We start from the raw sequence: 72,089 nt of genomic DNA, 5'->3' as shown, positions 1-72,089 counted from the left end.
TGTTGGAAAAAGAGATGGCCAACATGTTTATGAACACATTGTCTGGATCTTATTTGGAGCGTCTGGTGAGTTGCAATGCCTCGAACTTTGCTGATGTGGTCTCTACCGGTGAGAGGGTGGAGAACTACTTGAAGACATGTAAGACCCAAAATGGGGTTGGATCATCTTCGGGGTCAAAGAATCCGTTCTTAGGAGGACAGAAGAGGAGAGAAGGGGATGCAAATGCCATATCTTCTTATCAGAACAGGGGTAACCGGAGGAATAACTTTCAGAATTACCATCAACAACCTTATGTTGCAGCAGTGACCATTCCGGCTGCAGCACCAGTGCAACAACAATAACCTCAACGTCAACAAAATCAATACCAATAACAACAGGGTAACAGACCTGCTTATCAACAGAGGCAGAGGATGATGGATAGGCGTTTCGACACTCTTCCGATGTCGTATGCCCAGTTGCTTCCCAACCTTCAACATTTGCAACTTGTGCAGTTACGCACTTTGGCTCCTCCCGTTGGCAGACTTCCAGTGGGTTATGACACCAATGCTAGGTGTAATTTCCACTCTGGGGCCCCTGGCCAAACTATCGAGAACTGCAAAGCTTTTAAGCACGTAGTTCAGGACCTTATTGATTCAAAGGCCATTAACTTTGTGCCGGCTCCTAATGTTGTCAACAATCCCATGCCGCAGCATGGTGGAGCAAATGTTAACATGGTTGAAGGAGAAGCCAAACTAGTCAAGGAGGTGTTGAAGCTGAAGACTCCGCTGTTAGAAATCAAAGAATACTTGCTAAAGGCAGATGTTTTCCCCGGCTGTGGGAGCGATTGTTTGGGTTGTGTTACAGAGAGTGGGGGCTGTGTGAAGCTGCAACAGGGTATCCAGGCCTTGCTTGACGATGGTATCCTCCAAGCTGAAGACTTATCTGCCCAAAGGTCTGTTGAAGGGGTTGTTGAAGGGGTTGTTGAGAATGCAGATGTTGATCCTCTCTTTCCTGAAGATGCTGAAGAATTTACAAATGTTGTTCCTGCTGATTTTGGAATTCCCAATGATGTAATTCATTTTTCTGATGATGTTGCTGATATTCCAAACATGGTGTTTGATTCTGATGTACTTGCTGAACTTGATTTCAATGTTTCGGATGTTTGTAATTCAATAAATAAGATTTCTGAGTATGACTGTGACGTTGCCACTATCACAATTTTCTACCCGACCGCTCAGATCAGTGCGCCAATAGCGCAACCGGTACCACCAGTGCGACCGCATCAATCCACTATGACCATCACGACCCCTGGTCCTTTACCTTTCACCAGCGAAAGGGCCATTCCTTGGAATTACGGGGGGAGTGTGTACACACATGATCATGGAGTGAAGCAGCCACTGAAAGTAGAAGAGGTGCAGGATCAGAAGTCTGAACCTGGAATTGAGATAAAAGATCCCGCAGTGGACAATGTTGGTGGAATCAGGCGATTCACCAGAAGTGGTAGACTGTTCTCACCACCGGTTACCCAACCTGATAGTGCTGACGCCGCAGTGAAGGCCAAAGGCAAGCAAGTTGTGAATGAGGGTACCTCTGCACCACAGCTGGCTCTGAGCCTGCTTTTGCGAAGGATGTGGACGAACTTTTAAGAATTATAAAGAAAAGCGATTACAAGGTAGTCGATCAGTTGATTCAGACGCCATCCAAGATATCTATTCTCTGACTCCTGCTGTGTTCGGAGGCACACAGGGAGGCACTAATGAAGGTCCTTAATGCTGCATATGTGTCTCAGGAGATCTCAGTGAACCAACTAGAAGGGATCGTTGCAAATGTTCATACAAGCAACAAGTTGGGTTTTACTGATTCTGACTTGACGCCAGCTGGACGCGATCATAACAAGGCTTTGCACATCTCGATGGAGTGTAAAGACACTGTGCTATCCCATGTTCTGGTGGATACAGGTTCCTCTCTCAATGTGCTACCCAAGAGAGCCCTGTCAAGGTTAGATGTAGAAGGTTTGATCTTGAAGCCTTCCGATCTTGTGGTAAGAGCCTTCGATGGTTCTAAGAGGTCGGTGTTCGGAGAGGTAGAATTGCCAATTCAGATTGGATCACAAACCTTTAACACCGTATTCTATGTGATGGATATTAGTCCTTCGCATAGCTGCTTGCTGGGTCGTCCTTGGATTCACAATGCTGGGGCAGTCTCCTCGACCTTGCATCAGAAGATCAAGTTCCCGGTCAACGGAAGAATTATCACTGTCTGTGGTGAGGAGGATATTCTGGTCAATAACCTGTCTACATTCAAGTATGTAGAGGTAGAAGGTGAGATTCATGAGACCCTGTGTCAGGCCTTTAAGGCAGTTCAAGTCAAGGATGCAACTCTAGTGGAAGAGGTTGAAGCAGGTGCCTCTTTGTCGTCCTTCAAGCAAGCACATGCCTTGGTAAATTCAGGTGTTGCTCCCGGTTGGGGACGTCTGGTGGATTTACCTGTAAAGGAAGACAAGTTTGGGATTGGGTATCAGGCGGCATAGACTTCTACAACTTCATTGCCTCAGACTCGCCAGGGGCCGATTACTTTCTCCAGTGCTGGCATCATTCAGTACGGCCAGGTCTCTGCAATCAACAAAGAAGATGGGGATAGTGATTGCGACATTGACAACTGGGTGCGTCCAAGGGTCCCGGGTGAAGTTCTCCGCAACTGGTCTTCTGAAGAGATTATCCAAGTCACTCTTCTTAAAGAGTAATTTTCTTTGTTTATTCATGCATATGCAAGTCTTACGTTCCGCCCAGGGTGTGATGACTCATTGTAGGGCTCGTCTATGTGGATACCTGCATTTTTTTATCATAAATAAAGGACATCTTTTTGCATTCAAATATTTTGTTCACTGTCTTTCTATTTTTGCAGTTTTCAAAAATAAAAAAAATAAAAAAAATATATACATTTGGCAATGTTTTATTTAGTTTTCACTTCTTGTTCACACTCATAAGCACATACCATCACTCATGCAGAGGCACGTCACCGGATCCTATTGATAACAGTTCTGCTATGGCTCGCTTCGACTTTGAAAATCCAATCTTTCAAGCTGAAGAAGAGGGTGATGAAGACTGTGAACTCCCTGAAGAACTTGCCAGGTTGTTAAAACAGGAAGAAAGGGTCATTCAACCGCATCAAGAGTCTACTGAAGTGATTAATCTCGGCACCGAGGACGTCAAGAGAGAGATCAAGATAGGGGTTGCTTTGGAAGATAATGTGAAGAAGGGGCTGCTTGAATTGCTGCAAGAGTATGTTGACATCTTCGCTTGGTCTTATCAGGACATGCCAGGGCTTGACACAGACATTGTGGTACACCGTTTGCCTCTCAAAGAGGATTGTCCTTTGGTCAAGCAGAAGCTCAGAAGAACAAGACCAGAGATGGCTGTCAAGATAAAGGAAGAAGTGCAAAAACAGTTGGATGCATGGTTTCTAGCAGTTACCAATTATCCGTCATGGGTTGCAAATATCGTTCCCATACCTAAGAAGGATGGAAAGGTACGGATGTGTGTTGACTACCGGGATCTGAATAGAGCTAGCCCTAAAGATGATTTCCCATTACCTCACATCGACGTTTTGGTGGATAACACGGCTCAGTTCTCGGTATTCTCCTTCATGGATGGCTTTTCTGGTTATAATTAAATTAAGATGACACCAGAAGACATGGAGAAGACAACTTTTATAACCCCATGGGGCACCTTCTGCTACAAGGTGATACCGTTTGGTCTGAAAAATGCTGGGGCAACATATCAACGAGCTATGGTAACTCTTTTCCATGATATGATTCATCATGAAATCGAGGTTTATGTTGATGATATGATTGCCAAATCTCAGACGGAAGAAGAACATCTGGTGAATTTGCAGAAACTGTTTGAGCATTTAAGGAAATTCAAGCTGAGGCTTAATCCGAATAAGTGTACTTTCGGGGTGAGATCTGGAAAACTGCTGGGTTTTATTGTTAGTGAAAAAGGGATTGAGGTGGATCCGGCCAAAGTGAAAGCGATACAAGACATGCCTGAGCCAAGAACAGAAAAATAAGTCCGTGGTTTCTTAGGGAGGTTGAACTACGTTGCAAGGTTCATCTCTCACCTAACAACCACGTGTGAGCTAATATTCAAATTGTTGAGAAAAGATCAGGCTATCAGGTGGAATGATGATTGCCAAAGGGCTTTCGAAAAAATAAAAGAGTATTTGCAGAATCCTCCTATCCTTATGCCTCCAGTCCCAGGGAGACCGCTGATTATATATTTGACAGTACTCGATAATTCCATGGGTTGTGTTCTCGGTCAACACGACGAGACAGATAGGAAAGAGCATGCCATATACTACCTGAGTAAAAAATTCACAGATTGCGAGTCGAGATACTCAATGCTTGAAATAACATGTTGTGCACTTGCATGGGCTGCTAAGCGATTGAGACAATACATGCTGACTCACACGACCTTATTGATCTCCAAAATGGATCCAGTCAAGTATATATTTGAGAAGCCAGCTCTCACTGGAAGGGTAGCTCGTTGGGAAATGGTACTAACAGAGTACGACATCCAGTATACATCCCAGAAAACCATCAAAGGGAGTATTCTGTCAGACTATCTTGCTTAGCAGCCGATTTATGATCATGAGCCGATGAAGTTTGATTTTCCGAATGAAGACATCATGTTCCTCAAGATGAAAGACTGTGAAGAGCCAGTTGTTGAGGAAGGACTTGATCCAGATGAAAAGTGGACTTTAATGTTTGATGGGGCCGTCAATGCCAAAGGAAGTGGAATTGGTGCTGTCATTACCACTCCGAAAGGTGCCCACATGCCTTTCACCGCTCGTCTGACTTTTGAGTGCACCAATAATGAAGCTGAGTATGAAGCTTGTATCTTGGGTATCGAGCAATCCATTGATTTGAGAATCAAGACTCTGGACATCTTCGGAGATTCAACTCTAGTGATCAATCAAGTGAATGGTGATTGGAATACTCTCCAGCCTAATCTGGTCCCCTACAGAGATTACACGAGAAGACTGTTGACTTTCTTCACAAAGTAAAGCTATATCTTATACCTCGTGATGAGAACCAGATGGCAGATGCTCTTGCTACTCTATACTCCATGATCAAGGTGATTCGATGGAACCATGTTCCGAGGATTGATGTTATGCGCCTTGATAGAGCCGCGTATGTGTTTGCTGCTAAAGTGGTAGTTGATGACAAGCCCTGGTATCACGACATCAAGTGCTTTATGAAGAATCAAGAGTACCCTGCAGGGGCATCCAACAATGATAGAAAGACTTTGAGAAGATTGGCAGGCAGTTTCTTCTTGAACAAAGACGATGTGCTGTATAAGAGGAACTTCGACATGGTTTTGCTCAGATGTGTGGATAGACACGAAGCAGACATGTTAATGCATGAAGTTCATGAAGGCTCCTTCGGTACTCATGTCGGCGGGCATGCAATGGCTACGAAATTGTTGAGAGCGGGTTATTACTGGATGACCATGGAATCTGATTGTTTCAAGTATGCTCGGAAGTGTCATAAATGCCAGATTTATGCTGATAAGGTGCACGTTCCGCCAAATCCTCTGAATGTGATGTCTTCGCCATGGCCATTTGCTATGTGAGGCATTGATATGATTGGAAAGATTGAGCCGACTGCTTCCAATGGGCATCGCTTCATCCTTGTTGCCATCGACTATTTCACCAAGTGGGTCGAAGCAGCGTCATTTGCGAAGGTCACCAGACATGTGGTTACCCGATTCATTAAGAAAGAAATCATTTGTCGTCATGGGATTCCCGAAAGAATCATTACTGATAATGGTTCTAACCTCAATAACAAAATGATGAAGGAGTTGTGCAAGAACTTCAACATTCATCATCACAATTCTTCCCCTTATCGTCCTAAGATGAACGATGCTGTTGAGGCAGCAAATAAGAACATAAAGAAGATTGTGCAGAAGATGGTCGTTACGTACAGAGATTGGCATGAGATGCTACCCTTCACCTTGCATGGGTACCGCACTTCAGTACGTACATCGACCAGGGAAACCCCTTACTCCCTTGTGTATGGTATGGAAGCAGTCCTACCTATTGAAGTGGAGATTCCTTCTCTGAGAGTCCTGTTGGATGTCAAGTTAGACGAAGCTGAATAGATTTGGACAAGGTTCAACGAGTTAAGTCTTATCGAAGAGAAGCGGATGACAGCCATTTGTCATGGGAAGTTGTATCAGAGTCAGATGAAGAGAGCCTCTGATTAGAAAGTGCGTCCTCGATGCTTCCAAGTCGGAGATTTGGTGTTGAAAAGGATCCTTCCTCCTCAGACAGATCACAAGGGCAAGTGGACTCCTGACTATGATGGACCGTATACTGTCATCAAGGTTTTTGATGGTGGAACCTTAATGCTTGCAACTATGGATGGTGAAGACTTCACTTCCCCTGTGAACTCAGACGCAGTTAAAAAATACTTTGCATAAAATAGACCTGCTGGACGATAAAAAGAATAGTCCAGGCAAAAAAATGGGCATCCCGGCGAACCAAGAAAATGAAAAAGGTTCGGGAAAAAGTTAGGGATTAAAAAATGAAAAGATTGTACACCCGGTAAGTTGAAAACCTGAAAGGGCAACTTAGGCAAAAATGGGTATCCCGGTGGATTGAAAACCCGAAAGGGCGATCCAAGCAAAAGTTAGGGATTAAGCGAATGGCTGCGTTATGAGCAGTTCTGAATATCATCTCGTGTCGATAAGCGGAAACTTCCGAAGGATAGGAAACAATCCAATCACCTTTTTCGGAAAGTTGATCATTTGGAGGATCTTGAAGACGAGCGAATCATAGCAGAATTGGAACCCGATAGAAATCCATTTCACATTGCCATTAGATTAATTTCTGTTTTTATCTGTTGTACAATTACCTCTTTCCAGGGATTGCTTCCTGATGTAAATACCTATTCAGAGGCCACTCAATCAATAAAATCATGTTATTCAGTACATCTCTGCGTTCATTTTCATTTTACTGTTTTGTTTGCAAAAAAGACGTTCGAATTTTTGATAAACATTGCATCATGAAACGTAAGAGCTTTACAGGTACGTGCTTAATAAACATTGAAAATTGCTGTAAATTTTAAGTGCTTTGGATCGTTTATTCAGAACAGGTACACTCGGGGCATTTCCTTAAAGTCTCCATCAAATGATCGCGGATGTTTTTCCTCAACAGTTGGAATTTGGTATCTTATCCCTGCAGAGTTGGTCCGAGCATTGGATTCTTCAATCCCCAACAGGCTCTCACTGCTGTACTTCCTCAAGCATTTGTTTTAGATTATACATTCACCAGTAGAGTCTACAGTGTCAGACTGTATATCTCCAACGGAGTTGATAGTGCCAGACTGTATCTTCCCAGCAGAAGCGGCTGCTCCACAGAATTCGATGCCAGATCGATGATCTCGACGCTAGACCCTTGGTCTCTTTCCTTAAAACAGAATCTCGGTACCGTATCGGTGTTTGCTTCCCCTGCTGAGGCGTCTCTCTCGCAGATTATGGTTGCCAGAACCACTATTGCTTTCCTCAGCAGCAAGCGTTCAGTGCCATTCTCTCCCTAGTCAGAGTCTCGGTATTTTGTTATTGCCAGAACACCGCGTGGTTTGGTCATTTCCCCATAGAGTTCGTTGTGCTGTGTATCTCCAACAACATTGCCTGGGTCCAGAAGATTGTGATCATTTTCCCAACGGAATTCCTTGCCTCGGCTTGGCGTTCCCTCTAACCTAGCATTTCACATCCTTGCATGTAGAATCATATCACATTGCATCCTTCCAAATCACGTAGCATTTCCATTTTCATGGAGCATTGCGCCATTGAAAAATTTAAACATACGCATGTGAAACATAAAACGTTCTCGGTATCCCAAGTGATAAGCCAGAATTTAGTTCCTAGTGCTCAGACTGAAGTCTGTTCATGATTTACCCTTATTATTCCCAGTAGGGGTCGTTGGCCCCCGCGCCGCCTCGATTATCATTTTCCTTTTTTCTGCTGACGCTGACAGGCATGAAAGTTTTTTCCGGTATTCAGACCGAAGTGGCATTCATGCCAATATTCCGATGTTCAGATCGAAGAAGTTTCTGACGTTCAGGTCGATGCAACTTGTGGCATTCAAGCCAGTTTCCGGTATTCAGACCGAAGTGGCATTCATGCCAGTTTTCCGATGTTCAGATCGAAGAAGTTTCGGACATTCAGGTCGATGTAACTTGTGGCATTCAGGCCAAGTTCCCGGTATTCAGACCGAAGTGGCATTCAGGCCAATTTTCCGATGTTCAGATCGAAGAAGTTTCCGACATTCAGGTCGATGCAACTTGTGGCATTCGGGCCAGTTTCCGGTATTCAGACCGAAGTGGCATTCAGGTCAGTTTTCCGATGTTCAGATCGAAGAAGTTTCCGACATTCAGGTCGATGCAACTTGTGGCATTCAGGCCAATTTTCCGGTATTCAGACCGAAGTGCCATTCAGGCCAGTTTCCCGGTGTTCAAACCGATGTTTGATAATCAAGTATCGTCCAATGCTCAGATCGAAGTAATTTCCAGTATTCAGATTGATGAGCGGCATTCAGGCCATGGTTATTTCTGTGTTACCATTTATTTTGGTATTCAGGATAACATTCCTTGTTTCGGTGTTCAGACCGACTCTTACCGTACCAGACGGATTCTTTTTCAAGACCACCTCTTGGCCGATTCTGATAGGCATTGTTACTTCATTTTTTCACTTCAGTGTAAATTTTCGGGCTTTTATCGTATTCAATCACTTGATATCTCGAAAGCGCGAAAGCCGTTGCTATCTTTCTTTCGGATTTCTAGTTGATTGAATAGGGGCAACTGTAATACCCCAAAATTTACCCTTCATTTTTCCTGGAAGCATGGGATTATGTTTTACACTTCATTAGCATCATATTAGGTCATACTCATTGCATACTGCATTAGTGACATGGAGATAAGGTTTTGATCGATCACTCCTTAACATAAGGAGCCCACACAAAGCAAGATTGAGAATTGGACTTCATTTTCTAAGTATACAAGTCTCAAGGGTCTCAGGGGGTCCAAGTATCTTATTATGGTCCTCAGTTCATCAGTGAAGGATTCAAAGCTATCAGAGTGTTCATCTGGATTTAATCAGAAATTAGGGTTTCATGGCTACCTGCAAATGGCAATGTTTGGTTGGAAGTAGAGGAGCTCATCCATGTCATGATTAGAGAGGCAACTTGGCCTAGGAAGATTCACAATTATCTCAGAAAGATCCATTGGCAATCAGTGCAATCAGTTCCTGATCATTTTGCCCTAAAACTAGGGTTTGGTATAAAATCAGTTTATTTCTGATTCTTTGGGTGAAACTCTTTTCCAAGGCCCTCCATATGTCAACAAGGGTCTACATACAAAAAATCAGCTCTTTATTTGAGCCAGAGATGCTTCAATTGATCATTAGAATCGGGAATCAGACAATTTGGGAAAAGTCAATTGTGGGGCCAGAAAAGTCAACTCCTGACATTTTGAGAGTGGAATCTCAAAATCCATGCCTAGGGGATCCTACATGTGAAATTTGATCAAGGTTGGATCATGGATTCATCATTTAATCAGGAATTGGAAAAGTTACTTAATTTGGAAATGGTTGACTTTCCATTTAGGGCAAGTTTTCATGATCGTTGCACTCACTTTAAGCCCATTTTTCATTAAGATAAAAGCTCCATTTGAACATTTCTCCAACATGAACGTTTTTCCTCTTGTTCCATGCTTTCTAGTGATATAAAGTTTTCTCCATTTGGATTAGAATTGAGAAAGTTATGCTTAGTCAAAGTGAGACATTTTTTTAGGACACTTAGAAAAATTTCTAAGTCCAAAATCTTCAAAATTTGTCAAGACTTCTTGGCCAGGTTTCTTGCACTTCAAGGCATTATTTGAAAATACTTTCTTCACAACAATTGTACCTTGCCATGTCCTCTTTCACATCCTTTTGGAATCATCTCATTTGGATTCATGGTTTGAGAGATACATTCATTTAAAGTGGGCACCATGACTTGATTTTCTAGGTAGATTTTGGGTCTGGCTAGCCCAATCAGATTTTCTAAGCATGCTGCACAAACCAGTCACGTCTTTTACCTCTTTTTTCCATGCATTGGACATCCATTCACTTAAGTTTGGCCCAAAATAACAACATTTTACACCTCACTTCACACTTTTATTCTTATGGATAAATCACTTATTAAAAAGCCCATGAGAACACCTAATCCACCCTATTTAAGAAGCTGAAACCCTAACCCTAAAGGAGCATTGGAATTTCGTGGAAAGGAGGAAAAGCTTCATCACATATCAGATTCCATTCCACTTCTATTTTCCATTAGGTAATCATCTCTTCCATGCCATATTTTGATATATCTACGCTTGCTTACCATGTTCATCACCATTAATCCTTCCATTTTCATATTTCTTTTTCTTATTTAAAATATTTTCTTCGTCCATAAAATTATCCAAAAATATTTTTCACTTTTCTTAACGTTTTACTTAATTTTATATAATTTTTATTTTCGTATTTTTTTAATATTAATATTTTATTTTAATTATTTATTCTAAATGGTCCATTTTAACACACTTTTTTATTGATTTTATTTTTATGACTTAAAATTATTGTTAACATTTGATTTTTGGGATGAAGGTTGACCACTGTCTCCTGGTAAACCTGACCTTTTCTTGGAATTTTATTTCACATTTTCAATTTATTTTGGATTTATTATTGACCTAGTTTGGTTGGTTGACTTTTAATTTGACTTATGCTTTATTTTAATTGATTCACATACCAATTTTCGTTATTTTTAAAATCTTTTTGGGGGATGATGATGTCCTGACCCCACCTTATTTAGTTTAATTTTTCATAATTTTCTTGATTAATTTACTATTTATTCTTGATTTATTTCTAACCTAGTCTTATTAATTGACTTTTGGTTTGACCTATGTTTTGTTTTAATTAATTCACGTTCCAATTTTCATTATTTTTAAAATATTTTTGAGGGATGATGATGTCCTTACCCCACCTTATTTAGTTTAATTTTTCATAATTTTCTTGATTAATTTGCTATTTATTTGTTATTTTTTAAGTTGACTTGAATTTTCAATTGACTTCTTTATGATCGATGTTTGACTTAGGGATTGCTTATGGCAATTGAAGAGATCTTTTGATCCTCCCTTGTTCATCTCATATGCCATATATTAGAGGCCTTTTACCTTGATTTTATTTGGTCCTTACCTCATTTCCTGATTAAATTATTCAGTGGACCATTCGTGTTCATATTTTCATTTGTTTGATTCATCTGTTATCTTTTATACTTGTTTCTCTCATTCATGCTTTCTATTGCTTGATTATTTAACATGTTCATACTCCCATGCATTGTTTAAATGCTCCATTATTTGATTCTTTGGTTTGATTATATATTGTTTATTTATCCGATCTGATTGATAACTGTTGCCTACTTGTATGATGTATGAGGCATATATTCTTATTGTTTGTTTGCCATGAATAATCCCCATTCATAACAAATGTACCCCTCTCCCATAAAGTGTATAATATTTATTTCTTTATTTCTTTAGTCACCGGTTAATACAAGAATTAAAACGAACATCCGATAACCATTTCAAAATAAGATCAAAAGCTCAATCCAACATCGAGTAACCATTTTCAAAACTTAACAGAACCAACATGCATTCATCCATCCTCTTGTAAGTCAATTGCCTCAGGCATCGCCATCTACCTGTAAGTCGATTACCTCCGGCATCACCATCTACCCTTATACATAACTCCTCTCCGCGCTCTATCCGTCGACTCTTGTTCCGTTTAGGTAGCACCCATTACGTAGAACCCTTTGTATGATAACATAGGTAGAATTCCCTTATTCTTTGCATGCTAACATTTGGTAGATGTTCCCCTTTGTAAATCCTAACACATAGGTCCATATTGCATGACAACTCTAGAGCAGAGCTTCCCCACTTTTAGACCTTCCGTGCGTCTTCGATCTTGTGGCATGTCAGTCCGTTCTATTGCAAGGAGGTAACTGCCTAAGACTCGATTCAGCGAGCTGCGACACCTACTGCTAGGACGTTGACCACACTGCCCACCCTCATTTGACATAGTTGGTGTCCTCTTTTGTAAGTCCATGTTCAGATGGCAATCCTTAACCCCTAATTAGCCGAACTACATTTTGCTCCGATTCTCATTCCAGATGAGATACGTAGGCATAAGACGCGACGTCTTACCGAGCACGCTTCTCTTTAACCCATAGGTAGCCGAGCTACGAAGACTCTGATTCTCATACTCAGATGAGATACGTAGACAGTGGATGCGACATTCTTGCGAGTCATTTTCTTTTAACCTTCCTTTCAATAAATAGTACTTTAGATATACCTACACCCTTTAGACTAGAACAACACTTATGAAAAGGGCTCCCTAGGAGTACCTAGGATGTTTTGGGTGCTTAAAACCTTCCCATCGCATAACCAACCCCCTTACCCAGATCTCTGACATTTTTACTAGTTTTTGATTCGATAAAACTTTTAGGTTTTTGTTCGCTTTCTAACCATTCCTTTGGATAAGTAGAAGTGAGGTGGCGACTCGACTTGTATGGTTTACCTTGGATTTAGTCAATATCTCTAATGGTAACGAATACCCCGCTACAAATGTACCTATCTCAATCAAGCTCATGTTGATTCATCTGACACAAGGTCATTAATGAATCAACTAGCATTTTGATCCAATGAGGGATTGGGGAGAAAGGAGATGAAGGAGAAGAGATAAAGTGAAATAAATCCAAAATTGATCAAGGGATGAACTTCATCTGATCAATACCATCCATTCATTTTGAGGTATGAAGTTCAAACTTCATCAACCCCCTAAATCCAATGGTATTGATCAAATTAAAGTCCAATTCAACCAAGATCAAGGCCAAATAGAAGTTGAGTCAACACAAAGTCAAACAAATAGCCCAACAAAATATTCAAGCAATTAAACAATTTAATTCAATTTTTAAATGAAGAAAAATAAGTTTTAAAAGGGGAAAAACCTCAAATCTCTTCAAATCACCAAATAAATAGCCAAGGGATTTATCATAGGTCAAACAAGGTCAAAGGACCTTAGACTAATTTTTTTTGGCATTTTTTGAAAGTCAGAAGTATTTAGAATCAATTAAAAACAAGATAAAAATCATTAAATTCACTAAAAATATCAAATCCAATCCAAAAAATGCTTTTAATTCAGAAATGGGAAGAGGAAATTATTTAAATTTGATTGGTGAAATTCCCATTTTTTTGGATTAAAATTGAAATTAATATGAATTTAATAAGAAAATAGTATTTTAAAAATTAAAACAGAAAATTAATTAAATCCAAAAAACAAGGGCCATTAGATCTCCCTCATTAATTGAGGTGGCAAATCTGATGGCCACACGCATCATGTCCATGTGTTCCAAGGTTAAAGCGTGTGTACACATGGTATGCAAGATCAATGGATGGGATTATAACGTGACCATGGGATCAAACGGCTTGGACAAGGACAACGCATCACCAGAGCCCTAGCTCCGGTCATCTTCTTCGGTCACCCTCACCGGACTGGTCAGGACCAAAACATCACCAAAATTAATGGATCATATGTCATTTTGAAGAGAAAATCATGAGGATCTCAAATCTGACCTCCAATTTCTTCAACTCTCACTATATGAAAAGACATGTGGAGTTGAAAAATGAGGTATGCAAACTGAGTTGCTTCAATTCAACCTCAAAGCAACTCAATCTTTTTGCCTACATTGGTAGGACTTCAGCCGGCCATAAATCAAGCAAAATTATGGAGAAAAGAGAGAGAATCGAAGACTTGAAAACTAGAAAAATCACCTTCGGGTTGCAGTGATTTGGCTTGGTTTCGATGCAATTCTTCTTGGCTTTGCTTCCTTTTGCTTGCAGGAGATGATTATAACACAAATGGATATGAATCCTTGGAGTTCTAGTTGAAACATAGAAAGTGAACCAGAAGCTCGATTTCAATGAAATCTTCAAGGTATTCTTTTGATGGAGGCTATGATGTTGTTGATCAAATCTTGGGCAAGGGTCCTCTCCATTTTTGAGGCCAATTAGCTCATTATATATGCATTGCAAAGTGATTTTCACACCATTCAAAATTTAGCCAAAAATAGCAATGTTGTATGCATGGGTGCATGGGCATGTAATTAAGCCCAAACAATGATGCAATCCAATTCCAATTCATGTATAATTGATGTTGAAGTCATAACACGGAAGCATGCAAAGGCGTGTAAAAAATGAGTTCAAATGTTTCCAAATTGGGCCATGTAAAGTAACCATGCGCAAGTCCCTAATATTGATCCAAATGCAATAATCTTAGACTCTTTGGAAAGCTACCATCAATGGGAACACCTTTGTTTTTGGAAATTTTTCCATTTGAAGCTTGGATCATAATGAATTTTTATGTTGAAGTTGGGGGAATCAAACATACTTGGAAAATTTCTAAGTTAAAAGTCAAATGACCCCTTCTTCCACCTTGAATAACTTTTTCTATGAGCGTCAAATGACTTTGGTTCCTTCTTAATTTTTTTTTACCTATTTCAATAATATTCAATTTGGTCATAAATTTGACACCATTTGGAGCTATCATGATGGGGTTATGGATTTTAGAAGTTGAGAAAAATTGCTTGTTCAATGGTAAGGATCCAAATGGACCTATAATGTTTCCTCTTGGTACATGCCCTTGAAAGTGAAATTTGGAATTTCTCAAAGAATAAAAGTTGAATAAGATATATTGAAACTGATCATGAAACTTGGATTAACTTCATATCATAAAAATTTAGCAAGTTATGGTTCTTGGAAATTGACCTTCTAACTAGGGCATAAACAAAATGACCTATAATCTTTCACCATAAAAAATGACTTTCCAAGCAAAATTAGCTCTTGATGCCAACATGAAAGTTGTTTGGAATGTCATAAAGAGTAAATTTTATATTGTATCACTTTAATATGATAAAATTGTAGGAGATATATGTAGCGGGAAATTCATGATCATCAAGCTATTGACAAGCTAGAGATCAATTAACAAGAGTCGCCACCGCGCTTTTATTGTTTCCAAGGGAAAAGGGAAAAAGTATGAACAAAACCCCAAAAGTAAGAAGTTTTCAAATAAAAACTAATAAAAGTCAGAGATCACAAGTAAGGGGGTTGGTTACATAGAGGGAAGGTGTTAACACCCAAAGTGTCCTAGGTACTCCTAGGGAGCCCTTTTTGTGTGCATATGTATTTTGTACAAAATGATGTTTTACAAACAAATAGAATGGGGGGATGACAAAATAATTCATTAATTATATTTTTGTGTTTGACAAGACCTTCGGACTTGTGCATACGTACCAACATAAAAATGAGGGATCAAAACCTCGTAGTTCGTGATGCAAATTTTAAAATGGATGCATTGCTTTTAACAAAATTTAAGTTTGAAAGGCACCAAGGCCTAAAATGATTTGAATGAGTTAGTTCATTTTGGCTTTTTGAAAGTTTAAGTCAGGCATATTTAAGTTTATTTACAAGTTCGATTTAAGAAAATAAGTTTGAAAATGCAATGGCATAAGGCCAAAGTTTCTATCTTTTTTTGCAAAAAGTGGTCAAAGTTTAGAATAAAAATAGTTCACACAAAGAAGGTTTTGAAAATGGAGGGAGAGATTTTGAAATTAAAGAAATGGGGAGAAGATGAAGAGACTATCCTATGCACAAAATTTAAAATTTTAGAGTTGAAAAGATCTGACCAAGTGGGTAGCAATCCAATAGACAAAAGTGTCAATAGAAACCCAGAATTCCCTTGGACTTTTAGAATTAGGCAATACACAAACGCACAATTATATTATCTTGAGGAGAAAGACATAAAATAAATATGGCCTCATCCAAGCTTATCCATTCCATGATCTTCTTCAAAGTAGCCCATGTAACAGATGAATTCCAAAAATAACAGCTTCACAATGATCATGTTGCGGATGAACTCAAAGAGATCTTGAATGATGTATCAGATGAAGTTTCAAATTGCAAGCACTTGGTTTCTCAATAAGTTGGCATTGGCCAAGTCCTTTAGCATAGGAATGTTGCCTAAGTTCTAAGTCCATTTGTCCAAGATCAATCCAACAATCCACTCAAAATGTTTTTTAGGGTTTTTGTTATTATTATGTAAATTAATGGTCAAAAAACCACACAAACAAACAAAGTATACACAAACAAAATATATCACACAATATGGTCCAAATGGACAAAGTGAAAATTGCATTAACATAAACAATTATGATGATATGAACAATGGCAAATGAAATAGAGTGCTAGAAGTAAATTGCATTAAAGTAAAAGCTTGAAATTAAAAGTTAGTAGTTAGTAGGTTAGAAGTTAGTTTTATTTTGCTTTTTCTTTTCAAGACATTCTTTGGAGAACACTCAACCCACTTATCACAAGCATGAATCCTTGAACCAAAACATCTTCCAAAGGAAGGAAAGAAGGCCAAGTTTCCACACAATACCATGAAAGAGGGGAGACTTACCATCTCACTAACTAGAATGCTTATGCCTTTTGTGTCACAAATTTAGCGCTATGTTAAGCAATCGTAATTGGACTTATGTAGAAGTCACAACTATTTGAGGTCGAGCAATAAAATTTTGGTGTTAATGCATGTTAGAGACATAGTATAATGGACTATGCTCATGAAACATACCACACACAAAAGAATATGCAAAAGGTATGGCCTATTCTCATCCATACTCATGTTAATTTTTCAATCAAATAGCATTAGGATTTTGAGGCGTCATAGGACAAATGGAATGAATGAATTAAGAAGAGGAATAAGATGAAGTGGAAAGGGGATGAATGGAATCACAAATTGGTCAAAGGAGGACTTTTACCAAATTAATATCATTCATTCATTTTGGGAGATGGAATGTACATTCCATCAATCCCCTAAATCCAATGATATTAATTTGATAAAGTCAAATCAACCTTGACCAAGGCCCAACAATAATAAGCAAACTCAAACAAGTCAATACAAGTGGTCAACAAAAATAATTGGCATTTATTCAATTAAAAATAATAAAATAGTGCATTTAAATCAAATATATTTTGTCCAATTCCTAAAATCTCATAAAAACACCAAAGAAATAGCCGTGAGATTTATCATAGGTCAAACAAGGTCATAGGACCTTGGAGAAAAAATTTCATAATTTTTGGAACATTTAAAAATATTTTTAAACAATTAAAAAAATGAAAAATCAATTAATTCATGAAAAATATTAATAATGATCCAAAAAATAATTTTAATTCAGAATATGAAAGAGGAAAATATTTGAATTTTTTTGGTGAAAGTCCCATATTTTTTGGATCAATATTGAATTTAATATGAATTATTGAAAATAATGCAATAAAAATAAAAATTCAGATAATCAAAAATACGTGGACCATCAGATCTCCCTCATTAATTGAGGTGGCAGATCAGATGGTCCCTAGCGCGCGTTCCACATGGATTTGAGTCAACAACGCCTTGCCAACTCATCAAGATTAAAACGTAATGGATGGATCATGTGGTTCAGAGCCAACGATCAAGATTAAAATGTAATGGATGGATCATGTGGTTCAGAGCCTTGCCAACTCATCACCAGAGCCAGAACTCCGGTCATCTTCTCTGGTGGACCTCACCGGACTAGTCCATCATAAATCATCACCAAAAAGAAAAACAAGGACACTATCTTAAAGGAAAAATGGCATTGAGCTCGAATCTGACCTCCATTCACTCCAACTCCAAGTATATTAAGAGATACATGGAGTTGAAATTTGAGGTACATGAATTGAGTTGCTTCGATTTGACCTCAAAGCAACTCAAACTTCTTGCCTACATTGGTAGGACTTCAAACAACCAAAGAATCAATAGAATTGAGCAAGAATTTGAGAGAATCGAAGAGTTTAAAATTTCTGGAAAATGCCTTCAATGAAGGTCTGGATTCAATTTATCTTGATCTTGCTTGTGTTTGATCTCACTCCTCTTGCTTGCAGGAGAAGGATTGAATGGTTAAAAAGCTATGGATTCCTGGAGAATTGAATTTCAAAACAGTGGAAATTCAAGCTCAAATTCAAGAGAATTTTTCAGGCTTATCCTTTGCAAAGTGAGGGTTTGAGATGGGGGATCAAAGCTGGTGCGAAGGTGTTCTCATTTCTGAGCAATTGAAGCTCTATTTATAGCTGAAATGGTTGATAATTGCACACTCCAATTCACTTTCGAATTTTGGCAAATGGTGATGCAAGTGTGCATGGGCGCGCATAGGCCAATAAAATGATTGATTGAGGTCCACAAGTGAATATTAGATGCTCTAAACTAAGCTTGGATTGCAAGGCAAATGCACATTGATGTTTGAAGTTTGATCCTTGCTAAGTGATGTCACCCTGTTTAAGCCATGCGCAACCTATGCATTTCTTGTCCAAAATGAATGAATTTGAGCTCTTTGGAAAGGTGAGATCAGGAGGAACAACTTTGATGTTCAACACTTTTTCATTTGGAGCTTGGAACTTGGAGAAATTTGAGGTGGAAGTTTGGAAATTTTGACATATCAAAATTTTTCTAAGTGTCAAGCCATATGTCTCAATATTCCACCTTGCTTAACTTTTTACATGAGCTTCAAATGAGAAAAGTGTCTTCATCAAAGTTGTAGCTCTCTTAAATACCTTTGAAATGGTCACAAATTTAATGTCATTTGTATTAGAAATGATAGAGTTATGCATTTTTGAAGTTTGGAAAAATCACTTGATTAATGGTATAGGTCAAAAGTGACCTATAATGTAACCTCATATCACATGCTCAAAAAAGTTGAATTAGCTCCCATTCCAAACATAAAAGTTGAAGGAGAAACATTGAATTTGATTGTGAAACTTGTAAATCTTTCATCTTATAAAAATTGAGCAAGTTATGGCCTTGGGAAGTTGACTTTCAAATTAGGGTTTAGATAAAATGACCTATAATGTTTTGACATAGAAAATGATTTTCCAAGCAAAACTAGCTCTAGGTATCAACATGAAAGTTCTTTGGAATGTCATTTATAGTAAGTTTTGTATTGTAATTATTTTCATATGGTGAAAATTGTAGGAGATAGGGTCTAGGGAGACCCGGTTTTGATTAGATGAATTCATCTGGCCAACCACCATCAACCAACTTGCTAACTTCCACTTCTCTTGACCTTCTTGGCTCATGGTAGATCATATATGCATAAGATGATGAAATTTGAAGTGTCCCTTGAGGAATTTGATCAATTGGTGAGATAGCTTGTTGGAGAAGTTACTTAAGATACCCAGTCGAACTAGGGTTTCCAAGGCAAATCACCCTCAAACTCTTGAAGAAAACTTGATCAAAATAACATGTAGAGATCATTGGGACCCATATGTGATGTTCATAACCAATCTTGAATCATTTCTTGGTTGTGCTCTTTGTTCATGAGGGTCTCAAACCCTAGATGTGATCTTGATGAATCAATGAGATCATGCCCTACCTACAAAAGAGTTAGGCAAATGCAAAGACATATTTTTGGTATTTTAGTTAGTAAAATGATAATATACAAGTATGATATAATCACAAAGTGCTTGGTGATCTCTCCCAAAACAAACCTAATGAAGGAGGAGTAAGGAGGATGCCAGGGAATGATCCCAATGCTAATGCTTATGATGGAATTACATGAGGGGTCTTAGGGTCTGAATTGGGGTCTTACAGCTGCCCCTATTTAAGGACATTCTGACCGAGGAGGCGAAGGTTAAAATCTTCATGTTGACTCAGTAGAATGGGCTTAGATAACAACATATAGAAACAAATTTTGGTCCCTAAGCGACCTCATGATGCATATGATATGAATGCAAAAGTTAAATGCTCTGTGGGGAAATATTGCCACAAAGGAAAAAGAAATCAGAGAGACCGAAAGTCCACAGAAGTATAATGCATTTCGTAAGGAAAACTCACTGGGGAGACAAAGACTCTGAGGGGATAAAAAGGAGTTATGCGTAGGCCAGGCTACGTCTTAAAACTACTGGGGGACTAGAGGAATTCCAGACGAAATGGAAAGATTCAGCCGGGGAAATAACAACATCTGTAGGGGATACGAGTAAGTCAGGGTAAAACTGAAGTACTCGAATCATGCAGGGGAAAATAATTTCACTAAGGAAATATGCACTCAACTCAGTTGGGGAAGCAATAAACTTCAACACAAGAGGAGTAGAAATTTATTATCTACTACTTGTTACTGGGTAAGGAGATAATAAAGATCTGTCAGAGAGATCATCCGTCATTGGTTAGGATGAACATATCAAGGATGACTCGCTGAGGATCACCAGTAGGGAAATTCATTACCGGTTACTGAGTAAGAATAACCCTGCTGGGGAAACTGCGGAAAATAGGATTTATAACTACCAGTTACTGGGCAGGAGACCTAGGGTGAGAGTATCCGTCATCAGTTAGGATGAACATATCAAGGATAAACTCGACAGGGAAGAAAATCCGTCATCGATTAGGATGAACATATCAAGGATAGACTTGCCTGGAAAATGTCAAGGAGGATACCCGTCATCGATTAGGATGAACATATCAAGGATATACCAACTGAACAAAAAGGGAGGAATTACATCTATCAAAATATGGATAGAAAACCGTCGGAGAGAAAGTCCATCACCGGTTAGGATGAACATATCAAGGATTAACTCTGCGAGGGGACACAATAGGATTTACAACTACGGTTACTGGGTAGAAAACCAACCAAAGAGAAAATCTGTCACCGGTTAAGATGAACATATCAAGGATAGACTTGGAAAAGGGGGGCAAAAATAGGGATTACATCTATCAGTTACTGGATAGAATACCAAAGAAGAGAAAATCCATCACTGGTTAAAGTGAACATATCAAGGATAGTCTCCGCGCAGGGGAAAAAGTAGGATTTATAACTACCGATTACTGGGTAGAAGACCACAAGGAGAAGAAAACCCGTCATCGGTTAAGATGAACATATCAAGGATTAACTTTCTAAGGAACAAAATAGGGATTACAAATACCTTTTTACTGGATAGAATACCAAAGATGAGAATATCCGTCACTTGTTAAAGTGAACATATCAAGGATAGACTCCCGCGGGGGAAAGAAAGATATCCGTCATCGATTAAGATGAACATATCAAGGATATACTTCCCGGGGATTCCACTGAGGAGAAAAAGGGTACTTTTACTGGGTATTAGAAAAGAGGTAACAAACTGCAGACTAAGAAGAATATTACCAGTTACTGGGTAATAGACTCTTAGGGGACCAAAATATCTATCTAGGTAAGAGCTAGAAAGAAACAATCAATCAAGACTCAGCCCAATGAGGATATAGCTCAAGGGGAGTAATTCCATCCAGAAAATTTACTGGAGAGGAAACGGAAATAACAACCATCCACGAGGAAACAAACTCAGTGGGGAAACAGAGAAAGATTAGAGTCTTTCTGCTTAAGGGGCTGACACTCTACAATTGAAGGAGGACAGACACCAGATTTGGTATGGGGATAAAGTACCACCATAACAGAGAATAAGAATCTCAAACAAATTAAATATGAAGATGCAAGATATGCAAATTATGAAATTATATGAATGTATATGTATATGTGTATATGATGATTATGCTGACAAAACAATCACAAAGGATACAAAGGTGTCACAAAGAAATTGAACCACCGGTACAATCCTTGGTCAATCCACAAAAATATGGAGACAACTGCCGAAGAACAGAGAGATCAACATCCCGAAGGGCTCAACCTTAGCTGAGGGCGGAGGGGATCTGCCGAGGATAGAACATCCAATTTATGGGGAATTTTAGGTCAATCACCATAAAACAATGGGAGACAACCCTACAGAGAAATAAATCAACAAAAGCTGCTCAGAAACCAGGAGGAAAACTCTGAATGGGAGCAAAGATCAATGGCGACTGGTGGGGACACCAAAGCGATCTACTGGGGAAGATCAAACATCTCTGATGAAGATCCACCTACTGAGGAAATACGAACTCCGCTGTGGAAGGTAGAAACTCTGTCAGGGAAAACAACACACCGCAGGGTATCTGAATCTATCAACTTAGCTGGCGACGAGGAAAGGAAGTCCACTGAGGATCAACACTCCGCCGAGGAACTGAATCAACACAAACGTCTAGGGATACCAAAAGGGTTAACTGCTTGGGGAACCTCCGATGCTTCACACTTAAGGACTTGCTATTTACTGAAATGTTGTTGATATTCCTTTTACTTGCTTTGGAAAAGTTCTTTCTTTTATATTTTAAATAAAACTTGATTTTGATTTGAAAATTTAATTTCAAAATGATCATAATAAAATTTAAAACTATTGGCTGAAGTAAATAAGAGAAGAAACAATTGGATAAAAGCTCAACTTTATTTAATAGGATGGTAGTCTGTAAATGAAAAGACTCCATAGATTCTACAAAGTTGAAAATGGTAATTTACATGGAAAAGGGTTACATTGAATACACATGATCCTTAATCTTTCTACCAACTCTTGATATCCAATGTACTTTTGACCGCTGCTGGAGATGAGCTGATGTTAGTCCTTGTGCTCAACCAACTCTTCAAAATCACTGAAGATTAGCAGAATGCAGTTACTTGCCATAATCCCTAATTTTTGCATAAGTTTCCCCAAAGTGGAGTACTCAACTTATCGGGAAATTCTTTCTGTTTTATGTCTCTAATTTTTGCTTGGATCGCCCTTTCGGGTTTTCAATCCACCGAGACGCTCATTTTTGCCTAAGCCGCCCTTTCGGGTTTTCAACTTAGCGAGCTGTTTTTTTTTTGATTTTTTTTAGGAGAAGTATTTCTTGACTGCATCTGCGTTCATAAGACGAGTGAACTCTTCACCATCCATAGTTGTAAGAATCAATGCACTGCCTGAAAAGGCGCCCTTAACAACACATGGGCCTTCATAATTAAGAGTCCATTTTCCTATGGAATCTGGCTTGAATGTCAAAATCTTCTTGAGCACAAGGTCTCCTTCTCTGAACACTCGAGGTTTGACTTTCTTATCAAAAGCTTTCTTCATCCTTTGATGATATAACTGACCATGACACATGGTAGTTAACCTCTTCTCTTCAATCAAATTCAACTGGTCAAACCTAGTTTGACACCATTCAGCTTCAGTCAACTTGGCTTCCATGAGCACACGCAATGAAGGAATCTCAACCACTACGGGGAGCACTGCTTCCATACCATTTACAAGAGAGAAAGGGGTGGCCCCTGTTGAAGTGCGGACAGATGTGCGATACCCATGTAAAGCAAATGGGAGCATCTCATGCCAATCCTTATATGTGACAACCATCTTCTGGATAATCTTCTTGATGTTCTTATTCGCAGCTTCAACAACCCCATTCATCTTGGGTCTGTAGGGAGAAGAATTATGATGTGCAATCTTAAAGTCTTTGCAAAGAGCTTCCACCATATTATTATTCAAGTTTGATCCATTGTCAGTAATGATCTTACTTGGCACACTATAACGACATATAATCTGATTCTTAATAAACCTTACATTAACTTGCTTGGTTACAGTCGCATACGATGCCGCTTCAACCCATTTGGTGAAGTAATCAATTGCCACCAAAATGAAACGATGTCCATTCGAAGCTTTGGGCTCAATCATCCCAATCATGTCAATTCCCCACATGGAGAAGGGCCATGGGGAAGAGATAACATTCAAAAGTGTCAGAGGAACATGAATCTTATCAGCATAAATTTGACACTTGTGGCACTTCTTCACAAATTTGCAATAGTCAGATTCCATTGTCAGCCAATAGTAACCTGCTCGCAACATTTTCTTCGCCATTGCATGTCCATTGGAATGAGTACCAAAGGAACCTTCATGCACTTCAGTCATCAACAAGCCTGCTTCGTGTCTATCCACGCATCTGAGCAAAACCATGTCAAAGTTTCTCTTGTACAGTATATCACCATTCAAGTAGAAATTACCGGCTAATCTTCTCAAAGTCTTCTTATCTTTCAAAGATGCCCTAGACGGGTAAATCTGACTTTGGAGGAAACATTTGATGTCATAATACCACGACTTCTCGTCTTTAATCTCTTCAACAACAAACACATGAGTTGGCCTATCAAGACGCATCACCGACAAATTGGGAACTTCATTCCAGTACTTCACTACAATCATTGACGCCAACGTTGCAAGAGCATCTGCCATCCGGTTCTCATCTCGAGGGATATAATGAAACTCAACCTTTGTAAAGAAAGTTGAAATCCTCCTCGCATAATCTCTATACGGTACTAAACCGGGTTGATTTGTCTCCCATTCACCTTTGATTTGATTCACAACCAAAGTCGAATCACCGAAGACATCCAAATACTTGATTCTGAGATTCATGGCCTCTTCAAGACCCATAATGCAAGCTTCATATTCTGGCATGTTGTTTGTACACTTGAAAGTCAATCTAGCTGTAAATGGTAGATGCGTGCCTTGAGGAGTAATAATCATTGCCCCAATGCCATTTCCATATTGATTAACAACTCCATCAAATACCATGCCCCAACGGGAACCAGGTTCTGGCCCTTCTTCAAGCAATGGTTCATCACAATCTTTCATTTTCAAGTACAAAATCTCTTCATCAGGAAAATCATACTGCACTGTCTGGTAATCTTCAATTGGTTGGTGAGCCAGATGGTCAGCCAAGATACTACCTTTGATTGCTTTCTGAGATCGGTATTCAATATCATACTCTGATAATAACATCTGCCAACAGGCAATCCTTCCAGTTAAAGCAGGCTTCTCAAATATATACTTGATCGGATCTATTTTGGATATCAACCAAGTGGTATGATTCAACATATATTGGCGCAGACGCTTAGCAACCCAAGCCAATGTGCAACAAGTCTTCTCAAGCATTGAATACCGAGTCTCACAGTCGGTGAACTTCTTACTGAGGTAGTAAATTGAAAATTCTTTCTTCCAAGTCTCATCTTGCTGACCAAGAACACAACCCAAACTATCTTCTAGCACAATCAAATACATGATCAACGGTCTTCCTTCAACAGGCGGAGACAAAATCGGCGGTTCAAGCAGATATTCCTTGATACTATCAAATGCTTTCTGGAAATCTTCGGTCCAATCACAAGACTGATCTTTCCGAAGAAGCTTGAATATAGGCGCACATGTGGCAGTCATGTGGGAAATGAATCTGGAAATATAATTCAAGCGGCCGAGAAAACCTATAACTTGCTTCTCAGTTTTGGGCGTAGGCATCTCTTGTATTGCTTTGACCTTGGCAGGATCAACTTCAATACCATTCTCGCTGACAATAAAGCCCAACAACTTACCAGAACGAACACCAAAAGTACACTTATTGGGATTCAGGCGGAGTTTATACTTCCTCAAACACTGGAATAACTTCAACAAATGCTCAACATGTTCCTCTTCATCAATTGATTTAGCAATCATGTCATTGACATAAACTTCAATCTCTTTATGCATCATATCATGAAAAAAGAGTAGTCATTGCTCTCTGGTAAGTTGCACCAGCATTCTTTAGACCGAAAGGCATCACTCTATAACATAATGTTCCCTAAGGTGTAATGAATATGGTCTTCTCCATATCTTCGGGTGCCATTTTGTTCTGATTATATCCGGAAAATCTATCTATAAACGAAAAGACTTTGAATTTAGCAGTATTGTTTACCAACATATCAATGTGTGGCAAAGGGAAATCATCTTTCGGGCTGGCCTTATTCAAATCTCTATAGTCGACACACATGCGAACTTTTCCATCTTTCTTCGGCACAGGCACAATATTGGCCACCCATTGCGGATACTCAACAGTTACAATGAAATCGACATCAATCTGCTTTTGAACTTCCTCTTTGATCTTCACAGCCATATCAGGATGCGTTCTTCTCAACTTCTGCTTGACTGGCGGGCATTTTGGCTTCAACGACAATCTATGTTCCACAATCTCAGAATCTAAACCAGGCATGTCTTGATAAGACCAAGCAAACACATCTGAATACTCTCGAAGAAGATCAATCAACCCTTCTTAGCATCTGAACATAATCGAGACCCAATCTTGACTTCCTTCACATCATCCTCGGAACCCAAGTTGACTAGCTCAATCTGCTCTTCAAACGGCTGAATAATCTTTTCATCTTGCTCAAGAAGACGAGCCAATTCATCACTCACTCCTACATCACTTTCCTCCTCGGCCTCAAACACAAGGAATTCAAAATTTGGAGAAGGAGAAGGATCATTGTATTCAATGGGGTTAGGAACCAACCTGCATAATGATTTGATATTTTGATTTTAGAGAAGTGAATTTATGACCAAATATTATGCAGATAGGCAATTATATTGTTTATTTATATTTTTTGTGATTACCATTTTCAGAATAAAGCAAAAAAGTAAAACTAAACATCAAAGATGTGGATGAATAGAATTAATTTTATTGATGATCAATTTAAAATGCCCAAACAATGTTCACTTCTCCCTTAGGCATAGGAGAAGGATTTTTAAAATATAAAAGCAATTACTTAGATCGATGCAAAATAACAGGAATATCAACGACAATCCAATTGTTTCATGTCCTTCCATGCGTTACAAAGTTGGTGCAGTTTTCCTCTTTGCTATCCTCTAGCACAGCAGCTAAGTGTTGTTCATTGCCATGAATGAACCCTCCTCTACGGAAGCTAAGTTGCATATCTTCAGATCTAACAATTGATGAGCCTTTCTGGAACCCCAAACCGGTTCTGCCTTTGTTGTCGGAGACCTCTACCATGCGCCCCCACTGATCAACAGTTCCTTCTTCAACGATCTTCTGAGCATCTTTCAACGAGGACATAGGTGCCCCAACTCTCTTCTCAGCAGCAATAGACAAGGCTTGGAACGGAGTTCCAACCTCATCCTCAGCTTCAACATACGAGAAAGATGACAGATGGCTAACAAACAACGCCTTCTCTCCTCCCACAATCACTAGCTTGCCATTCTTGACAAATTTGAGCTTCTGGTGCAGAGTGGAGGTAACAACCCCTGCCTCATGAATCCATGGCCTTCCCAATAAACAGTTGTAGGTCGGGTGGATATCCATTACTTGAAAAGTAATCTGAAAATCACTCGGACCTATCTTGACTTGAAGGTCCACTTCACCAATTACCGTTTTGCGCGAGCCATCAAAGGCTTTGACAATTACCCCACTATACCTCATGGGCGCTCCTTGGTAAGATAACTTCGACAAAGTTGACTTCGAAAGCATATTGAGTGACGAACCGGTGTCAACGAGCACATTTGACAAAGCATCTTCCTTACAGTTCATTGAAATATGCAAAGCTAGATTATGATTTCTTCCCTCCTCAGGGAGTTCTTCGTCACAGAAGCTCAAATTATTGCATGAAGTGATGTTAGCCACGATATGATCAAATTGATCCACAGTAACATCTTGCTCTATATATGCTTGTTCAAGAACTCTCTGTAGTGCTTCTCTGTGCGCTTTAGAATTCAAAAGCAGAGACAACCACATTAAATTCACTCCTTTTGATCAATCAGAGCACCTCATTATCATCATTGGCTTTCAAGTTGCTGGATTCACCAGACTTATCCTTTGAACAGCCAACCAAATCTACATTAGGTACCTCCGCTTTCTTACCAACAATCATTTCCTCTGGGACCACCGACCCAAACACTCAACCATTGTGGGTCACCTTCGTAACATCAACAATGCTCACAACTGAACTAGTCTTAGGTAACGAGACCTCTTGACCATTTTTCATCATTGTAGCATTATACTGGTATGGTACAGCCTTATCAGATGAATACGGGATTGGGCCCGCTAACCGTATTACCAACGGCGATACTGATCTTTGACTGACATTATTATTGTTGCTGTTATCATATTGAATTACCAACCGCTCTTGTTGCTTGAAAACGGGCACTATGACATTGACATCGTCATCTACATGACGGGATTGAACAATCTGAATCATGCCTTCATCCATCAGATGATTGGCCCTGGTATTGTACCGGTGAGTCAACTTGGCTTCAAGCACAAAAGAAACACCAATCAGAGACCTGGCAAAAACCTGCTTATGCAAATGATGCATGAAATGCAATGCTTGATTTTTATTTTTCAAGGAACTTACTATATCATTTGCAAATATATAATATTTAAATGGCAATTGCAACAATTTGATATGACCAAAAATCCCTTTTTATTTATATAAATTGGAAATATTACACTGAGTACAATTTCAAAAACCAAAATAAAAAGATACAAGAGAAAAGGAGACTAGTCATCCTAAGGATCCCTAACAACAATGTCAGAAGATCTGGCTAAAGGCGCATACTTCCTTCGAATGCGATGGATCTTGGTCTCAAAAGAAGCTTTCATCTGAGTCTTCTCGAGGATAAGCTGGTCAACAATCTTCTTCCAAGCAATGGAAGACTGAGGCATGCTAGAAGATGAAACCTTTGGCTCTCTCTGTCTCTTTGCCACTCGGTCTTCAAGTAGCTCAATCAGTGCATCTTTGTCCTTAGACTCTAACTGCAACTCTTCATGCTTTTTGCTCAAAGCACGGAAACGCTCTTCCCACATATCCTTCTCTTGCTTCATCTTGGCGAGCGTGTCTTCCAACTCCTCTACATCTTGGTTAGGGAGAGTTAATGGCTCAACCACAACCATAGAGATAGGTCTTTCACAAGGATAAGGCATCTTCAACTCCATAGCTCTCTTCTTCACCCAAAGAGTGTAAGCTTCCAAAGCTACACAATTGCACGGACCAAGCTCGGATCTTCCTTTCCTATGCACATTATGCCAAGCATGCACAATCTTCTGCTTCAAATGTTGGGGATCTTTACCCTCTTGATAGAAAAGACCTTCTAACATCATGTTATAAGGTTTGTCTCTCAAGGGGAACCCAAGTTGACGACGAGCCAAAGCAGGGTTGTAGTTAATTCCTCCTTGTGTACCAATGAGAGGCACATTAGAGAATTCACCATAACTATCAATAATCTCCAAACCGTTCTAGGACGGATCATACCAAACTATATCATCATTAGTGAGAGACATAAGTCTCTGAGACCACGTTAGACATTGTCTGTTCTCCACAAAAGCAGGCGTCTGAAGCAAGTGCAAAATAAACTACTTGTACAGAAGAGGAATGCAACAGACAATCGTTCCACCACCCTTGAATTCCTTAGATGCAAAGAGAAATACATATCACCCAACAAAGTAGGCACATGATTCCCAATCAAGAAAAGTCCAATGGCATTAACATCAACAAAACCGTCAATGTTAGGGAACTAAGCTAATCCATAGATGAGCAACACAAAGATAACTTAAAAAGCGTCGACACTACCAGCTTGAGCAAAAGTAGTAGCTTCCTTGATGAGGAAAACAAATGACAACCCAAATAACCCTCCTTTCTTCACCCAATGAGCCTTTATCTCAGACTTCTTCAAGTGAAGAGCTTCAGCAATAATACTAGATCGGGGAATCTCTTCCAATCCACTAAAAGGCACTCTACTAGAAACAGGTATCCCCAAAAGATGAGAATACTCCTCCAAGGTAGGCACAAGTTGAAAATATGGGAAAGTAAAACAATGGTAGAGAGGATCATAGAACTGCACTAGCACACTCAAGAGTCCTTCAACCACATCAGCAGACAAGATGGACAAAAGCTTCCCATGATGTTGTTTGAAGTCCAAGGGATTTAATACAAAAGATGCTAGCTTCCTTAACTCTTTCAAGTCGGGACATATGAAACTGTACTTCTTAGTGTTCCTTCGTCCATAATCCATGGTCTGATATTTGCAAATGATACCTTAGTTCCTTGAAATTTTTCATGTGATGAATGTTATGATGCGCATGAATGCATGAATGCAACAATCACAAATGAGGGATCACACACAAGGAAAACAAAGGTCAAGGGATGAATCAAGTCATTATCAAGATCAATCATCCATTTTGGTGGATTATGGTTTACACCTTATCAACACCCAAGTTCCATTGATATTGACAAGACTTGATTGGATCAACCAAGAATCAAGGGTTTGTATCAAGTCACGAGCATGAAGTCTGGGTAAGAACCATCCCAAAGGAGTGAACTAAGGATAAAAACCTGTAGATCATGTTCTAAAAAGTTCCCAGAGTCTTAATTCCATCTATCGAATATTACGGGTTAAGATGACTGACTCATCGACCCATAATATTCTCAAGAGAAACTCGTTTGAGTGTAGTATCGCGAAACAACTGTTATCAAGTCTACACCTGAACAGTTTCCGCACTACGTCCTAAATAGGCCAAGATGAGTTAAATGTTCTAAGGTCCTTAGCTTCTTAGACCCAATTAGAGATAGTAATGCCTAACCACAAATACTTGTGTGACATTTCCAAATCCAAAGGAGTCTCCACTGAGCGGATGGATCTCAAGCCAACTTGTTAAGGACTACTCCACACAAGTCGAACATGACTTACCATCCTCCTATCTTAATTGCACTCAAGTTCGAGTTAGAACTTATCTCACCACTCAGAGATCACCAAGCACAAGAAGCAGATTATATCACACATACATATACACAAACATCACATATATACAAATATATTCACACAAAAAGTAGGCTAAATCCACTGGAGACTACTCCCCAGCAGAGTTTCCACTTAATTTATGTAGCGGGAAATTCATGATCATCAAGCTATTGACAAGCTAGAGATCAATTAAAAAGAGTCGCCACCGCGCTTTTATTGTTACCAAGGGAAAAGGGAAAAAGTACGAACAAAACCCAAAAAGAAAGAAGTTTTCAAATAAAAACTAATAAAAGTCAGAGATCACAGGTGTCGCTCCCTAGGATTTCCCGAATCCAGGTACAAACGCGAAAAAGAGTGGCGAGGAGAAAAGAATAGAGTCGCCAGCTATGTACTTTTATCCCAAGAGGAGGGAAAGGTAGTACTGCATAACCTAGAGGGAACGGATAAAACAAAGTCTCGAACCAAAGAAACTGAGTAAGGGGGCCGGTTAAGTGAAGGGAAGATTATCGCACCCCTTAACGTCTGTGGTACTCCACAGGATCCACGTTTGCTATTTATGTCTAAAGTGTGTGTAAAAATCCTATATGCAATGCAAAAGAGAGAAAATCAAAGTAGGGAAAATAAAGAGTTATTGCTTGCACAGGCCCTACCCTGCTGCATACGTATCTCAAGAAGGATTGAGAATCAGAGCATCGTAGCTCGACCAACCTATTTCTGTTTGTTTTGTGTTTTTTAGATGAACGGCGTTACTACGCAATCTACCGGATGCTCGACATTTGGAGACTTACTCACCTGTAGTAGAAGGAGTCAACGTGTCCTTAAGAGAATATAGAGTTTGTTTGTGTTTTAGGAATGCTCATGCAAGAAAGGAAGTCCTAGACGAAGGAACCGTGCTACCTTAATTGACATGCAAACGAGAGACTATACGAAGTCTAGCAATCCTATGGGGAGACTATAAGCAAGTCTCATAAGAGAACAACAAAAACTGGAAACCGAATGCCAATCAATGGTCTTACATCCAACTCTACACAACAAACAGGAAACAGAATGCCAACGGCTGGGCTTACATCTAACTCCTCAAACAAATAGGAAATAGTAAGCCAATCAATGGTCTTACATCCAACTCTTAAAACAATGAACAAGCAACAAATACAAACACACAAAATGCAATCATCACACTCTATATACAAACAAGAGGCTCAGACAAACGGTTAGGCTTTAGTCAAGAGGGGTCATATCAACCTTGACAAACAAGCCAAAACTGTAGGGGTGTTCTGAAGCTCTTAACCACTAACATTGAGAGTTAGGGTGAAGCTGATGAAGGTAATGAGGATTAGACCTCATGCTCTTAACCCTGGCCTGGGTGAGCTTATGATAAAGAAGATGTGGGGATCCAGAATGAGGGACCCTATTCCAGTTGACTGACTATATACAAGATTATGGGTTATGTTCAAGAGCATTAGCACGTAGTGCGAGCATAATGAACGACTCAACGAATAACAGGGGATTGATTGCTAATCCCTTCTATCTGTCAATTGCCTCTTCACTTAGGAGGACTTAACAAGTAACATGCCTCAACAAGGAGGTCTTTAGCACAAATATAAACAATCACAATCATGGCCTCTTAAGGAGGACTTCAGCCAAATGCCTGCCAAAAATGCGACAGGACTTCCAGACTACATGGAGAAAGAGAGTGGTTACGTAAGTGGTATACCAACCTGTAGGTGTTTAATTGGCTGCATTATATGGTAAAACACTAATGTCTTGACTGATGTCTTGACATGTATGTGTGACTACATTGTAGTTACTGCAGGACTAGCTAACACAGGATTATTGAATGCTGTGACATTCATACCTGTCAACAGATACTAAGGAACAGAAGTTCTGTTAGAACTTAGTATTCATTTGCTGTCTGGTTATCAAGGAAGAACCAGACCTGGCATAAGGCCTACTGACTGAATGTCAAACTGGATGTTGTGACATTCATCATTGACAGCAGCTACTGAAGATTAGGCAGAGTGGTGTTCTGCTATACTTCAGCATATTACTTAGTTTGTTCTTCAAGAGAATAACAGAACTAACTTAAGGCCAAGTGTGTAAATGTTAAGTTGGACACTTTGACATTTATTAATGTAAGCTGTTACTGTAGTATGGTCATTTTGATCATGTACAGGTCAACAAATTTGTACAGTCTGTTTTCTGGAAAAACAGACTCAGCATATGGACCTTGATGTCAAGCTGAATGTCGTGACATTCGTGCCTGACAGCATATGCTAATTTGTAGGTTGTTCAGTTTTCTGTTTCAGCTTTTTCTCAGGCTATTCTTTAGGGATTCAACAGCTGAGAGAAAATCCAGGAAATCAACAACCAAGCTACATTCAATGAACCTAACAAATAGCCTATTTGTTAGCAACCTAAATGTTGAATTTGAGGGAACTTGTGTGACCTAAAATTCAGGAAAATACAAGTGCAAAAGCCCAGGTGCTGCAATATAAAAAGGAAGGCATTCCTTCATTCAGTCTCGGGGATTTTGAAGCGTGAAGAGTTAGTGTGTCCATCATACTTCACTGCTGTATTTTGTGAGTCTTGTATTAGACGTATCTTGTAAGCCAAGCCATTATCAAGTAGATGATTGCTTTGGCATAGGGTGTTCATTGAGTTGTAAGTGTTGTGTCACTCAAAGCTTTTAAGCGTGAGTGCTGTGTATCTTGATTTAAGCTGTGAAGCATAATCAAGAGTTGTTTTTGAAGTGTGACTTCAAAGTGTTTTTAATATCACTGAGGTGATTGAGGGGGAGTGAGTAGGAACTCTGATCTTAGGTTAAGATTGAAATTGCATTGGGTAGGGATTAAGTGATAAGTTGTAAACGGGTGAGTTTAGCTTTGAATTGATACTACTAATAGTGGATTTCCTCCCTGGCTTGGTAGCCCCCAGATGTAGGTCATGTTGGACTGAACTGGGTGAACAATTACTTGTGTTATTTACTGCACTTACTATTAAGTTCAGCATAATCCCTGTCTGTGCAGAATTGGATGTCATAACAACCAGTGTGACATCCAAAGTCTGATAACTAGAATTTCAATTGGCATCAGAGCAGGCACCCTGCCTGTGAAGTTTTGGGTGAGATCTAGGGAAGTTACTTTCTAGTACCATGGACAAGGATTTAGGACACTCAAACAGACCACCCATGTTGGATGGATCTAATTATGATGACTGGAAGCCTCGCATGATAGCCTTCTTAAGGTCCCTAGACAGCAAAGTCTGGAGAGCTGTCAACAAGGGATGGGAACATCCAACGAGGACTGATGAAGATGGAGTCAGTGTGCAGATTCCCGAAGAAGATTGGGACAAGGAACAAGAGGCATTAGCTCTTGGAAACTCCAAAGCCTTGAATGCACTGTTCAATGGAATCACTAAGAACATCTTCAGGCTAGTGCACCATTGTGAACTAGCTAAGGAAGTTTGGGATACCCTCAAGGTAACTCATGAAGGTACTTCCAAGGTGAAGATGTCCAAACTTCAGATGTTGACAACCAAGTTTGAAAATCTGAGGATGAAAGAGGAGGAGACTATTCATGACTTTCACATGAATATTCTTGAAATTGCAAACACCTCTGGTGGACTAGGTGAGAAAATGACTGAAGAGAAACTTGTAAGAAAGATTCTCAAGTCCTTGCCTAAGAGGTTTGCTATGAAGGTCACTGCCATAGAGGAGGCTCAGGACATCAGCAATATGAAGGTAGATGAGCTCATTGGTTCTCTCCAAACCTTTGAAATGGGCTTAGGTGAGTATGCTGAGAAGAAGAAAAGCATAGCCTTTATATCAAATGCTGAAGAGGAGTCAGAAGAAGGATATACAGGAGGTGATGAAAGTATATCAGAAGCCTTAGCCATGCTTGGGAGGCAATTCAACAAGTTCATGAAGAAGATTGATCAAAGAGGTAGACCTAATGTCAAGAACATCCCGACTGACATTAAGAAAAGATCAACTTCTGAGGAGAAGTTCAACCATGGGAAGGGAATCCAGTGTCATGGCTGTGAAGGGTATGGACACGTCAGAGCTGAATGCCCTACTTTCCTCAAATTGCAAAATAAGGGGCTAGCTATCACATGGTCTGAAGGAGATTCTGAAAGTGAATCTGAAGGAGAATATGCCAAACATGTCACTGCACTAACCAGTGTGTGTGTCTCTGAAGATGACACAAGTGCAGATGAGCTGACATTTGATGAACTTGCTGCAGCATATAAGAAGCTGTGTACCACCAGTGCAGAAGTGCGTGCACAAGGAGAAAAGCAGAAGAAACTCATCAAGGAACTGGAAGATGAGAGACAGAAGCAACTGTCTGCCATAGAGGGGCTAAATGATGAGATAGCCCTGCTGACCTCCAAGCTGAACCAGATGACCAAATCCATCAGAATGATGAATAAGGGAACTGACACCTTGGAAGAAATTCTAAAGGTGGGACAGCAGTCTGGAACCAAATCTGGGCTAGGATTTGGAAAAAGAGCTGAACACAAACGCCCAAAGGCTAGAGTTCAGAAGTTCAAGCAGATGTCAAAGCCAATGTCTCAACATCGAGGAGCTAGGATGAATGATCATCAGAAGAGAACATACCAGAATTGGAGGTGTCACCACTGTGGCAGGCTTGGACATATAAAAGCCTTCTGCTACTGGATTCATGGCTTCCCTAACAGAGCCTCACATGTCAGACCTAAGCATAAAACACGTAAGCGATGTGTTCCCATTAAGAAGCAACAATGGTATGCTAGGATAGCACACACTGCCCTAAGGGCCTCTTCCAGAGAAGACTGGTACTTTGACAGTGGATGCTCAAGACATATGACTGGTATGGAAAATCTACTGGTAGACATTCAACCTCACACCACCAGCTATGTGACTTTTGGTGATGGTGCGAAAGGAAAAATCAGAGGTGTGGGCAAACTGGACTGTTCTGGAGTGCCAAAACTGAACAATGTGCTGTTAGTAAGAGGACTAACTACAAACCTCATCAGCATAAGTCAGCTGTGTGATCAAGGTTTTCATGTTCAGTTTACTAAGGAGCTATGCATTGTGACAAATGGTGACAATCAGGAAGTCATGAGAGGAACCAGGTCCAAAGACAACTGCTACCTGTGGGAACCTGATCTCTCTAACTTTTCCATAACATGCTCCTCAGCCAAGGAAGAACAGGAGGTGAAGCTGTGGCATAGAAGACTTGGACATCTCCACTTACGGGGAATGAAGAAGATCATATCCAAGGAAGCAGTCAGAGGAATGCCAAAGCTTCTGATTGATGAAGGAAGAGTTTGTGGAGAATGCCAAGTGGGCAAGCAAACCAAGATGTCACACCCAAAGCTGGGACATTCCACAACCTCCAGAGTTCTGGAACTGCTGCACATGGACCTAATGGGACCTATGCAGGTTGAAAGTCTTGGTGGGAAGAAGTATGCCTACGTGGTGGTTGATGACCATTCCAGATACACGTGGATAAGCTTCATCAGAGAGAAGTCAGATACATTTGATGTCTTCAAAGATCTGTGCATAAGACTTCAAAGGGAAAAGGACAGTTGTGTGGTCCGGATTAGAAGTGATCATGGTACTGAATTCAAGAATTCCAAGTTTGATGAGTTTTGCTCATCTGAAGGAATAAGCCATGAGTTCTCCTCCCCTATAACTCCTCAGCAGAATGGAATAGTTGAAAGAAAAAATAGAACTATTCAAGAATCTGCCAGAGCAATGATTCATGCAAAGAAGCTCCCTATGCACTTTTGGGCTGAAGCAATGAATACCGCGTGCTATGTTCACAACAGAGTCACCTTGAGAAAAGGAACCTCCTCCACTCTGTATGAAATATGGAAGGGTAGAAAACCCACTGTGAAGTACTTTCATATTTTTGGAAGTAAATGCTACATTCTCACAGATCGTGAACAGAGAAGGAAGCTAGATCCCAAAAGTGATGAAGGCGTATTTCTGGGATACTCCACTAACAGCAGAGCCTATAGAGTGTTCAACTACAGGACCAATGTCCTGATGGAGTCCATAAATGTCATTGTGGATGATAAAGAGGAAGGAACCGATGTCATGGAGGATGTTGAAACATTCCTTGATAGTCCAACTGACAGTCCAGTCAAGCCTGAAGAAGTACAGGAACCTCCTCCTGAATGTGAAGTAGAAGCACCCACCAAAGTGCCATCTATCAGAATTCAGAAAGACCACCCTAAGGATCTTATCATAGGGGATCCCACCAGTGGTGTAACTACCAGGTCAAGAGGAATAAACTCAAATTCCTGCTTTGTTTCCAAGGTTGAACCAAAGAATGTGAAAGAAGCCCTGACTGATGAATACTGGATCATTGCCATGCAAGAGGAACTCGAGCAGTTCACAAGGCATGAAGTATGGGAGCTGGTTCCAAGACCTGAAGGGTCCAACATCATTGGTACCAAGTGGATCTACAAAAACAAATCTGATGAGAAAGGAGTAATTACTAGAAATAAAGCAAGACTAGTAGCTCAAGGATACACTCAAGTTGAAGGAGTAGACTTTGATGAGACATTTGCTCCTGTGGCTAGACTTGAGTCCATCAGATTGCTGTTGGGGGTAGCATGCATCCTGAAGTTTAAGTTATTCCAAATGGATGTGAAGAGTGCATTCTTGAATGGCTACCTGAATGAAGAAGTCTATGTGGAACAACCCAAAGGGTTCTGTGATCCTAACCAACCTGAGCATGTATACAAGTTGAAGAAAGCCTTGTATGGGTTGAAGCAAGCACCCAGAGCTTGGTATGAAAGGTTAACTGAATTTCTGACCTCAAATGGATACAGAAAGGGTGGCATAGATAAAACCTTGTTTGTGAAGGATGAAGAAGGCAAAATCATGATAGCTCAAATCTATGTTGATGATATAGTCTTTGGTGGAATGTCAGAACAAATGGTTAAAAAATTTGTTCACCAGATGCAGTCTGAGTTTGAAATGAGTCTAGTGGGAGAACTGACCTATTTCCTTGGAATGCAAGTAAACCAAATGGAGGACTCTATGTTTCTCTCCCAAAGCAAGTATGCCAAGAACATAGTTAAGAAGTTTGGTATGGATCATGCCAGGCACAAGAGGACTCCAGCTCCTACTCATCTGAAGTTAACCAAAGATGATGGAGGGCCTAGTGTTGATCAATGCCTGTACAGGAGCATGATAGGTAGTCTGTTGTATCTAACTGCAAGTAGACCTGACATTTCTTATGCAGTTGGAGTGTGTGCCAGATACCAAGCAGAGCCCAAGGTGAGCCACTTGAATCAAGTCAAAAGGATTCTCAAGTACATCAATGGGACGTGTGACTATGGGATGCTGTACTCACATGGGTCTGAGCCTGTCCTATCTGGGTACTGTGATGCTGATTGGGCTGGAAGTGCTGATGACAGAAAAAGCACATCAGGTGGATGTTTCTTCTTAGGAGAAAACCTCATATCGTGGTTCAGCAAGAAGCAGAACTGTGTCTCTCTGTCCACTGCAGAGGCTGAATACATAGCTGCTGGAAGCAATTGCTCCCAACTGGTTTGGATGAAACAGATGCTCACTGAGTACAATGTCACTCAAAATGTCATGACATTGTTCTGTGATAATCTCAGTGCCATCAACATCTCCAAGAATCCCATCCAACACAGCAGGACCAAACATATTGACATTAGGCACCACTTCATCAGAGATCTAGTGGAAGACAAGGTGATCACTTTGGAACATGTAGCCACGGATCTTCAACTGGTTGACATATTTACAAAGGCTCTGGATGCTACTCAGTTTGAAAACTTAAGGAGCAAACTGGGAATATGTCTCTCTGAGACCTTATAGCAACCACTGATGTTTGGGATAAATTGTTTAATATCTCTGCCTATTAAACAATTTGTACTAGGCTATGATTGGTCAACAGATCATAGCTATGCTGCTTGCAACAAGGGTGGATACAAGAGGGTAAGGAGACACCCTACAGAGAGAAGGCCACTGTACCTGCAGGAGTTCAAGGATGCTGTTCATGCAGGAGTGGTTCTGGATGTCAGAAACAAAATCATGGCATCTGATATGGTGGTACCTACTGTAAAGCAAAAGTGGGTGATCACTTGATCGAAGCTGTGAAGCAAGATCAAGTGGATGTTAACTTGGTTGAAACTGTGAAGTAAAACCAAGTCTGGAACTCTGTCATTGTGCTCTGACTATGTTGTTGGCTTTGGCAACATTTGTGACAAAAAGGGGGAGTAATAACCACCAATACCCCTGACAAACAGAGTGGGTCTCTACAACAGACTCTCATGACAGATCTGAAGATTCCCCCCCTGCAGCTGATGTTGAAGTTTAGGTGCAACTTCTAATATGTGTGTGCTGCTATGTGAAGTTTTTATTTAACTTCCTTGTGTGTGAGTGTGCTGCCACTCTGAGTGTATTAGCTAGTATTATTCCGCTGCCATGAACTCTGTTATGGGGATCAAAGTGTTTTAGCCAAAAATTTGCCAAAGGGGGAGTTTGTAGGTGTTTAATTGGCTGCATTATATGGTAAAACACTAATGTCTTGACTGATGTCTTGACATGTATGTGTTACATTGTAGTTACTGCAGGACTAGCTAACACAGGATTATTGAATGCTGTGACATTCATACCTGTCAACAGATACTAAGGAACAGAAGTTCTGTTAGAACTTAGTATTCATTTGCTGTCTGGTTATCAAGGAAGAACCAGACCTGGCATAAGGCCTACTGACTGAATGTCAAACTGGATGTTGTGACATTCATCATTGACAGCAGCTACTGAAGATTAGGCAGAGTGGTGTTCTGCTATACTTCAGCATATTACTTAGTTTGTTCTTCAAGAGAATAACAGAACTAACTTAAGGCCAAGTGTGTAAATGTTAAGTTGGACACTTTGACATTTATTAATGTAAGCTGTTACTGTAGTATGGTCATTTTGATCATGTACAGGTCAACAAATTTGTACAGTCTGTTTTCTGGAAAAACAGACTCAGCATATGGACCTTGATGTCAAGCTGAATGTCGTGACATTCGTGCCTGACAGCATATGCTAATTTGTAGGTTGTTCAGTTTTCTGTTTCAGCTTTTTCTCAGGCTATTCTTTAGGGATTCAACAGCTGAGAGAAAATCCAGGAAATCAACAACCAAGCTACATTCAATGAACCTAACAAATAGCCTATTTGTTAGCAACCTAAATGTTGAATTTGAGGGAACTTGTGTGACCTAAAATTCAGGAAAATACAAGTGCAAAAGCCCAGGTGCTGCAATATAAAAAGGAAGGCATTCCTTCATTCAGTCTCGGGGATTTTGAAGCGTGAAGAGTTAGTGTGTCCATCATACTTCACTGCTGTATTTTGTGAGTCTTGTATTAGACGTATCTTGTAAGCCAAGCCATTATCAAGTAGATGATTGCTTTGGCATAGGGTGTTCATTGAGTTGTAAGTGTTGTGTCACTCAAAGCTTTTAAGCGTGAGTGCTGTGTATCTTGATTTAAGCTGTGAAGCATAATCAAGAGTTGTTTTTGAAGTGTGACTTCAAAGTGTTTTTAATATCACTGAGGTGATTGAGGGGGAGTGAGTAGGAACTCTGATCTTAGGTTAAGATTGAAATTGCATTGGGTAGGGATTAAGTGATAAGTTGTAAACGGGTGAGTTTAGCTTTGAATTGATACTACTAATAGTGGATTTCCTCCCTGGCTTGGTAGCCCCCAGATGTAGGTCATGTTGGACTGAACTGGGTGAACAATTACTTGTGTTATTTACTGCACTTACTATTAAGTTCAGCATAATCCCTGTCTGTGCAGAATTGGATGTCATAACAACCAGTGTGACATCCAAAGTCTGATAACTAGAATTTCACAACCACACTCCAAAGCAAAGCTCAAGCAAGAGCTAAAAGCGACTAATGTACCTGTACAAAAGCCAAATAGTCAATATCTCAGACAGAAAAAACTAACAAACAACAATAGTGGAACTTTCCAATATCTACACAATGCAAGTCACAAATGCAAGCACTCAAGTGAGTTCATCACATCAATGGACCTACAACACAACAAGAGTTAGTGATCAAAGCAAATGGCATCTCATGAAGTGAGGCCAAACCAACCATTAGTGCTAAAGGCTTAAACCTGAAACACAAAACACAATTGGTAAGTACAAACCACTAGTGCAAAGACTAGGGTCAAAGGCAAGTCAAACGACCAAAACAACAATCAATATTTCACATGAAGCACATTCAATCAAACAAGAAAGAGTCCTCAAAAGGACCAAAGCCAATTCAAAAGGCAAAGCCATCAAATAATCAAGATAAGGCAAAGGCAAGCAACGTGATCAAAATTGGACATCAAGAATAGAAAATCCACATTAAAACAGAAATGTGTCCAATGATCATGAAATTTTTTATGTGAACACCATATTTTATGGACAAACATCATACCAAAAATTAAGTCCAGAAGACAACAAATGGTATATGAATGAAAATGCACAAGTACAAGGTACAAAATGTTACACCAAATGTCACAACATATGTTCATGTGTCCAAAACAGTGGTATTAAATGGTAAAAATGCCAAACAAAAGCCAAAAAATCATGTCACATGTTATGAATAAGCATATCAAATTTTAAGGCAATTGGATAAACCATAAGAATTTTACAATCAAATGAATGCAACATATCCATATGGCATCATGTTCAAACAATCAAGCACAATCAAAAATCCACAAATGCAAAAATCAGGAAATAAATGCTAAAAATAACTAGACATTAAAATGAACATGTGGAAATAAATTTGGATTAAATTGGACATGTATGCTATTTTTTATGATTTTTAGAAATTGATGAACAAAAATGAAATAATATGAAAAATAATGTGGAAAATAATGAAATGTGAAAATTGAATGGAATTGGAAAATGCATGCAGCCAGAATTGAACCCAGGCGCTTAAGGTCCAAGCGCGCTCAAAATTAAATTAAAAAAAAACACACCAGTATGGAATTGAACTCAGGTGTCCAAGGTTACAAGCGCTCTCACATGAAATTAAAACAAATGTGCACAGCGTGAGAATCGAACAGAGGTACATATGGTTCACAAGCACGCTTAAGTGAAATCAATTGGAAAATCAAAACATCATACGCTAGGTATCGAACCGAGGGAAGGCAAGTCCAAGGCGCGGCAATTGAAGCGCAGCGTTTCAATAAGAGAAAACAAATGGAATTAAAAAACGCATGACAAGGTTCGAACTGAGGTCAGCGAGGTCAAATGCACTCTGGAAACAAAACGCCGCATTTTGAAGCAGCCGAAACCCTAGCGAACCAGACGGTGGAGCGTGGTGGTTTCCACCGTCTTCTCCGACCGTGTACACCGTTGGAAAGGTCTCGTTACGTAGAACCCAAATCTCATACTCACTAAGCCAAAAACTCCATGGATTAAGCATATCGAAGGAAAACATTTTGAGCATACAAACTTTAATTCCACATATCTTGAGCAATACTTATCCATTTCAAATTCTAAAACTATCAGCATCATCAGCATCAAGAGATCTATCAGTTTTTGTACATGAAAAGGCAAATAATGAGGATCGAATTTCAAGCTTACTTGATGTGCAGTGTTCAAATCCACGTGTTCAAGGCTCTAGAACTTCTAGATCCACTCCAGTAATCTTGATTTGAAGCTTTGTGCACGAATTAACCGTTGAATTCACCTAGATCCAGCTCATCTTCAAGCTTCCATGGATATGAGTTTGTGCTTGTGGAGCTCGAATTCTTGATCAATTCTTCAAATCAATAGCTAGATCCTGCTCATCATTCCATGATTAACAAGAATGTGCAAAGAAAATCAAGGTTTGTGTGAAGAATTTTTGAGTTTTGAAGAGAGAGAAAATTGAGAGGGAAATGAGATTTTTGATCCAAATTCTGTTATCCCCCTTGAAATGTGATTAAGATTTGGCATATATACATTTTCCACTAATCATGCTGAAATCAAGTTTAAGAATTGGTTAAATGTGATTAAGGAAGAATGAGGTGAAAGTGCAAAATTGGCAAGTACACCTATGCATGGCTAAAGTGCACGTGAACAGTGCCATCTCATGCTTCAATTCCCCCTTAAAATCATCTCATAAACATGCTTAGGTTGGTATTTTGCTCATGTGACCAACCAAATTCAAATTATGCATTTCCCTCCAAAATGTACATGCATGGACATTTCATCATGTGAACTTTTTTCATGCAAGGCAATGGTTGATTTGGAATCTCTTGGTCACAAGAAGTATTTTGCCAAAAGAGTGGTCCAATTTGGAGTTTTGAATCAAAAGTTATGCCATGTTGAACTTCCATGTATACTTTGTGATCATTTGGCCATAACTCATCAACCAATCATCAGATGATCATGATATAGGACTTTTTGAAAAGGAGAGAAATATGTTCAACTTTCATGTTCACCAAAAATTCATTTGAAGCTTCTTTGATGTTGGAAAGTCAAGTTGAATGTGAACCAAAAACTTGCCATTTTTGGAAACTTGAAATTACAGGTCACTTTCCATTTTTGGAAACTTTTGATTTGACTTCAAAATCTTCAAGATGGATGTTTGACATGATGAACATGCCTCTTTTGAACATGAATGAGATGCTTCCACTCACTTCCCCCACCTCACAGCCCTCAGTTGACTTTACAGTTGACTTTTATGGTCCTCAGATGACCTGGAAATGCACTGATGAATTTGGGCCTCTACCACTTGGTAAAGTTACTTCAAAATGAACCCTAGCTCATATAACCTCTTTGGAATAATCATGTGGCCTTCATCTCAAGGAAAGACTTGCTCTTTTGCACAAAGGATTCTCCTGATGCCAATTCTGACTGCCATGATGTAATGCAATATGGAATGATAAATGACCTAAAAAAGTGAAATGAATGCATGAATGGGGAGGGCAAATTTTGAGGTGCTACAGCTGCCCCTATTCAATCAACTAAGAACCTGAACGGATGAAAGCAGCGGCTATCAGACTTTCAAGGTAAACAGGGATTGAATACCAAAAGAACCGTAGAATTTGCACTCTACCGGTAACGAAGTGAAGGAAAGCGAGGCCATTTACCGATGGTGGCTTCAACAGAAGGAAAGCGAACCCATTTACCGATGGCAGCTTCAAAAACAGGAATTGATATTTACCGATATCAAGGAAAGCGAGGCCATTTACCGATGGCGGCTTCAAAACAAGAATTTGATATTTACCGATATCAAAGAAAGCGAGGCCATTTACCGATGGCGGCTGGGGAATAAAATTGATATTTACCGATATCAAGGAAAGCGAGGCCATTTACCGATGGCGGCTTCAACAGAAGGAAAGCGAGGCCATTTACCGATGGTGGCTTCAATGGAAGGAAAGCGAGGCCATTTACCGATGGCGGCTTCAACAAAAGGAAAGCGAGGCCATTTACCGATGGCGGCTTCAACAGAAGGAAAGCAAGGCCATTTACCGATGGCGGCTTCAACAGAAGGAAAGCGAGGCCATTTACCGATGGCGGCTTCAAAACAAGAATTGGTATTTACCGATATCAAGGAAAGCGAGGCCATTAACCGATGGCGGCTTCAAAACAAGAATTTGATATTTAAGAAAGCGAGGCCATTTATCGATGGCGGCTTCAACTAGGGAGGAAAAAGATGTTTACAATTGGAACCAGACCAGTCATTTACCGATGACTCTACTGAGGAATTGATATTTATCAAAGAAAGGATACACGACCAGACATTTACCGATGACTGGGAAGAAAGGATACACGACCAGACATTTACCGATGACTGGGAAAAGATGATACACGACCAGACATTTACCGATGACTGGGAAGAAATGATACATGACCAGACATTTACCGATGACTGGGAAGAAAAGATACATGACCAGACATTTACCGATGACTGGGAAGAAAAGATACATGACCAGACATTTACCGATGACTGGGAAGAAAAGATACATGACCAGACATTTACCGATGACTGGGAAGAAATGATACACGACCAGACATTTACCGATGATTGGGAAAAAACTCGACGTTTACCGACATCGAACAATGATGTTTATAGGTGAAACAAGACCAGACATTTACCGATGACTGGGAAGGAACTCGATGTTTACCGACATCGAACAATAATGTTTACAAACACCAAGGAAAGAAAACACTTATGATACAAAACCATTTATCGATGGTTGATATTTACGGATAATGAATTTGCTGGGGGATCTTAATCGACAAAACCATTTACCGATGGTTAACAAGCGACCGATGTTTACCGACATCGAACAATGATGTTTACCGACATAAAAAAGAAAGGACACACACGGGTGTTGACATAACGATTTTTTTTGTAGACACCATAAGAGGCATTCCATTTACTGATGGCCAACGATTGGAATTCGACGTTTACCGACATCGAAAGATGATGTCTACCGGCATCAAAGAAAACAGACATTACGGGGGTCAACACGACACTTACCGGTATCGCAAGGATGACATCTACACATGTAAAAACAAGGCATATGCTTGCCGGGGACTAACTGGGGAGATAATCAAGCTTTCCTTTCATGGACGGGTGAGGAAATAAATCTCTCTGGGGATTATCGATTCTGAATGCTGCCAAGAGCAACTGCTGCAAATGTGCTACAGATGTTGAAAAATGATCCGCCTCTGCTGGGGATATGATCCAATCTGGTTTAACACATGTATGCATATGTTTGAGTTTTCTACGGCGTAATACTCCATACTGAATGGAAATGCTACGCGATTTGAGAATGCGAATGCAAATGATGACTACTATATGCAAGATGCAAAGGGAGGAAAACCCCTGCTGGGAAAGCAAATGATCACTTTGCTGAGCACCCAATTCTGATTCGATCTTCCAACTCTATGGGGACACACAACAATTCTACTGAGGATACTTACTGATCTGACATTCTCGGAACGACAGAGAAACCAACTCAACTAGGGAGTCGCTTGTTGGGAAAACACCAACCTCTCAATCATGCTGGAGAAACAAATTCTGAAATCGACCTAGATGACCCAACGTCGCGATGCTAAACTCCTCAGAGTAACATCTTCACCTACCAGCTAAACCAATCCTCGAACGGTAACCACGGCTTGGGACCAGCTTATGCTTGCAAAGCTGATGCATGAATTTTACAGCGTAATGCTCCATAACCATGGAAATGCTACGCAATTAATGATGCAATATGCTATGCTTCTCTAAATGATGAATGCATAAAAAATATCCCCCTCTGGGGACAGCATGAGCAACTCAATATCACTCCAATCTCCACCCTGCTAGGGAATAGTACTGATGCTGGGGAAAGAATAAGCCTCACTGGGGACGACCTCCATTGAACCCGATCTGCTCGGGGATTTCATTGGGGAAAAACTACCAACGCACACCTCCGTTGGGGAAACAACAACCTTCAAACTTGCTGGGGAAATAACACTCTCAACCCTGCTAGGGGAAACAGCAAACTTCAGGCCTGGCTGCTGAAGCGACACCGATCTCGAATCCGCTGGGGAGGTACGAAATTTTTGACATGGAACGCCCGTCGACTCGTCGAGCACTGGTGTTCAACATCTAACCATAGTGTCAGCTTTCCACCTTTGAGAGCTCCTAGACTCATCCGGTCTCTTCTGATTCATCACCTTGTATTCTCGACTTCTATCTACTTCGAGACAATCGATCTCCTCAGATCCAGGCCAACTCTCTAGTCCTCAGACTTTGAAGAGTCTTCTTGATTCACTCTCTAGGATCGTCGCAATCCTTTTGCCGTCTTTTCACCATTCTTCTATCCCTCGTCCCTGATTGGACTTCAAAGGATTCTTTTGTCAAAAGGCTTCATATCACAACCTTCAAGTGAGTGAAAATAACCAACAACACCTGCAAAAGAGATCGTCAGATAAAACGTGCCCCAGGCGTGCCAAAATTTCAACACCTAGGTCACTCAACCTTCCGAATAAGATTTCCGGCTTTCAATCCTATAAACATGCATTGGAAGGGACCCCTATGTCTCAAAATGCAAAGATTCTTTATCAAAATAAACGAATGTTTTTGCAATCAAAGCGGTTATGAAAACAAAAACAAAATTATTTGACTGAATATGCATTTTATTGGTTGAACAAAAGTGGCTCATAACTGAGCAATACACAGGAAGCAATCCCTGAAAAGAGGTAATTGCGCACAAAAGGAAAATCTATCCTAATGGCAATGTGAACCCGTGATCTCATCGAGTTCCAACTCGGTTACACCCCATATGTCCTCAAGACTCTCCGTGCTTTCTGCCTTTTGAACAAGACGCTTCCGATCGATCCCTATTGGGGATTATCCGGGTATCTTAACCAAAGTACAAACGATCATGCTGGACGCAATTGTTCGTTTCATTCCCTCTTTTGCCTGGACTGCCCTTTCGGGTTTTCAGTCCACCGGGATACCCTTTTTTTCCCAAGCCGCCCTTGTGGGGTTTTCGACTTGCCGGGTGTATAGTTTTTTCTTTTTATCCCTAATTTTTGCCCGAACCTTTTCCCTTTTTTTTTGGTTCGCCGGGATGCCCTTTTTTGCCTGGACTCTGTTTTTCTTTTTGTCCAGCGGGTCTCTTATACGAAGTATTTTTTTAACTGCGCCCACATTCACAGGGGATGGAAAATCCTCGCCATCCATGGTCGCCAACAACAAGGCTCCGCCAGGGAAAACCTTCTTGACCACGAATGGACCTTCATAATTGGGTGTCCACTTGCCCCGACGATCGTTCTGAGGAGGAAGGATCCCTTTCAACACCATATCTCCTACATGGTACACACGAGGTCGCACCTTTCGGTCAAAAGCACGCTTCATTCGCTGCTGGTACAACTGCCCATGACAAATGGCTGCCAGCCTTTTTTCCTCAATCAGGCTCAACTTTTCGTACCGAGTCCTTACCCATTCAGCCTCTTGCAATTTCACATCCATCATGACTCTCAATGACGGAATTTGGACCTCACCCGGTAGCACGACTTCCATCCCATACACAAGCGAGAAAGGCGTTGCCCCAGTAGACGTACGCACCGAGGTTCGATACCCAGGATACAAGCTTCGTACTCATCCACGTTGTTGGTGCATTTAAATGTTAGCCGGGCATCAAAAGGAATGTGGGATCCCTTCGGCGTAACCAAAATAGCACCAACTCCGCTACCATTCACGTTAACAGCCCCATCAAACATCAAAATCCATTCGGACTTAGGGTCAGGCCCCTCCTCCGGGATAGGTTCCTCACAATCTTTCGATTTGAGAAACATGATGTCCTCATCAGGGAATTCAAACTTCAGCGGTTGATAATCCTCAATGGGTTGCTGGGCGAGGTAATCAGACAATACACTCCCCTTAATTGCTTTTTGAGAGGTGTACTGAATATCGTATTCAGTCAAGATCATTTGCCATCTCGCAACCCGTCCGGTCAATGCTGGCTTCTCAAATATATACTTGATCGGATCCATCTTGGAAATCAATAAAGTGGTATGAACCAGCATATACTGTCTCAGTCGGCGAGCAACCCATACCAAAGCACAACAAGTTTTCTCGAGCAGTGAATATCTTGTTTCACAGTCGGTAAACGTTTTGCTAAGGTAGTAAATTGCATGCTTTTTCGACCAGACTCGCCATGCTGCCCCAGTACACACCCCATAGACCCCTCGAGGACTGTCAAGTACAGGATTAACGGCATTCCCTCCACAGGAGGCATCAGAATCAGAGGCTCTTGCAAATATTCTTTTATTTTTTCAAATGCCGCTTGGCAATCATCATTCCACCTAACCGTTTGATCTTTTCTCAACAACTTGAATATGGGTTCACACGTGGCTGTTAGATGAGATATGAACTGTGAAATGCAGTTCAATCTACCTAAGAAACCACGAACCTCCTTTTCTGTTCTCGGTTCAGGCATTTCTTGTATTGCTTTTACTTTAGCAGGATCAACCTCGATTCCTCTTTCGCTTACAATAAACCCCAGCAACTTACCGGATCGCACTCTGAAAGTGCAATTATTCAGATTCAACCTCAGTTTGAATCATCTCAACCGGTCAAACAACTTGGCCAAGTCTACCAACTGCCCCTCTTCTGTTTGGAACTTCGCTATCATGTCATCAACATAGCATTCGATCTCATGATGAACCATATCATGAAACAAAGTCACCATAACTCTTTGATACGTGGCACCGGCGTTCTTGAGACCGAATGGCATCACCTTATAGCAAAAAGTGCCCCACGGTGTGATGAACGTTGTTTTCTCCATATCATCTGGCGACATCTTAATTTGATTATAGCCAGAAAAGCCATCCATGAAGGAAAACACCGAGAATTGAGCTGTATTGTCTACCAACACATCGATGTGAGGTAATGGGAAATCATCTTTCGGGCTAGCTCTGTTCAAATCCCGATAGTCCACACACATCCTCACCTTTCATCCTTCTTCCGCACCGGCATAATATTCGCGACCCAAGGCGGATAATTAGTGACAGCTAGGAAACCAGCATCCAACTGCTTTTGAACCTCCTTTTTGATTTTCATGGCCATCTCGGGTCGAGTTCTGCGCAACTTCTGCTTCACCGGAGGACAGTCTTCTCTCAATGGTAACTTGTGCACAACAATATTGGTATCCAACCCTGACATATCTTGTTAAGACCAGGCGAAGATATCAACATATTCTTTCAACAACGCTACCATTCTGCTCTTGAGATTTGCCTCCAAAGCGGCCCCAACTGACCTCATGGGTGCCTGGATTAACGATCTCAACTCACTCCTCGTGCGGTTGAATCACCTTCTCCTCTTATTTCAACAATCTGGCTAATTCTCCCGGCTGTTCACAACCTTTTTCGTCTTCTTCTTCGGCATGATAGATTGGATTGTCGAAGTCATATAGGGGTGTAACAAAATTGTTATCAATGAGATCCGGGGAATGATCGCATCTGCATGAATATTGATTCATGCATTGCTTTTGAGGTCAGAACGAGACAAATCAAAAGGAAGGAAAATGAAAACAAGCATTGCCATTTTTTATTTTTTAAACTGCAAAAATAAATGGGAAACAGGGAACACCGCTTTTAACGTGAAAAACATCCATTTATTAATGATGCAAAATGTTGCAAAATGAAACACGTGAGGTGACCCTTACAATGGACCATTACGTTTCGGGCAAAACGTATGGCTTTCATACAAACAGAATTGAAAAACAGAAATATTACTCTTCACGCAGAGTCACAGTGATGATCTTTTCGGCCATCCATTCTGGATCTCCATTCCTGGTACGCACGGTTTTATCCACGAGTCGAGCTCGCAGTCACTGTCAATTTCTTCACCCACCGCACAGACGCGATCTGGATCCATCATTCCAGAACTGGTGAACGTGAACGGTTGACGACGTCCTCTGTTCTGTCCAGACGAGCCTTGGCCCGACTGATAACCGACCCCACGCCTATCTTTTTTCGCTGCAATGTCTATCATTCTTCCCCAACCTGGGGCCTCTCCACCAACCAATTAGCGTTGAATGGATCCATCAGTCTGGGTTTGTTGAGTCTGGCAGAATATCTGAGCGGACGAGCTATGTGCAGAGGAATGACTCGGCGTGCGCGAGCACTAAGTCCTAAGTCAATCAAACATGTTAGAAACCAATACCTGCAAAACAGAAGACAGGTTATTATGACTCACGCATGCATGCAATGTCTATCCGTATGAGGAACATTCTGTCTTTCAATCCTGGCTTCATCGAGACGGATAAAAATTCGACAACAACATTCTGACATCAGGATGTCTCTCAATCAGAATCTCAATCGAGAATGTACCCCGAGTATGGATAGACATGAGTTAGATGCAGATGAATGCGAAATGGGAATGATGCAGATGCATGAATGCAAGTCACAGTGCCATCCTCCAAGTCATATGAACATCAACTGTGCGGAAGTTCCGGTCTCTGAACTGATCACCACCATCTGAGGGACCGAGTAACCACAAATCTAACTAAGGGTTCCGAAATAAACGGAGCGGAGGATATACCACCATCATCACAGGACAATCACTGGACATATAGCCACAAGATCCTCTGAACAAGTATCCTCAAATTCAACCTGGGGATCCGAAATAAACGGAACCCTCTGATAAACCACGGACAGAACTCCGGCGTGTCAGAAATAAATCCATAAATCCAACTTATCAATAGGATCCAGATCAAGAATTGAACCAATAGTCACCATCAAAGAGTCACCAACAAGACACCGTCACCAACAGAACAAGTCACCATCAGTACCTGTAAATGATTCATTCCCGCCCCACTCACGGGTGTCATCTAGGCCATGGTAAGGTCAAGAGAAACGCAGGATAAACGATCCTTTCAAGAATATCATCATATGCACACCAGGTGTATGCAACGATAATACCCCATCAGAATCTGAACTGCTCGTGATACCATGTTCCGCTAAGTGGCGCCATACCACCCGCTTCCCATGAATCACTCTATTCCTAGGTGTCCTAAAGTTCACTCGTAGTCTGTGTATTGGGCCTTTTACCTCTTGTGATTCCCACCCAACAGTGAAACAGATACACAGCCAACATAGTATGCATGAAACGGTGAAGCGCACATAGGATGCAATGCAAGCAGATAAGTATGCAAAGCAATAAATAAACAACACACAATAGACGGTAAACAAACAAACGCTAGGAAAAGCCCGCTAGGGAAAATAAATCCCCAGCAGAGTCGCCAGCTGTCGCTCCCTAGGATTTCCCGAATCCAGGTACAAACGCGAAAAAGAGTGGCGAGGAGAAAAGAATAGAGTGGCCAACTATGTACTTTTATCCTAAGAGGAGGGAAAGGTAGTACTGCATAACCTAGAGGGAACGGATAAAACAAAGTCTCGAACCAAAGAAACTGAGTAAGGGGGCCGGTTATACGAAGGGAAGGTTATTGCACCCCTTCACGTCTGTGGTACTCCACAGGATCCACGTTTGCTATTTATGTCTAAAGTGTGTGTAAAAATCCTATATGCAATGCAAAAGAGAGAAAATCAAAGTAGGGAAAATAAAGAGTTATTGCTCGCACAGGCCCTACCCTGCTGCATACGTATCTTAAGAAGGATTGAGAATCAGAGCACCGTAGCTCGGCGAACCTATTTATGTTTGTTTTGTGTTTTTTAGATGAACGACGTTACTACGCAATCTACCGGATGCTCGACCTTTGGAGACTTACTCACCTGTAGTAGAAGGAGTCAACGTGTCCTTAAGAGAAGATAAAGTTTGTTTGTGTTTTAGGAATGCTCATGCAAGAAAGGAAGTCCTAGACGAAGGAACCGTGCTACCTTAATTGACATGCAAACGAGAGACTATACGAAGTCTAGCAATCCTATGGGGAGACTATAAGCAAGTCTCATAAGAGAATAACAAAAACTGGAAATAGAATGCCAATCAATGGTCTTACATCCAACTCCACACAACAAACAGGAAACAGAATGCCAACGGCTGGGCTTACATCTAACTCCTCAAACAAATAGGAAACAGAAAGCCAATCAATGGTCTTACATCCAACTCCTAAAACAATGAACAAGCAACAAATGCAAACACACAAAATGCAATCATCACACTCTATATACAAACAAGAGGCTCAGACAAACGGTTGGGCTTTAGTCAAGAGGGGTCATATCAACCTCGACAAACAAGCCAAAACTGTAGGGGTGTTCTGAAGCTCTTAACCACTAACATTGAGAGTTAGGGTGAAGCTGATGAAAGGTAATGAGGATTAGACCTCATGCTCTTAACCCTGGCCTGGGTGAGCTTATGATAAAGAAGATGTGAGGATCCAGAATGAGGGACCCTATTCCACTTGACTGACTATATACAAGATCTTGGGTTATGTTCAAGAGCATCAGCACGTAGTGCGAGCATAATGAACGACTCAACGAATAATAGGGGATTGATTGCTAATCCCTTCTATCTATCAATTGCCTCTTCACTTAGGAGGACTTAACAAGTAACATGCCTCAACAAGGAGGTCTTTAGCACAAATATAAACAATCACAATCATGGCCTCTTAAGGAGGACTTCAGCCAAATGCCTGCCAAAAAGGCGACAGAACTTCCAGACTACATGGAGAAAGAGAGTGGTTACCTAAGTGGTATACCAACCACACTCCAAAGCAAAGCTCAAGCAAGAGCTAAAAGCGACTAATGTACCTGTACAAAAGCCAAACAGTCAATATCTCATACAGAAAAAACCAACAGACAACAACAGTGGAACTTTCCAATATCTACACAATGCAAGTCACAAATGCAAGCACTCAAGTCAGTTCATCACATCAATGGACCTACAACACAACAAGAGTTAGTGATCAAAGCAAATGGCATCTCATGAAGTGAGGCCAAACCAACCATTAGTGCTAAAGGCTTAAACCTGAAACACAAAACACAATTGGTAAGTACAAACCACTAGTGCAAAGACTAGGGTCAAAGGCAAGTCAAACAACCAAAACAACAATCAATATTTCACATGAAGCACATTCAATCAAACAAGAAAGAGTCCTCAAAAGGACCAAAGCCAATTCAAAAGGCAAAGCCACCAAATAATCAAGATAAGGCAAAGGCAAGCAACGTGATCAAAATTGGACATCAAGAATAGAAAATACACATTAAAACAGAAATGTGTCCAATGATCATGAAATTTTTTATGTGAACACCACATTTTATGGACAAACATCATACCAAAAATTAGGTCCAGAAGACAACAAATGGTGTATGAATGAAAATGCACAAGTACAAGGTACAAAATGTTACACCAAATGTCACAACATATGTTCATGTGTCCAAAACAGTGGTATTAAATGGTAAAAATGCCAAATAAAAGCCAAAAAGTCATGTCACATGTTATGAATAAGCATGTCAAATTTTAAGGCAATTGGATAAACCATAAGCATTTTACAATCAAATGAATGCAACATATCCATATGGCATCATGTTCAAACAATCAAGCACAATCAAAAATCCAGAAATGCAAAAATCAGGAAATAAATGCTAAAAATAACTAGACATTAAAATGAACATGTGGAAAAAAATTTGGATTAAATTGGACATGTATGCTATTTTTTATGATTTTTAGAAATTGATGAACAAAAATGAAATAATATGAAAAATAATGTGGAAAATAATGAAATGTGAAAATTGAATGGAATTGGAAAATGCATGCAGCCAGAATTGAACCCAGGCGCTTAAGGTCCAAGCGCGCTCAAAATTAAATTCAAAAAAACACACCAGCATGGAATTGAACTCAGGTGTCCAAGGTTACAAGCGCTCTCACATGAAATTAAAACAAATGTGCACAGCGTGAGAATCGAACAGAGGTACATGTGGTTCACAAGCACGCTTAAGTGAAATCAATTGGAAAATCAAAACATCATACGCTAGGTATCGAACCGAGGCAAGGCAAGTCCAAGGCGCGACAATTGAAGCGCAGCGTTTCAATAAGAGGAAACAAATGGAATTAAAAAACGCATGGCAAGGTTCGAACTGAGGTCAGCGAGGTCAAATGCACGCTGGAAACAAAACGCCGCATTTTGAAGCAGGCGAAACCCTAGCGAACCAGACGGTGGAGCGCGGTGGTTTCCACCGTCTTCTCCGACCGTGTACACGGCGGAGCAACCAATTTTTTTTCCAGAAATTAACATGCTATACACCGTTGGAAAGGTCTCGTTACGTAAAACACGAATCTCATACTCACTAAGCCAAAAACTCCATGGATTAAGCAGATCGAAGGAAAACTTTTTAAGCATACAAACTTTAATTCCACATATCTTGAGCAATACTTATCCATTTCAAATTCTAAAACTATCAGCATCATCAGCATCAAGAGATCTATCAGTGTATGTACATGAAAAGGCAAATAATGAGGATCGAATTTCAAGCTTACTTGATGTGTAGTGTTCAAATCCACGTGTTCAAGGCTCCAGAACTTCCAGATCCACTCCAGTAATCTTGATTTGAAGCTTTGTGCACGAATTAATCGTTGAATTCACCTAGATCCAGCTCATCTTCAAGCTTCCATGGATATGAGTTTGTGCCTGTGGAGCTCGAATTCTTGATCAATTCTTCAAATCAATAGCTAGATCCTGCTCAGAATTCCATGATTAACAAGAATGTGCAAAGAAAATCAAGGTTTGTGTGAAGAATTTTTGAGTTCTGAAGAGAGAGAAAATTGAGAGGGAAATGAGATTTTTGATCCAAATTCTGTTATCCCCCTTGAAATGTGATTAAGATTTGGCTTATATACTTCCCACTAATCATGCTGAAATCAAGTTTAAGCATTGGCTAATTGTGATTAAGGAAGAATTAGGTGAAAGTGCAAAATTGGCAAGTACACCTATGCATGGCTAAAGTGCGCGTGAACAGTGCCATCTCATGCTTCAATTCCCCTTAAAATCATCTCATAAACATGCTTGGGTTGGTATTTTGCTCATGTGATGAACCAAATTCAAATTATGCATTTTCCCTCCAAAATGTACATGCATGGACAATTGATCATGTGAACTTTTTTCATGCAAGGCAATGGTTGATTTGGAATCACTTGGTCACAAGGAGTATTTTGCCAAAAGAGTGGTCCAATTTGGAGTTTTGAATCAAAAGTTATGCCATGTTGAACTTCCATGTATACTTTGTGATCATTTGGCCATAACTCCTCAACCAATCATCAGATGATCATGATATAGGACTTTTTGAAAAAAGGAGTGAAAGATGTTCAACTTTCATGTTCACCAAAAATTCATTTGAAGCTACTTTGATGTTGGAAAGTCAAGTTGAATGTGAACCAAAAACTTGCCATTTTTGGAAACTTGAAATTACAGGTCACTTTCCATTTTTGGAAACTTTTGATTTGACTTCAAATCCTTCAAGATAGATGTTTGGCATGATGAACAGGCCACTTTTGAACATGAATGAGATGCTTCCACTCACTTCCCCCACCTCACAACCCTCAGTTGACTTTACAGTTGACTTTTATGGTCCTCAGATGACCTGGAAATGCACTGATGAATTTGGGCCTCTACCACTTGGTAAAGTTACTTCAAAATGAACCCTAGCTCATATAACCTCTATGGAATAATCATGTGGCCTTCATCTCAAGGAAAGACTTGCTCTTTTGCACAAAGGATTCTCCTGATGCCAATTCTGACTGCCATGATGTAATGCAATATGGAATGATAAATGACCTAAAAAATGAAATGAATGCATGAATGGGGACGCAAATTTTAAGGTGCTACAACAGGTAAGGGGGTTGGTTACACAGAGGGAAGGTGTTAGCACCCAAAGTGTCCTAGGTACTCCTAGGGAGCCCTTTTTGTGTGCATATGTATTTTGTGCAAAGTGATGTTTTACAAACAAGTAGAATGGGGGGATGAGAAAATAATTCATTAATTATATTTTTGTGTTTGACAAGACCTTCGGACTTGTGCCTACGTACCAACATAAAAATGAGGGATCACAACCTCGTAGTTCGTGATACAAATTTCAAAATGGATGCATTGCTTTTAACAAAATTTAAGTTTGAAAGGCACCAAGGCCTAAAATGATTTGAAAGTTTAAGTCAGACATAGTTAAGTTTATTTACAAGTTTGATTTAAGTAAATAAGTTTAAAAATGCAATGGCATAAGGCCAAAGTTTCTATCTTTTTTTGCAAAAAGTGGTCAAAGTTTAGAACAAAAATAGTTCACACATAGAAGATTTTGAAAATGGAGGGATAGATTTTGAAATTAAAGAAATGGGGAGAAGATGAAGAGACTACCATATGCACAAAATTTAAAAGTTTAGAGTTGAAAAGATCTGACCAAGTGGGTAGCAATCCAATAGACAAAAATGTCAATAGAAACCCAGAATTCCCTTGGACTTTAGAATCAGGAAACACACAAACGCACAATTATATTATCTTGAAGAGCAAGGCATCAAATAAAGATGGCCTCATCCAAGCTTATCCATTCCATGATCTTCTTCAAAGTAGCCCATGTAACAGATGAATTTCAAAAATAACAGCTTCACAATGATCATGTTGCAGATGAACTCAGAGAGATCTTGAATGATGTATCGATGCAGTTTCAAATTGCAAGCACTTGGTTTCTCAATAAGTTGGCATTGGCCAAGTCCTTTAACATAGGAATGTTGCCTAAGATCTAAGTCCATTTGTCCAAGATCAAGCCAACAATCCACTCAAAAAGTTTTTTTAGGGTTTTTGTTATTATTATGTACATTAATGGTCAAAAACCACACAAACAAACAAAGTATACACAAACAAAATATATCACACAATATGGTCCAAATGGACAAAGTGAAAATTGCATTAACATAAACAATTAGGATGATATGAACAATGGTAAATGAAATAGAGTGCTAAAAGTAAATTGCATTAAAGTAAAAGCTTGAAATTAAAAGTTAGTAGTTAGTAGGTTAGAAGTTAGTCTTATTTTGCTTTTGCTTTTCTAGACATTCTTTGAAGAACACTCAACCCACTTATCACAAGCATGGATCCTTGAACCAGAACATCTTCCAAAGGAAGGAAAGAAGACCAAGTTTCCATACAATACCATGAAAGAGGGGAGACTTACAATATCACTAACTAGAATGCTTATGCCTTTTGTGTCACAAATTTAGCGCTATGTTAAGCAATCGTAATTGGAATTATGTAGAAGTCACAACTATTTGAGGCCGGGCAATAGAATTTTGGTGTTCATGCATGTTAGAGACATAGTATAATGGACTATGCTTATGAAACATGCCACACACAAAAGAATATGCAAAAGGTGTGGCCTAATCTCATCCATACTCATGTCAATTTTTCAATCAACTAGCATTAGGATTTTGAGGTGTCATAGGCCAAATGGAATGAATGAATTAAGAAGAGGAATAAGATGAAGTGGAAAGGGGATGAATGGAATCACAAATTGGTCAAAGGAGGACTTTTACCAAATTAATATCATTCATTCATTTTGGGAGATGGAATGTACATTCCATCAATCCCCTAAATCGAATGATATTAATTTGACAAAGTCAAATAAACCTTGACCAAGGCCCAACAACAATAAGCAAACTCAAACAAGTCAATACAAGTCGTCAACAAAAATAATTGGTATTTATTCAATTAAAAATAATAAAATAGTGCATTTAAATCAAATATTTTTGTCCAATTCCTAAAATTTCATCAAAACACCAAAAAAGTGGTCATGAGATTTATCATAGGTCAAACAAGGTCAAAGGACCTTGGAGAAAAAATTTAAGAATATGAAAGAGAAAAAATTTATGAATTAAATGCAAAATCAATTAATTCATGAAAAATATTAATAATGATCAAAAAAATAATTTTAATTCAGAATATGAAAGAGAAAAATATTTGAATTTTTTTGGTGAAAGTCCATTATTTTTTGGATCAATATTGAATTTAATATGAATTATTGAAAATAATGAAATTAAAATAAAAATCCAGATAATCAAAAATACGTGGACCATCAGATCTCCCTCATTAATTGAGGTGGCAGATCAGATGGTCCCTAGCGCGCGTTCCACATGGACTTGAGTCAACAGCGCTGCATATGTGGTATTTAAAACCAACGATCAAGATTAAAACGTAATGGATGGATCATGTGGTTCAGAGCCTTGCCAACTCATCGCCGGAGCCAGAGCTCCGGTCATTTTCTCCGGTGGACCTCACCGAACTGGTCCACCATAAACCATCACCAAAAAGAAAAACAAGGACATAATCTTAAATAAAAAATGGCACTAAGCTCGAATCTGACCTCCATTCACTCCAACTCCAAGTATATTGAGAGATACATGGAGTTGAAATTTGACGTACATGAACTGAGTTGCTTCGATTTGACCTCAAAGCAACTCAAACTTCTTTCCTACATTAGTAGGACTTCAGACAACCAAAAAATCAATAGAATTGAGCAAGAATTTGAGAGAATCGAAGAGTTTAAAATTTCTGGAAAATACCTTCAATGAAGGTATGGATTCAATTGATCTTAATCTTTCTTGTGCTTGATCTCACTCCACTTGCTTGTAGGAGAAGGATCGAATGGTTAAAAAGCTATGGATTCCTGGAGAATTGAATTTCAAAGTAGTGGAAATTCAAGCTCAAATTCAAGAGAATTTTTCAGGCTTATCCTTTGCAAATAGAGGGTTTGAGATGTGGGATCAAAGATGGCGCGAGGGTGTTCTCATTTCTGAGCAATTGAAGCTCTATTTATAGCTGAAATGGTTGATAATTGCACACTCCAATTCACTTTCCAATTTTGGCAAATGGTGATGCAAGTGTGCATGGGCATGCATAGGCCCATGAAATGATTGCTTGAGGTCCACAAGTGAATATTAGATGCTCTGAACTAAGCTTGGATTGCAAAGCAAATGCACATTGATGTTTGAAGTTTGATCCTTGCTAAGTGATGTCACCATGTTTAAGCCATGCACAACCTATGCATTTCTTGTCCAAAATGAATGAATTTGAGCTCTTTGGAAAGGTGAGATAAATATGAACAACTTTCATTTTTAACACTTTTTCATTTGGAGCTTGGAACTTGGAAAATTTGAGGTGGAAGTTTGGAAATTTTTTACATATAATTTTTTTTCTAAGTGTCAAGCCATATGTCTCAATATTCCACCTTGCTTAACTTTTTACATGAGCTTCAAATGAGAAAAGTGTCTTCATAAAAGTTGTATCTCTCTCAAAGAACTTAAAAATGGTCACCAATTTCATGTCATTTGGATTTGAAATGATAGAGTTATGCATTTTTGAAGTTTGGAAAAATCACTTGATCAACGGTATAGGTCAAAAGTGACCTATAATGTAACCTCATATCACATGCTCATAAAAGTTGAATTATATCCCACTCCAAACATCAAAGTTAAAGTAGACACATTGAATTTGATTGTGCAACTTGGAAATCTTTCATCTCATAAAAATTGAGCAAGTTATGGCCTTGGGAAGTTGACTTTCAAATTAGGGTTTAGACAAAATGACCTATAATGTTTCAACATAGAAAATGATTTTCCAAGCAAAACTAGCTCTAGGTCTCAACATGAAAGTTGTTTGGAATGTAATTTAGAGTAAGTTGGATCTTAGAATCATTTTCATATGGTGAAAATTTGTAGGAGATAGGGTCTAGGGAGACCCAGATTTGATCAGATGAATTCATCTGGCCAACCACCATCAACCAACTTGCTAACTTCCACTTCTCTTGACCTTATTGGCTCATGGTAGATCATATATGCATAAGATGATGAAATTTGAAGTATCCCTTGAGGAATTTGATCAATTGGTGAGATAGCTTGTTGGAGAAGTTACTTAAGATACCCAGTCAAACTAGGGTTTCCAAGGTAAATCACCCTCAAACTCTTGAAGAAAAATTAATCAAAATAACATGTAGAGATCATTAAGACCCATATATGATGTTCCTAACCACTCTTGAATCAATTCTTGGTTGTTCTCTTTGTTCATGAGGGTCTCAAACCCTAGATGTGATCTTGATGAATCAATGAGATCATGCCCTACCTACAAAAGAGTTAGGAAAATGAAAAGACATATTTTTGGTATTTTAGTTAGTAAAATGATAATATTCAAGTATGACATAATCACAAAGTGCATGGTGATCTCTCCGAAAGAAACCCAATGAAGGAGGAGTAAGGAGGATGCCAGGGCATGATCCCAATGCTAATGGTTATGATGGAATTACATGAGGGATCTTAGGGTCAAAATTGGGGTCTTACAATAGAGTCTAGGGAACCCTAGATTTGACTATTTGACTTTTCTGGTCAACCTCCTTGACCAACTTGAAAACTTGAAGTTATTTTGCTCTTTGGGGCTTATGGAGGATAATACATGCATAATATGATGTTCAATGGAGTATCCCTTTATATTTTTGACCAAATGTTGAAGAAACTTGTTAAGGAAGGCACACAAGATACCTAGATGAATTAGATCTTCTAGGGCAAACAAGCTTCAAACTGTTGATGACTTCTTGATCGAAGTGACAAATAAAGAACAATGGGATCCATATCTGATGATTAGAACCAATGTAGACCTTTACTTGACTTGATCCCTTGCACTGAGGGTTTCAAACCTTAGATGTGAGCTTGATGAGGCATAGGTGGACATACACACTACCTACAAAAGAAACAAAGCTACACTAGACATGTTTTTTTTGGTATTTTGGTCAATAAAACAAAGAAAGGTAAAGTAAGATACAATAAAAAATGCTTGGTGATCTCTCCCAATGCCAACCTAATGAATGATGAGTGAGGAGGATACCAAGGTGTGATCCCAATGCCAATGTAAGTCACGAGATGGCATGAGGGATCTTAGGGTCAAAATTTGGGTCTTACATCTGCCCATATATAAGGTCATTCTGTCCGATGATGTGAAGGTTAAAATCTTCGTATCAACTCAGTAGAATGGACTTAAATAACAACATCAAGAAACAAATTTTGGTGCCTAAGAGACATCATGATGCATATGATATGAATGCAAAAAATAATCTTTGCGGGGAAATATTGCCTCAAAGGAAAAGAATCCGGGAGAGACTGAAAGTCCATAGGAGTACAATGCATTCCATGAGGAAAACTCTCTGATGAGACAGAGACCCTGGGGGATAAAAAGCTATGCGTAGGCCAGACTACGACTTAAAAACTACTGGAGACACGAGGGGATTTCCATGAAAATAAATCAATGGAAAGACTCGGACTAGGGGTAAATCTGCATGTATCGGTATAACACTAACACAACAAAAGACATCCGTTAGGGGAAGAGAGTAAATCAGAACGAAGCTGAAATACTCAAACAAACAAAAGGAAAATCGATTTCACAAAGAAAGAAGAATCCGGACTCAACTGGGGAAGAAACATCTTCAACACAGGAGTCAAAAGAGATATATTATCTACCACATGTTACTGGGTAGGAAGATAATACACTCGGGAAGAGGGACATCCGTTACCGGTTAAGGTAAACATATCAAGGATGACTCGTTGAGGAAAAACAAGGAATATTCATTACCGGTTACTGGGTAAGAATAACCTACTAGGGAAAAATGAAGCAAAATAGGATTTACAACTACCTGAAATTAGGCAGAAGACCAAAGAGAGAATATCCGTCACTGATTAAAGTGAACATATCAAGGATAAACTTAAAAGGAAGAATATCCGTCACCGGTTAAGGTGAACATATCAAGGATAAATTGTCGGGGAAAAATAGGATTTACAACTACTAGAAATTGGGTAGAAGATCAAAGATAGAGAATATCCGTCACCAGTTAAGATGAACATATCAAGGATAGACTCAAAAGGAAGAATATCCATCCCGATGAAGATGAACATATCAAGGATAAACTGCTGGGGAAAATCACCAACTACCGATTAGGGTGGCTTAACAAAAGTGATGGACCATAAAAACCTAGTATTTATATCTATCGGAAACTGGGTAGAATACCAAACAGGAAGAATATCTGTCACCAGTTAAGATGAACATATCAAGGATAGACTTGCTGGGAAAGAAGGAAGAATATCCGTTACCAGGTTATGGTAAACATATCAAGGATAAACCACATAGGGAATGAGGAATACTATTCGTTACCGGTTAGGGTAAACATATAAAGGTTAAAATACCAAGAAGAAATAGGATTTACAAATACCACTTATTGGGAAGAAGACCGAAGAGAGAGTATCTGTCACCGGTTAAAGTGAACATATCAAGGATAAACTCGCTAGGGAAACGAAAAACAAATTTGCTGGAGAAATCAAAGAAGTAAATTACCTTTTACTAGTTACTGGGTAAATTAACACAAGTAAAATACTCAACATCAAGAATAATATTACCAGTTACTAGGTAATAAACTCTTGGGAGACCAAAAGATCTATCTAGGTAAGAACCAGAAATAAACGGTCAAACAAGACTCAACCCAATGAGGACATAACTCAATGGGAGTGGTTCCTTCCAAATAATGAACTAGGGAGGAAACAAAAATAATAATCATCCACAAGGAAACAACTCAGTGGGGAAGGAGAAAGGATAAACTCTTTCTTCTTAAGGGGATGACTCTCTACATTGAAGGAGGACAGACACACCAAATCTGCATGGGGAAATGATATAACCAAAGCAGGGGATCAGAAAAAACTTGTCAAAATGCATAAAATGCACAATGAAATATTTGATTATATGTTTATGCATGTACATGCATGAGTATGTATATGCTTATGCTGAAAAACGAGCTTAAAGGATACAAATATGAAGATCCAAATCATCACAACTAGATACTCGGGTAATCTCAACAAGACCGGAACACCAACTGGAACATCCGCTAGGGATGAAAATAAATCATCAAGGATATAAATCCTAACTTCAAATATATAACTCCCTGGGGATGACATAACCAAATGCTCAAGGAAGTCTGGGGATATAAAAATCCAAAATCAAATGCTCAACTCTAGTTAGGGGAAAGGCATGGGGAACATGCGTCCGACCAAAAACTGCTGAAGACTCAGCGCTCCAAGAGAAAAGAAGAATATGTATATCAATAATAATCATGGGGATAAACATAAATCAAACTCAAAACTCAACTCTCAACATAGGAGGAAACAATTGTTGGGAGATAAGCAAATATTGACAAAGAGCCTACTTAAAGCTCAAACTCTCTAGGAGAGGAGAAAATACAGCTTGACGACTTTTATCGGGGAGCGAAAGCACTACTGAGAATATCAACCAATTTGTTGAGGATAAAAGAGATCTGTTGAGGATCCATATCTCAAGGTGAAGGACGTATATATACTTCAAAGCGACAAGTCAACGCTGCAGGGAATTTTAGGTCAACACCATATCAAATGGGAGACAATGCTACAAGGGATGACTGCACCAAATACTGTTCAAAATCAAATACGTCTGAAATAAGGAGATTTTTCATCAAAAGAGGAAACTCCACGGGGAATCCACATTACAACAAGAGGAAAAAATCTGAGTGGGAATCGGTTACCGGGAATTCTATAAATCAAAATCAACTATTTGGGACTTTACTGGGGAATACAAATTCTTCCAAGACGAATCAAGCACCGCAGGAGGATGAAATCAGTAAAAGGTTCCTCAATAGGAAAAAAAATGTCAAAAGACTCTTATTGGAGATTGAGAAATAAACCAATCCTAAAATAATATCAACCAGACTTGCAGGAACTCGCGAAAGGGAAACGCTGCCATGACTATGCAACAACCAAATAAAGGGCCGGAGATCTGAAAACCACATAAAGGTTTCACTAGAGATCCAAGGTTCAATCACAATAATGCAAAGTGAGAATGAAAACTCAAGAAAGCCTCAACTGGGGAAGGATGAACTTCAAAGAAAACAACACATCAGCTCCACCAGGGAGCTGCTTGGGGAGCAACTCATCAACGCTGCTGGGAATGAATGATGAACTGTTGGGGAAATAAAATCACCAAACAACTGCTTGGGGAAGACAATAATGCTTCACACATCAAGACTTACCGTTCTTAGATTGTTGTTAACATTCCTTTTCGAATTCAGTGTTCTTAAAGTAAATACCTTATTATTTTAGAAAAATGATTATTCATTGATTTATTTTATTTCAAAAATTATCATCATAAAAATTAAATTTCATTAAACAGAAATAAATAAGAATAACAAATAATTGGATAAAATCTCAACTTTATTTAATAGAATGGTAGTCCGCAAATGGCAGGACTCCATGGATCTTTACAAAGTTTGAAAATGGTAATTTACATGGCAAAGGGTTACATTGAATACAATGACCACTACTCTCCCTACCAACACTGAGATCCACTATGCTTTTGTCTTTGTTTGGGAATGATGAATTAGAACCAAATGACGGTTCAAAACTGCTTCAAAGATTGCCCCAAAGTGGGGTACTCAATCTACCGAGATGATTTTTCTGTTTTATGTCTCTAACTTTGTCTTGGATCTCCCTTTCGAGTTCTCAATCCATCGAGACACTCATTTTTTCCAAAGCCGCTCTTTCGATTTTCAACTTAGCGAGCTGTTTTTTTCGTTTTAGGCGAAGTATTTCTTGATTGCACCGACGTTCATAGGGCGAGTGAACTATTCACCATCCATAGTTGTAAGAATTAATTCACCGCCAGAGAAGGCTCTCTTAACAATATATGGGCCTTCATAATTACGAGTCCATTTCCCCTAGAATCAGGTTTGAAAGATAAGATCTTCTTAAGCACGAGGTCACCTTCTTGGAACACACGAGGCTTGACCTTCTTATCAAAAGCTTTCTCCATTCTTTGCTGATATAACTAACTATGACATATGGAAAACAATCTCTTCTCTTCAATCAAATTCAATTGATCATACATGCTCTGACACCATTCAACTTAAATCAACTTGGCTTCCATTAATACATGCATTGACGAGATCTCAACCTCTACTGGGAGCACAACTTCCATGCCCTAAACAAGAGAGAAAGGGGTTGCCCCTATTGAAGTGCACACGGATGTAAGATACCCATGCAAAGAAAATGGGAACATCTCATGCCAATCTCTATACATCACAACCATCTTCTTGATAATCTTCTTGATATTCTTGTTCGCAGCTTCAACAACTCCATTCATCTTTGGTCTGTAGGGAGAAGAATTATGATGTGTTATCTTTAAGTCTTTGCAAAGAGCTTCCACCATATTGTTATTCAAGTATGATCCATTATCAGTAATCATCTTACATGGCACACCATATCGGCATATGATCTGATTCTTGATAAACCTTACAATAACTTGCTTGGTTACATTGGCATACAATGTCGCTTCAACACACTTCGTGAAGTAATCAATAGCCACTAAATTGATATGATGCCCATTCGATGCTTTGGGCTCAATCACACCAAACATATCAATTCCCCACACAGAGAAGGGCCATGGAGAGGAAATAACATTCAAAAGTGTGAGGGGAACATGAATCTTATCTGCATAAATTTGACACTTGTGGCATTTCTTCACAAACTTGCAACAATCAGATTCCATTGTCAGCCAATAGTAACATGCTTTCAACATCTTCTTTGCCATAGCATGCCCATTGGAATGAGTACCAAAGGAACCTTCATGGACTTATGTCATCAATAAGTGTGCTTCGTGTCTATCCACGCATCTGAGCAAAACCATATCGAAATTTCTCTTGTAAAGCACATCACCATTCAGGTAGAAGTTGCCAACTAATCTTCTCAAAGTCTTCTTATCTTTCAAAGACGCCCTAGGCAGGTAAATCTGACTTTATAGGAAACATTTAATATCATGGTACCATGGCTTATCATCTCTGGTTTCTTCAACGGAAAACACATGAGCTGGCCTATCAAGACGCATCATAGTCGGATTGGGAACTTCATTCCAAAACTTCACCACGACCATGGAAGCCAATGTTGCAAGAGCATCTGCCATCCGGTTTTCATCTCAAGGGATAAAGTTGATATCCTCCTCGCATAATCCCTATACAGTATCAAACCGGGATGATTCGTCTCCCATTCACCTTTGATCTGATTAACCACCAAAGTTTAATCTCCATAGACGTCAAGATATTTTAGTTTTATATCAATGGCTTCTTCGAGCCCCATAATGCAAGCTTCATACTCAGCCATATTATTTGTACATTTGATGGTCAATCTAGATGCAAACGGAAACTGAGTGACTTGAGGAGTAATAATCACTGCCCCAATGCCATTACCATATGAATTAACAGCTCCATCAAATACCATGCCCAACGGGAACCAGGTTCTGGCCATTCTTAAGGCAATGGTTCATCACAATATTTCATCTTCAAATATAAGATCTCTTAATTAGGTAAATCATATTGCACTGATGGATAATCATCAATAGGCCGGTGAGTCAAATGGTCAGCCAAGACACTACCTTTAATAACTTTTTGAGATCGGTATTCAATATCATACTCTAATAACAACATTTTCCAACAGGCAATCCTCCCAGTTAAAGCAGGCCTCTCAAAAATGCACTTGATTAGATCCATTTTGGATATCAACCAAGTAGTATGATTCAACATATACTGGCGCAAACACTTAGCAACACAAGCCAAAGCACAACATGTCTTCTCAAGCATAGAATACCAAGACTCACAATCAGTGAACTTCTTAATGAGGTAGTAAATCGCATATTCTTTCTTACCAGATTTATATTACTGATCAAGAACACAACTCATACTCTCTTCAAGCATATTCAAATACATGATCAAAGGTCTTCCTTCAACAGGCGAAGACAGAATCAGAGGCTCAAGCGGATATTCTTTGATACTGTCAAAAATTTTCTGGAAAATCCTCGGTCTAATCATAAGACTGATCTTTTCGTAGGAGCTTGAATATAGGCGCACATGTGGTAGTCATGTGCGATATAAATTTTGAGATATAATTCTAGCGGTCGAGAAAACCTCTGACTTATTTCTTAATTTTGGGCCAAGCATCTCTTGTATTGCTTTGACCTTGGCATGGTCATCTTCAATACCTTTCTCACTAACAATAAAGCCCAACAACTTACTAGAGCGAACACCAAATGTACACTTATTGGAATTCAAGCGGAGTTTATATTTCCTCCAACACTGGAAGAACTTCAATAAATGCTCAACATGCTCATCTTCAGTCCTTGATTTGGCAATCACATCATCAACATAGACCTCAATCTCTTTATGCATCATTTCATGAAAAAGAGTGGTCATGGCTCTCTGGTACGTTGCACCAGTATTCTTTAGGCCGAAAGGCATCACTCGATAACAAAATGTTCCCCAAGGAGTAATGAATATGGTCTTCTCCATATCTTCAGACTGTGACCCAATCTTGACTTCCTTGATATCATCTTCGGACCCCAAGTTGACTAATTCAATCTGCTCTTCTAACGACTGAATGATTCTCTCCTCGTGCTCAAGCAATTGGGATAACTCATTAGGAACATGTTCATCATCATTCTTTTCCTCAACTTCAAACACAGGGAAATCAAAGTTTGGAGAGGGAGTCGGATCATTATGTTCAATGGGTTTGAGAAACAACCTGCATAATGATTTGATATTTTGATTTTAGATAAATGAGGTGTAAACAAATATTATGCAGATATGGGAAAAGTTATTGTTTATTCATGTTTTTTATGATTACCATTTTCAAAAAAAGCAAAAAGTAAAAAACATCGTAGATGTTGATGAATAAAATTTTATTTTATCGATGATAAATTTGAAAATGCCCAACAATGTTTCACTTCTCCCTTAGGCATATGAGAAGGATTTTTCTTTAACAATAAAAAATATAACTTTGAACGGTGCATAACAATAGGAACGTCAACAATAACCCAGTTATTGCAAGTTTGTCCATGTGTCACAAAGTTGGCGATGTCTCCTTCGTCTTCATCTTCAATGATTGCAGCTGAGTGTTGTTCATCTTCATGAATGAACCCTCCGCTACAGAAAACTGGTTGCATAGCCTTGGCATTGTCGTTGAACGGCCCTTGCAGAAATCCTAGACCAGCTTTATTCTTGTTCTCAATGACTTCTACGACACGACCCCACTTGTCAGTGCCTGCAGCCTGAACAACTTCCCTTGTATAGTTTAGAGAAGACATGGATGCCCTAGTCTTCTGAACCTCATCATCTATGGACAAAGCTTGGAACGAAGTTCCAACTTCTTCTTCAACTTTGACATAAGTGAAGGAATACATATGGCTTACCAACACTGCTTTCTCTCCTCCTACAACAACGAGCTTGCCATTCTTAACAAATTTAAGTTTCTGATGCAAAGTCGTCGTGACAGCACTAGCCTTGCGAATCCAAAGCCTTCATAGTAAATAGTTGTAGGCTGGGTGAATGTCCATTACTTAAAAAGTAATATGGAACTCACTTGGACCAATCTTGACTGGAAGGTCCACCTCTCCAATGACAGTTTTATGAGAACCATCGAACGCTTTAACAACCACACCATTGTACCTCATAGGTGCACCCTGATAAGACAACCTTGCTAGAGTAGATTTGGGTAGCACATTCAATGACGAATCGGTGTCTACCAAAACATTTAATAAAGCATCCTCTTTGTAGTTCATGGATATATGGAGTGCCAAGTCGTGATTTCTGCCTTCATCAGGAAGCTATTCATCACAAAAGCTCAAATTATAGCATGAAGTGATATTGGTGACAATATGATCAAACTGATCCACTGTAACATCTTGCTCAACATATGCTTGCTCCAACACTTTCTGCAACACTTCTCGGTGTGCCTCAGAGTTCATTAACAAAGATAAGACAAATATCTTTGATGGCGTTTGGAGAAGCAACTCTATAACATTGAACTCACTCTTCTTGTTAACCGGAGAACCTCATCATCATCATCCTTAACCTTCAACTCGCTGGATTCACCAGATTGAAAAGTTGGAGCATCAATAGGATTAACCACAGGAACATCCACCTTCTTACCTACCACAACCTTCAGAGGTGTTGGGCCAAATGCACGACCGCTACGGGTCACCTTCACAACATCTTCAATGCTCACTACTGAATTAGCCACGGGAAGAGGAACCTCTGGCCCATTCTCAATCATAGTAGCATTATAATTATAACGTACAACTTTATCGAATTCATATGGGACTGGGCTGGCTAACCGTATTACCAATGGCGATACTGATCTATTATCATTCTTGCTGCTATCAAATTGGATCACTACTCGCTCTGGAGTCTTAAATACTGGCACAATTACATTCACATCATCACCCATGTCTCTGGAATGTTGGCTTTGGATCACACCTTCATCCACCAACTTCTGAATGCCCCTCTTGACAATCACATATCCTCGAGGATTGACACTATAAATAACATAACCATTGTAGCGGTAAATTCATGATTATCAAGCTATAGATAAGCAAGACATCAAATAACAAGAGTCGCCACCGCGCTTTTATTGTTTCCAAGGGAAAAAGGGAAAAAGTATGAACAAAACCCAAAAGTAAGAAGTTTTCAAATCAAAACTAATAAAATGTCAAAGATTACAGGTAAGGGGGTTGGTTACACAGAGGGAAGGTATTAGCACCCAAAGTGTCCTAGGTACTCCTAGGGAGCCCTTTCTTGTGTGCATATGTATTTTGTACAAAGTGATGTTTACAAACCAATAGAATGGGGGGATGAGAAAAGAATTCATTAATTATAATTTTATGTTTGACAAGACCTTCGACCTTGTGCCTACGTACCAACATAAAAATGAAGGATCAAAACCTCGTAGTTCGTGATACAAATTTCAAAGTGGATGCATTATTTTTAACAAAAATTAAGTTTGAAAGACACAAAGGCCTAAAAATGGTTTGAATGAGTTAGTTCTTTTTTTGGCTTTTTGAAAGTTTAAGTAAAGTATGGTTAAGTCTATTTACAAGTTTGATTAAGAAAAGTAATTTGAAAATGCAATGGCATAAGGCCAAAGTTTCTAGTTTAAAAAGTGGTCAAAGTTTAAAAAATAACAAGTTCAAACAAAGAAGTTTTTCAAAAGTAGGAAGAGATTTTGAAATTAAAGAAATGGGGAGGAGATGAAGAGACTAATCCTATGTTCAAAATTAAAAGTTAAGAGTTGAAAATATCTGACCTATGGGTAGCAATCCAATAGGCAAGAATTCCATATAGAAACCTCAAATTCCCTTGGATATTAGAATCAAGCAACAAACAATGCATATAATTATATCAATCTTGAAGATCAAGGCATCAAATAAAGATAGTGTCGCATTACGCGAAAAACCGGTGGGAAAAGACACAAAGCCGCCACCGTGCGTTATTTATCTCAATGGAGGGAAAGGAAACGCTCGAAGTAAACCAGGAAAGGAAATGGTCTTGCGACCAGAGATTGATGGGATCAGGAGTCGGTTATGTGAAGGGAAGGTATTAGCACCCCTACGCATCCGTCGTACTCGACGGAATCCACGCTCAAAAAGAAAAGAAGAAAGGTTGCTAGATAACTGCTCAAAAACTACACAAAACTAGAAGGAAACACAGATGAAAGACAGAAGAAACGGACTCGGCAGGATATCGCATCCTGGGCCTACGTAGTCTGTCAGGCACATACATCAGAGTCGACGTAGTTCGGGGAAAAAGCGGAACGTGCTCGCTAGGATGTCGCATCCTATGCATACGTATCTTCTCTAACCAGAGGAAGAATCAGAGCACTCGTAGCTCGGCTAACGCACGCCAAATAAAACACAAACCGGAAACCGAATGCCAATCGCTGGACTTACGTCAGACTCCAAACAAGCAAACACACACAGGAAACTGACTGCCAATCGCTGGACTTACGTCAGACTCCGCACAAACAAACAAGACACAGGAAACCGACTGCCAATCGCTGGGCTTACGTCAGACTCCAAACAAGCAAACACACATAGGAAACCGACTGCCAATCGCTGGACTTACGTCAGACTCCAAGCAAACAACAAACAAACAGGAAACCGACTGCCAATCGCTGGGCTTACGTCAGACTCCGACACACAACCACACACAGGAAACCAACGGCCAATCGCTGGGCTTACGTCAGACTCCAACAAGCAAACAAGAGGGTTAAAAAAGAAAAAGGGCACCCGGAGAGATCAGCTCATCTCCTGCCTACGTACCTCATTTGGTATGAGGATCAGGGCGACGTAGTTCCCCTTAACAGGGAAAGAACTTCTATCCTAACCAGAGACTAGGGAGATAACAAGCTACTAGGGAGACTATGACTCGAGCCTAGAAGTTGTCATGCATACGATCCCTATGTTGAGGTCTCTATCCTAACTTGCACAGGAAGCAAGCTATCCTAAACAGCACATCAAACACAAGCACAAGAGAGCAAGCACACACACTATATGCAAACAAGTGGCTCATACAAGGCTAGGCTTTAGTCCAGGGGTCAAATCAACCTCGCAAACAAGCCAACTGGAATGGGGTGTTTTTAGCTCTTAACCCTAACATTGAGAGTTAGGGTGAAGCAGATGAAATGGGAGATGAGGATCAAACCTCATAGCTCTTATCCCTGGCCTGGGAGAGCTTGAATCAAATAGAAAGTGTGGGAGTTCAGAATGTAGGAACTCTTCTCCACATGACTGACACAACAAGACCTTGGGTTTTTATTCAAAGTGCATCAACACATGGTGTGAGCAAAGTGAATGACTCAACTGAATAGCAGGGGATGGATTGCACATCCCTTCTATCTGCCAATTTCCTCTTAAGAGGACTTAACCTGCTTGGCACAAAATTAAACAAACACAAACATTGCCTCTTAAGGAGGGCTTCAGACAGGTGCCTGCCGAAGTAACATGACAGGTCTTCCAGACTACATGAAGATCAAGGAATTATACCTAAGTGGTATGCCAACCACAAGCAAAGCAAAGCAAAGTTCAAATGAACTTAAAGCAACTTAGGTACCTGTGGAAACAACTAAACCAATCAGTACAGAATTCAGACCAACAGTCAACAGTTAATATCAAACAAACAATCCCAATGTA

This window comes from Lathyrus oleraceus, chromosome 2 (assembly GCF_024323335.1).
Source record: "Lathyrus oleraceus cultivar Zhongwan6 chromosome 2, CAAS_Psat_ZW6_1.0, whole genome shotgun sequence".
In the NCBI taxonomy this organism is placed as follows: domain Eukaryota; kingdom Viridiplantae; phylum Streptophyta; class Magnoliopsida; order Fabales; family Fabaceae; genus Lathyrus; species Lathyrus oleraceus.
The sequence above is the reverse complement of the archived record's forward strand: the minus strand, read 5'-3'. Positions refer to the sequence as shown.